Source organism: Myotis nattereri (assembly GCF_964212035.1).
Source record: "Myotis nattereri genome assembly, chromosome: 1".
NCBI lineage: Eukaryota > Metazoa > Chordata > Mammalia > Chiroptera > Vespertilionidae > Myotis > Myotis nattereri.
This window is the reverse complement of record NC_138075.1, coordinates 66827294-66897114: the sequence shown is the minus strand read 5'-3', so window position 1 is coordinate 66897114 and position 69821 is coordinate 66827294. Positions and strand designations below refer to the sequence as shown.

The 69821-nt window shown below is 49.9% G+C and overlaps 2 protein-coding genes and 1 pseudogene across 3 annotated transcripts in view; 1 reads left to right on the top strand and 2 right to left on the bottom strand.

Moving 5' to 3' along the window:
* RPAP1 (RNA polymerase II associated protein 1) overlaps positions 1-17897 on the bottom strand; it is an 18505-nt gene extending 608 nt beyond the window's left edge. Inside the window, exons 1-24 of the mRNA XM_081099724.1 lie at positions 17822-17897; positions 16735-16991; positions 16295-16443; positions 15925-16014; positions 15376-15496; positions 14613-14834; positions 12496-12675; positions 11458-11573; positions 11082-11180; positions 10176-10277; positions 9366-9533; positions 8659-8841; positions 8396-8530; positions 8134-8304; positions 7484-7641; positions 6482-6640; positions 6128-6329; positions 5550-5659; positions 5151-5346; positions 4793-4945; positions 4432-4574; positions 3001-3757; positions 206-382; positions 1-57 (exon numbers count right to left, since the gene is read on the bottom strand). The exon at positions 1-57 is cut by the window's left edge and continues 3 nt beyond it. Of these exons, the coding sequence (XP_080955850.1) occupies positions 1-57; positions 206-382; positions 3001-3757; positions 4432-4574; positions 4793-4945; positions 5151-5346; positions 5550-5659; positions 6128-6329; positions 6482-6640; positions 7484-7641; positions 8134-8304; positions 8396-8530; positions 8659-8841; positions 9366-9533; positions 10176-10277; positions 11082-11180; positions 11458-11573; positions 12496-12675; positions 14613-14834; positions 15376-15496; positions 15925-16014; positions 16295-16443; positions 16735-16915 (4029 nt within the window). The 5' untranslated portion in view covers positions 16916-16991; positions 17822-17897. The remainder of the gene's footprint in view (positions 58-205; positions 383-3000; positions 3758-4431; positions 4575-4792; positions 4946-5150; positions 5347-5549; positions 5660-6127; positions 6330-6481; positions 6641-7483; positions 7642-8133; positions 8305-8395; positions 8531-8658; positions 8842-9365; positions 9534-10175; positions 10278-11081; positions 11181-11457; positions 11574-12495; positions 12676-14612; positions 14835-15375; positions 15497-15924; positions 16015-16294; positions 16444-16734; positions 16992-17821) is intronic.
* A 7311-nt stretch (positions 17898-25208) lies between these two features.
* Positions 25209-42788, top strand: TYRO3 (TYRO3 protein tyrosine kinase; the record flags this gene model as incomplete). Its single annotated transcript, XM_081112870.1, has 19 exons — positions 25209-25305; positions 26980-27163; positions 27370-27470; positions 28190-28360; positions 29814-29900; positions 30800-30915; positions 32862-33039; positions 33665-33810; positions 34312-34456; positions 34798-34927; positions 35008-35108; positions 35389-35484; positions 35825-35905; positions 36360-36452; positions 36816-36937; positions 37538-37647; positions 37815-37974; positions 38170-38306; positions 40857-42788. 19 exons carry the CDS (start codon positions 25209-25211, stop codon positions 41245-41247), a joined length of 2646 nt encoding a protein of 881 aa, XP_080968996.1. The 3' UTR covers positions 41248-42788.
* Positions 42789-47998: 5210 nt separating this feature from the next.
* LOC308516143 (large ribosomal subunit protein eL32-like) lies at positions 47999-48564 on the bottom strand (annotated as a pseudogene). The gene has a single exon. The product of its transcript is annotated as a large ribosomal subunit protein eL32-like (transcript).
* Between the last annotated feature and the right edge of the window lie 21257 nt (positions 48565-69821).

Genomic DNA, 69821 nt, shown 5'->3' with positions numbered 1-69821 from the left:
ATCTGCCAGCAGCCACGTTTTCTGCAGCATGCTCCTGCGGGCAGCCTTTACCTCATCCTAGAGGTAGAACAGGGAGAAGTGGCACTGGGCCAAGGACTGGTCCCCATCGCTGGCCCTGCCTGGCCCTCACTTCCTCTCTAGCTGGCCCAAAAGCAATGCAATTGCAGGCTCCCTTCCTCCCTCTGGAGATGGGGATGTAACTTACTGAGCTCTTTGGATCCTGGGAGAAGATGAAGCTGTTGACATGAGCCACAGTCACGGCATAGAGCACTGGGCACCAGTGTGGACGGAGTGCACCAGTAACCAGGGCCCGGAAATAGAGCTGAAGGAGGTCCAGGTTGTCTTCAGGAGGCCCCGTGTAGCATTCCAGGGACACAGGCAACTGTGACAGGGGAGATGAAATATGCTGAGGGTGAGGGTGGAAATATGTTATCACCGGACAACAGGGTGGATGGTTGATGGTCACATGAGTCAAATCATGACAGCAGAGGTTAGGTCCTAGACAGACATACTTCCCTCTATATCACGAGGATAAAGTTAAAGACTAAAAGGCTGGAAAGCCAGGAAAACTGGGAAACAGAAGCAGTTGTGTATTGCCACTACCTGTCTAATTTACTACTTAAAATCAAAACTTTCAGCCCGGCCAGCGTGGCTTAGTGGTTGAGCATTGACCTATGAACCAGGAGGTCAGGGTTTGATTCCCAGTCAGGGTACATGCCGGGATTGTGGGCTCGGTCCCCAGTGTGGGGCATGCGGGAGGCAGCTAATCGGTGGTTCTCTCTCATCACTGATGTTTCTATCTCCTTCCCTCTCCCTTCCTCTCTGAGATCAACAAAAGTATATTTAAAAAAACCAAACAACTTTCAGCCCGCTGGTGTGGCTCAGTGGTTGAGTGTCAACCTAAGAATCAAGTCCCATTTCGATTCCTAGTCATGGCACATGCCCAGGTTGTGGGCTCAATTGCCAGTAGGGGGTATGCAAGAGACAGCCAATCAATGATTCTCTCATCATTGATGTTTCTATCTCTCCCTTTCTCTCTGAAATAAAAATATATTTTAAAACAAAAAAAAACCCAAAAAATTTTCAAAATGTCATGTTCAGCCACTCAATTTTATTACCAAACCTTTCAGTCCTGGCTGGTGTGACTCAGTTGGAGCAACATCTTGTATACTGGTTTGATTAGTGACATCTTGTATACTGGTTTGATTTGGGAGGCAACCAATCGCTGTTTTTCTCTCTCCCTTTCTCACTCTTAAATCAATAAAAACATATCCATTGGTGAGGATTGAAAAAAAATCTCTTATTAAAACTTTTTAAAATTCATTATTTTTATTGATTTTTAGAGAGGAAGGGAGAGGGAGAGAAACATCAATGTGAGAGCATATCACTGATCAGCTGCCTCTTGCACACCCCCTACTGGGGATCCAGTCTGCCACCTGGGCATGTGTCCTGACCAGGAATCAAAAAGGCAACCATTCTGTGCACAGGACCATGCCCAACCAACTGAGCCACACTGGCCAGGGCTCTTAAGAATTCATGCTCTTTGGACTAGTAATTCTCTTTCTAAAAAATTATTCTTGCCTTGGCCAGTGTGGATGGGTTGGAGCAACGTCCCATACGCTAAAAGGTGGTGGGTTTGATTTCCAGTCAAAACACATATCCAGGTTGCAGATGTGATTCCCAGCTGAGGTGCATGGGGGAGGCAACCAAGAGATGTTTCTCTCTCTCTCCCTTCCTCTCTTAAAAAAATAAAATAAAATGATTCTTAATTCTGTGCAGAAATTATGAGAGAGAAAGCTGTCATAGTGTTTATCATAAAGTTACTTAAAATAGCAAAAATCAGAAACAACTTTAATGGGTTCCGATAAAATTTGTTATTATATAATAACAAATATTGATTTCTTAGAATATTTAGTGATGTGGAAATGCTTATTATGTAATCATAAGAAAACATGCAGTGATCCCAATTTTATAAAAACATATATGCATATAAAGAAGACTAGAAAAAAATAAAAATCAAAAGTTACCACTGAACAGTGGGATTATGAACATTAAGAACATTTAGGTGCCCAACTGGTGTGGCTCAGTGGTTGAGCATTGACCTATGAACCAGATCACGGTTCGATTCCCAGTCAGGGCATCTGCCCAGGTTGTGGGCTCAATCCCCAGTGTGAGGTGTGCAGGAGGCAGCCAATCAATGATTCTCTCATCATTGACATTTCTATTGCTCTCTCTCTCTTCTTTCCTCTCTGAAATCAATAAAAATATATATTAAAGAATTATTTTTTAAAAAAGGTAATGTTCTTTTTAATTAAAAAACTAGTTTTTATGTAAAATATACCTTCATATTTTATATACATATGTAAAGTATATTTATATTCTAAAATATTTCTATTTTAAGTTTATCAGAATGTTATAATGAAAATTTAAAACCCAAATTAAAAAAAAAATGTAGCTCTTTACAGTTTATAAATTTAACTCCTTATGCTGATATATTTGAGGCCCTCTTAAGACTTTATTAGCTTTGTTTCCAACAAGTTTCCAAACTTAAATCTGTTCTAGACTCCTTCCTCCTCCCAGGCCCTGTCATATTACTCTCTGCCTCTGAGCTTTTGCTCATGCTGTTCCACTAGGTATATTCCTGGTCAATGCTAGGTCAATTGCCAATTCTTTCACAAAGCCTTCTCCTTATGGGAAGCCAACTTTCCATTCTCTGAATCATGACTTAGCACCTAAAATCTGAATAATTTAGACCTTGGGATTTAGGACATCTCTTATCTAGATCATAGCACTTCATGAGTAAGAAGCTGTGTCTTGAACAAACATCTACCATACGCCAGATACCATATTAAACCCTTTTCATGGATTCTCTTAATCTCCTCAAAGCCCCCGAGAGGTAAGGAAAGGAACCGGAGGCTCACCAAAGCTCCCCACTGTCACAGTTGCTCCCAAAGCCCAGTGTAGGTGCCCATGATAGGCTTTGCTGGGCCGAGAAAGTACCTGGGTCAGAGGCAGGCCCAGAGCTCGCAAGGCTCCCACGTGCTCCCCAAAGAGGGCAAGGCGAAAGGTGACGCTGAAACGACGTTGCAGGGGAAGGAGTACCAGAGTCCCGAAGAGGTGGTCCCCAAAAGACACAGCCTCAAAATGCTCCAGGAAGTTGGCATAGAGGTCTGGGAACGATGCCAGGCCAGGAAGTGGGCAATCCAGGTTGAGGTTTGGCAGGACCTCAGGCTGGCAGAGCCGGGCCAGAAGGGCTGCCACCAGACGCTGTATTGGGGTCTCCCGGAACAGTTCACTGTCTATCAGGAACACACACATGAGCCGTGCCAGGCGGGCACCAGGAGGCACAGCCCAGAGGGCCTGGGGGCGCCAGCTCTCCAGGACTAGCACCCACTGCAGGGCCCGCATGGCTGTGCCCACAGTGTCAGCAGGAGGGAGCCCTGAGGGGATGTCGGAGGCCCGGTGGTAGAGGTGGATCAAGGGCAGGAAAGGCCAGTCAGTGGGCAGCAGAGGCTCCTTAGGCAAGGGGAGCAGCAGAGATGGGACTCGCTGTAGCTCCCCTCGGTACAAGGCCTGAGAAGCTAGCAGGCTGGCTCGGGTCAGGAAGCAGTGGGTCAGGTAGCAGCTGCGGATGCTGGGGAGGTCCTGGCAGGCCTGAGCCAGCAGAGCCCCTCGCCCACAGCCAGGGTCCCTGCTGCTCCCTAAGGATAGCTGGTCTGAGAAGTCAGCTGCCTCTGGACCCCCTGACGCTCTTTCCCTGTAACAGAATCCAAAAGTTAAAAATAAGGGCTGGAACCACAGCACCCTGAAGGCCATGCCAGCTTTCCAGGGCTTCCCAGAGGTTCCTAGGTCTTCCCAGTTCCCCGGACACCCTTTCGTGTGTGTGGCAATTTGGAGGATGGACACTAGGGCCAGCTGCCTAGGTGCAAGTTTACAGAACTTCTCTGTACCTCCGTTCCCTCATAGTAAAACGGTGATAATAGTAATGCTAATCTACTTATTGGGGGGATCACTTTGTAAGGTGTGTAAATTTCTGATCACTATGTTGCACACATGAATCGAATACAATATTGTATGTCAACTGTAATTGAAAAATAATTTTAAAACAGTAATACCTAGCTCATGGTATGGGTAAAATGCTTAAAATATAGTCAAATACTTAAAGGAATACCAGACACAAAGTAAGCACTCGTAACTGTTGGCTATTACATGTGTATACTAGTTTATACACTGTCACACTGAAGTCTCATAATTCTCTAATGTGGTTATCCCCAACCTCTTTTTACTAATGAGAAAATGGAAGCTAAGACAGGTTAAGGGTAATTCATAGAAGAGAGAGAAGCCCAGGTCTCCTGTTTCCAATTTAAGGCTGCTCTGTCAGTAACCACAGTACTCATCTCAAAGGGCTGATGCCACCAACTCTGGACTTACGGGAGGAACTCCAGCCGGAATACAAAGCTCAGCAGTAGCTCATGGGCAAGGTGCTCGCTTCCGGGCAGCAGCCGGCTCAGCAGAGCCAGGGCCGTGCCATGATGGAGGGCAGCATTGGTGGCCGGCACTGGCTGGAATGTTGCCTGTGGACAGATGGTGGGGGGCTCAAGGGTTGAGAAGGGGGCAAAGCAAATAGAAGTGAGGATGAGGACATAAGCAAAGAGGATATATGCTGAAGGGCGTGTCTGGAGGAAAGTGGAAACTGCATTGCCTGCCAGGAGCAGCACAAGTTCCATAGAAGAATGCAGACAATGTGGGGCAGAGGGAGTAGATAGCAGGGTAGGGGGTTGGGGGTACCTACTGCTCTCTGAGCCAGGGTGAGTGCCAGGTACTGCAGGTGGTACTCGTGTCGCAGGGCCCACACAGAGAAGGGTGTGAGGAGCGGGGCAGCCGCAGGAGCCACACATTGGAGGAAGTAGCTCTGGAGTCCGGGGGCAGCCAACACAGCAGCCAGCTGAGGAAAAGCAAGCTTGTTCAGATCTAGAAGGTGACTTTGATCTCTTCTGGGGGTCCCCAGGTGGCGCTTTCTCCCCAGCCAAACTCAGAAAAATGGGTGCTGGCAGAAGAGGCCTCCTTTTCCCAAGGGGCGCCCTCCTCACTTTCTGACTCCTGGCATCTTGGCCCCCTGCCTGGAATCTAACCAGGTGCCCAGGGCTCACCTGGCCACATAGCCCCTTGTGGATCCGGGCCAGGGTGTTGAAAAGAGTGAGGAGGGAAGTGAGGACCGGGAAGGGTGAGGCTGAGCCAGCCAGACTGAAAGGGGGGCAACCTCCCATGCAGCCCAGTGACACGAGGCTGGGCAGAGCTTCAGGGACTGGAGCACAGGACTGTGGGTTGCAGAGAGGAGAGCAGCGCCTGAGGCAGAATAGAGAAATTGAGAGGGCTGGCCAGTGCAGACCAGTGCCCACCTTCCTGCGTCCCCACTGAGGCCTGATAGGGAGCCAGGTTTCCCTCAAGCTGAGGGCTTCCACCTGAGATGGACCAGGGAGGTAGATCCCGGAATCCCACAAGGAGAACAAATGCCCCCCCCCACACACACACACACACACAGTACATACCCAAGGGAATCCCACAGGCTGCCCAACGTGGGCTGGCTCAGCAGGGGCAGCAGTAGCTCCTCCGATAGGCGCTCCATGTCCTGAAGCCAATCCCCTGGGCACAAGTCTGGCTGGAGGACCAAGGGGCTCACTGAGCTGACAGCCCAGGACACCCATTCTCCTAGACCCTGGGTACCCAGGCCAAGTCCATAATTCCAAGAGCCCAAGAGTCAGTGTTTGGAGGTTTCTGCTTTCTGACTCTTGTGGAGGGAGAGAAGACCCTGGGGTTGCTCTGGCATCTGCTGAGAGGGGTCCTGAGAGAGCTTAAAGGCTCCATGGAGGCTGAGCTGCTGCTAGCGGTTCTCTGGCCCCCACCAACATGGCTTTTGGAAGTCCACTGAGTATGGAGGTGGAAAGAGAATGAAAGTTAGGAAGGAAAAGGTACAGTAGGAAGATGTGGGAATGGGGAGCAGGAGTGGAGAGGTGGAGAGAGAGAAAGAAAGAGAGAGAGAGAGAGAGAGAGAGAGAGAGAGAGAGAGAAGTGATAAGACTGAGGCAGGCATCCAGGGCATGGTGGGAGGTAGGCAGGCAGCACTTACCTGCTGGCTCCAGGTTCGGTAGTAGGCATCTAGGAAGAGCAAGCAGGCAGTGGGCACTGGGCCCAGAGCATGCCACATCTCAGGTCTGGGCAGCAACTTCAAGGTTTGTCTTAGACATGGCTCCACAAGAGGCTTGAGCCCAGACACCTGTGTCCAAGTGATCAACGAAGGGGTGGCCGACAGACTAGCCTCAGCCGAGTCACTACAGGAATGCCAAAAGGGGCCACAGTGAGGATCTGGCTGCCTGAACACCCCTCTAAGCTCTAGCCACCCTTTCCCTGGGGAGGAACTCTCCTGCCTGTCCCAGAGTTCCTGGCAGGAGGTCTCTTCTGGCAGCTGAGGGCTGTAACCTACCTGCTGGGTTGCAGGGCAGTGCTGCTGGCTGCCAAGGTCAGCTGGGTGAGGACAGTGAGCAATGAGGCTATCCGCTGCATGGACAGGGGCTGCGGGAGGTGAGTGCTGAGCTCCTTAGGCATGACCTGCAGGGCCCGAATCAGCACTGGGTATAGCTCCCTGGGGAGAACAATGACTGCCTCTCAGTGTAGAAGAGAGAGAGATGTAAGATACAAGGCAGGCCTGCCCCAGAGCTCTGCAGTATAGTTAAGGAGGACCAGAAGGGAGAGGCCCCAGGCTGGGTAATCCTGGGAGATTTCAAGAGGGAAGGAGCCCGGCTGGTGTGGCTCAGTGGTTGAGTGTCAATCTATGAACCAGGAGGTCACGGTTCGATTCCCAGTCAGGGCACATGCCCGGGTTGCAGGCTCAATCCCCCGTGTGGGGCGTGTAGGAGGCAGACAATCAATGATTCTCTCTCATCATTGATGTTTCTCGCTCTCTCTCCCTCTCCCTTCCTCTCTGAAATCAATAAAAATATATTTAAAAAAAAGAAAAAAAAAGAGTGAGCCCTAACTGGTTTGGTTTAGAGCATTGGCCTGAGGACTAAAGGGTCCCAGGTTCGATTCCAGTCAAGGGCATGTACCTTGGTTGCGGGCACATCCCCAGTTGGCGGTGTGCAGGAGGCAGCTGATCGATGTTTCTAACTCTCTATTCTTATCCCTTCCTCTCTGTAAAAAAAATCAATAAAATATATTAAAAAAAAAAAAAAAAGAGGGAAGGGAAGTTGGGGGCTGAAGGGAAGGAGGCAGCCCTTCAAGGCTTTCCCCCAATAGGGGGAAATCTGATCTACACAACAGCACAGAAGTTGCTCCCCTCTCCCCTGGTTGGTCATTACTCCCAGAATCCCTCTTCCTCATTTCCAGCCTCCCTCCAAGCTTGAAACCTTGGGCAAGGTTGAGTCAGGTTAGGCAAGAGTGCAGAACAGGAGAGGTCTCCCAGGGACCTACCTCTTGTCCTCCTCACCTGTAAAGGTCACAGCCCTGGCCATAGGAGGCTGCTACAGCCCACAGGCGGAAGGACTCCGTGATCAGCACCTCAGCTTCCTCTGGGGGCAAGGCCAGTTCCTGAGGAGCCTCAGCTATAAAGCGGCACAGGCAGCTCCGGAGGTCAAAACTACTCAGCTGAGGGCGGACAGAAAGTCTGGGGATCAGGGTCAGCTGGGAGTCTCAAGTAACCTCAGGTCCTCTCACTGCGGAGATGGATTCAACGTAGCCCTGCTCCCGGCCCCTCTGGTTCCATAGCTCCGGGCCAGGGTGACACTGCCGCATCTGCCCCCTCCCGCCTCCCCCTTCCTCTCCTTCTTTTTAGCAAGCACATGCTGGGCACCTTCTCTAGGGCTGCGTGGCTATGGGTGTTGTGTGCGTATCTGTATGTGGCTCTTCTGGCCCGGGAGCCCTCCCTTCACATGAGAACAGAGTAGGCCTACAGGACACACTGGGCTCCAGCTGATTAGGTTCCTGACTGGTGATTTTTGTTGCCTTTCTAAGCAATTGGATCAAGACAAAGAAATATGGCATGAGCAGGCCTCCCAGAGTCCAGTGGCCATGCTTAGCCTTATCCCGGCACTGTCCTGAGGACCACCACCCCCGTCCTGCACTCTGCGTCCTGCTTACCAGCCGGGCAGCAATGTTTCTACCAGCTGAGGCTAAGACACGAAGTAGTTTCATAGCGGCTGCACAGGGTACATTGTGTAAACTGGGGGTAGGCCCCACCCCAACAGGGGACCAGCTGGTGGGCAGGAACTCTCGAACTATGGTCTCTATCAGCCGAGGACACTCCAGGACCTGTGGGGAACAGGAGGAAAGGGAGGTAGGGAGGCTGAGGGTCAAGACTAGGCCCAGCTGGACTCTTTTCCCATTCTGTCTCGTTTCTCACCCTTGTGGCTGACTCCAGGGAGTGCCGGGCCAGGCGGATGAGTACTGCCAGGATGTCAAGGACCACGGAAGGTCCTGGGCAGGTCACCTCTAGCACATAGCGCAGCCGAGGCAGCAGATTGGTGGCCAGAAGCCCCTGGGGATGAGAGAGAGAGAAATCCACTGCCAAATGCACCTGGGCCCCAGGCCTTGGTGACCCCTCTTGCCTGACATGTGCATGCCCTCGAGGTCACGGGACAGATGCAGCTGTCCCAGCATCTTTACCTTGATGACATCATGTCGGGCCAGGTCAGATGGAGGCTGGTTCCTTTCCTCAGGGCTCTTCCTTTTTGCTTTTTCTCCTGAGGGCTCTTCATCTTCATCCTCATCGTCCTTGTCCTCCTGCGTGGGCATCAGCGGGAACACCATAGCTCCATGGTACCAGGAGAAGGTGCTGTCGAGGAGTTCCTGCCAGAGGAAAGGGAATGGGGTAGGAAAAAGAAGGGGTAAAGCAGGAAATGGGCCCAGGAATAGAGAGTGGAACCATCCACAAATAAGAGAAGGGCATCGTGGCCGGTGTGACTCAGTGGATAGAGCATCGGCCCATGCACTGAAGGGTGGCGGGTTAGATTCCTGATCAAGGGCATTTACCTGGGTTGCAGGTTTGATCCTTGCCTGGTTGGGGCATGAGCAGGAGGCAACCAATTGATGTGTCTGTCTCACATTGATGTTTCTCTCTCTCTTTCTCTCTCTCTCATCACTCCCTTCCACTCTCTCTAGAACTCAATGAGAAAAATATCCTTGGGTGAGACTAACAAAACAAAACAAAGCAAAAAAAAAAGAAGAGCAAGACTCCAGGCTTTGTGGCCTTTAAAAGAAGATGGTGATGCTGCTATCCCACCCTCTGCTCTGCCTGGAGCACAAGGAGGGCACACCCACAGGAACAGTAGGGACCCTGATATCTCAAAGCCCCATTCTTATCCCTGTTGTACCTCATCTCCAGGAGCCACCAGCAGAGCTCGAAGAGCATGGGCAGCAGCTGCGATGACCCCATCCACTCTATCATCCAGGGAGAAGCGTAGCAGGAAAAGGAAGCCAGCATCCAAAAGAAGGCGCAGGACACTGCCCACTAGCTGGACCCCAAACTCACCAGCCTGGGCCTGGGAGAAGGAGGAGAAAAGCTTGTAGGGGGAAGCTATAGAGTCTTTGTCCTAAACTAGGGTGGGAAACCTTTTTCTGCCATGGGCCATTTGGGTATTTATAACATCATTCGCAGGCCACACAAAATTACCAACTGAAAATTACCCTTGCCCTAGCTGGTTTGGCTCTGTGGTTAGAGCATCAGCCCACAGACTGAAGGGTTGCAGGTTCGATTCTGGTCAAGGGCATGTACCTTGTACCTCAGTTGAAGGCTTGACCTCTGCCTGTGTCAGGGCACGTGTGGGAGGCAACCAATCGATGTGTCTCTCTCACATTGATGTTTCTCTCTCTGTGACTCTCCCCCTCTCTTCCACTCTCTGAAAATCAATGGAAAAATATCCTAGGGTGAGGATTAACAACAACAACAAAATTAGCCTGCTATCTTTGGTCAAACATTTAATTAAATCACCCCTAACACCTTGGCAGGGCCAGACATTCCCCATCCCTGTCCTAAACCCTTCACTTACCCATCGTTCCCAGTCTGACCCAGACAGCTGGTGTATGGACTAGTGTGCCAGAGTGAAAAGGACAGGAAGTGGAAAGTCTTAAGGTTGAGAGGTGAGGTGTGGGGGTGGGAAGGACCAAGCCCACAGTCCACTCACCCTGCTGATGATCTGGGCCAGCACATGCAGTGCTAATGCTCTCTGCTGGGACACCTGGCTGCGTGTCAGGTGAAACAGCTCCTGCAGGGAGTACCCCGCTCTCTGGGGCAGGGATAAGAAGTCATAAAGGGTCAAGATACAGGGCAGCACCCCCCAACAAATACACAGCAACCCTTCTATGCCAAGCACTGAGTTAGAAGTCATGGGGAAGACAAAGATACACGATATCTCTCTCAATGGATCCTCAAACTGGTAAAGAAGGTAAGATATGCATACAAATAACCATGACATAAAGCAGATTGGAAGGAAGATAATTAGTATTTACTTTGCAACCAGAGAACAAGAGAGAAAGAAGTGAAAACTGGAAAGTGCTGTGTTCTTGGTGGGTGCGCAGGGCTCCCATGGCCCGGCCGGGAACACAGGGTAAAGGCATTCGTTCCCGGAGCAGGCTCAGGAGCTGAGCCCTGGAGGTGCTTAAGCACAGGGTACGTGTGGGGAGAGGGCAACAGAATGGTGCGGCGGGAGCGAGGGGGCAGGGACAGACTATGGAAGGACTGCCTTATGGGGCAAAGGAGCCAGGAAACTTTCTAAGGCCTGAGCTGGGCCAGAGGAATCAGTGTGGCAGCCTCAAGAGGGATGGAATGGAATGGCAGAGAGAGTTGGAAGACATGGTGACTGAGCAGACAAGAGGGAGCAAGGCTCTTATCTAAGAAGCATCAAGGGGAAGGGAGAGAACTGGCAGGTTCTGGCAACTGACTGGAAAGTGAGGGAACGAGGGGAAAGACTGCGCTGAGGACCTGAATGGATGCAATGGGCCATGACCTGCAATCGCAGGCCCAAGGCATTGACCAGAGGTCCTTTTCCATGGTTGTCAAAAGCTGCCGTCCTCCCTGGCCCCATGATCACCTCTGCCTCCTCTCCGTGATGGTGCAGTCCCAGGTGGGTGGGTAGGTCCACATCCGGAGCCAGTAGTTCTCCTTGCAGACTGAACCGGGCCTGCATCCTCTAATGGGAAGAGAAAAGAGGTCCTTGGGCTGGGGCAGCAGCAACTTCCCCACACCCACTCCTCACCTTTAACCCCAGGCCTCTTAGGTCTTAGGTCCTGGCTCTACTTCTGATTAGAAATGGGCTCCTCTGGCCTATGGTGCCAGGAAGGTGAGCAAGAAGAGGTGTTTCTCAAGCTCAAGGGAACAAAAGGGCCTGAGCTTGGGTTCTGGGTACAAGTGCCGCAGCTCCACTCTCACCCCAATCCACCCCTTGTAGGCCAGCTTGCGCTCCTCACCTCCTGCGTCTTCTGCCGCCGGAGTGGGGGCAGGTCCTGGGTCCAATGGAGCTTGTCCAGCTCTACAGTGTCCATGTGCAGCCATTCCTTGTGGGGGGCCACGGGCAGTGCCAGAGCTGGGGAGATGGAAGCAGTTCCCTAAGGGGCTCAGCTCACTGAGGCACTGGGGTCCCAGTCTTCATCCTGGGAACTGGGCAAATGTCCTGTCCCCAATATGGCAGAACACACCTAGTCCCTGGGCTCTAGCCCCTAACTGACCCCAAGGATTCCTAGGAAGGGGAAAGGGAAGCGGAGGAGGTAAGAAAAGAAGACAGAGGGAGCAGAGAAGGAAGGGAGGACCACATAAATCAGGGAAAACATACTTCTTCACTGCCGAGTACCAACCTGCCACAGGAGCAGAGAAGTGGGGACAAGGAGTAGGGGGAGCTATCCTGCTTCAGGGAGGCAAGATACAAAAACACACACCAACAACCCCTTCCTTCCTCACCCCAACCCGCACCCAACCTGCTCATCTGGCCTGGAGCTCATCCAGGGGCAGGAGGTCCTGGCTCTCATAATTCAATTTCTTTTGTTAATCACTAATGAAATAATCAAGTTCCTGGGAAATGAGTGCTCCCACTGGCCTCTCTGCTTCAGGTCTGGCATATTCATAAGACCTGCATCACTCTTCTCCCATCACCCTGGCCCTGCCATCTTCCCCCCAACGCTGAGAGCGGAGGCAGAAAACTGGGATGGATGGAACCACAGCTGGGGCAGCTATAGCTAAGGCAGGGAGATGGTCTGCTGGGGGAGGGGGCCAGTCAGCCATCACACGCTGCTGCCTTTTACCAGAAGGGGGAAGAGGAGAAGTAATAGGACAGGAAAACAGGAAGCATGTGCAGAAAGAATATACATGTCAATAAATGAAGACAGATTTCAAGGCAATAATGAAGATTCACGTTAGATGTTCAAGGATGGAGACGATTCTCTTTTCTCATCCGCCAGAAGGAATTCTTTCCTCTACTTTTATTTCCCAAAGATGTCCCCCCTTCTCCAAACCTGGGGTTCCTGGCTCCGGCTCATCTTCCTGCCTAGGCTCACTGGCAGAAGTTGGCATAATGGGCTCCTCTCCAGAGACCTCAACAGAGGGTCCTCCTGCCCTCTGCTCCTCGATGGCCTTTTCTTCTGCTTGCTCATGGGTACGGCTGCGAGACCTCAAGAAAGCAACCAAGCTGGGATCTAGAGGAGAGGGGGAGGGAAGAGAGGATGAAGGCAGATCTTCCCTAACCTCCTCTAGACCTGAAACCTGAAAACTGCCTATAGGTGTCAAGACCAAGCCACTTCCCAGCCCTGGACTGAGGCCCCTGGGCTCTGGTGGGGTCTCAATGACCCATAACTATCACTGGAACCTGCCTGCCCACTCTGCCTCCTCCCTTCACAGTCCACTGGCCCATGTTTATGCCCATTCCTGTGCTTGGCTCCAGGTCATAGGCCCAAAGTGGCTGTGGAATAAATGAATGAATGTTGCCTAGGGTGAAAATGAAGGCATTTAGGGGAAAAATTACTCACACTTGTAGCTAATTTATTTATGCACAAATATTCACTAAAAACCTAATATACGCTATGCTCTATATAGGTGCTAGATATAGTTTTATTGATTGATTGATTTCAGAGAAAGAGAGAGATAAAACATCAATGATGAGCCCAGCCAGTGTGGCTCAGTGGTTGAGTGTTGACCTATGAACCAGGAAGTCATGGTTCGATTCCAGTCAGGGCACATGCCCAGGTTGTGGGCTCAATCCCCAGTGGGGGTTTAGGCTGGGGGTGCAGGAAGCAGCCAATCAATGATTCTCATCATTGATGTTTCTCTCTCTCTCTCTCTTCCTTCCTCTCTGAAATCAATAAGAATATATTTTAAAAAAAGAAACATCAATGATGAGAGAGAATCATCAATCAGCTGTCTCCTACACGCCCCACATCAGGGATGGAGTCCACAACCTGGGCATATGCCCTGATTAGGAATTGAACTGTGACCTCCTGGTTCATGGGTTGATGCTCAACCAATGAGCAGCACTGGCCAGGCTAGATATATAGTTTGGAATAAGACTGACTTGGTGCACAAAAACTAGGAGGGAGGAATAGTATAGTAGAGCATCATATAGTAGAGTGTACTGCAGCCATATTAGAGAGCAGCTATAATACAGTGCTGTTACACTAGGATAGTACAATACACACAGCAGAGTGGTTAAGATCAGGGCCTGTGAGACCACATGCACCTGGGTTTACATCTCATCCATGTTCCTTACCAGCTATGTGGTCTGGGGGAGAGTTTCTTAAAAATTGTTTTGGCCCTAGCCAGTTTGACTCAGTGGATAGAGCACTGGCCTACGGACTGAAGGGTCCTGGGTTCAATTCCAGTCAAGTCCACATGCTTGGGTTGAGGGCTTGATCCCCAGTAGGGGGCGTGCAGGAGGCAGCTGATCAATGATTCTCTCTCACCATTGATGTTTCTTTTCTATTTTTAAAATATATTTTTATTGATTTCAGAGAGGGAGAGATAGAAACATCAATGATGAATCATTGATCAGCTGCCTCCAGCACGCCCCCTACTGGGGATCGAGTCCACAACCCAAGCATGTGCCCTTGACAGGAATCGAACCCGGGACCCTTTAGTCCACAGGCCAACGCTCTGTCCACGGAGCCAAACCGGCTAGGGCTCATCTTTGATGTTTCTACCTCTCTCTCCCTCTCCCTTCCTCTCTTAAATCAATAAAAAAATTTTTTTTAATATTTGTTTTTACTGGTTTATAAAATTTTTTATTGATTAATTTGAGAGAGAGAAACATCCATTTGCTGTTCCACTCATTTATGCATTCAACGATTGCTTCTTGTATGTGCTCTGACCAGGGATTAAAACCATGACCTTGTGCATAAGGACGTTACTTTAACCAACTGAACAACCCGACCAGGGCAAGTTCTTAAAATTTTGAGCCTCACGTTTTTTTCTTTTTGTTTTTTCCATAAGTAAATGAGATTGGTACCACCCACCTCACAGGAACAGTTTGAGGACAGAATGATGGAAAGTCCTCAGCATAATGCCTGGCAATCACAGTAAGCTTTCCTAAGTAGCAGTCCCTCCCTAGCCCAGTCTCGGCAAGAAAGCCAGGTACCCATACCAAGCTGAGCCAGCAACCTCTGCTGTTCCTGCAGGATCTCCTCAGGAGTCATAGCTTGCAGTCTTGCTATGTTCTCTTCATGGATGGTCTGGGCTTCCTGCTCAGCCTCCTGGTCCCTGAGCCCCTTTCCTGTGACCAGATGGGGTCCCTGGAAGTTCTGGCTGCCACATGGAAGCTGGTGATCTTGCTCCCTGGGTGTGAGTGACTCACAGGTCACAGCACCTGGAAGAAGTATATGATCAGTTTCATTGCCTCGTACCAATTGGGCTGTCTGGCCCTCTTCTCCAATCCCATTAGGCCTGGAGAGAGATGGAGGCCCCAGAGCTTTCCTAGGCACAGAGCAGAGATCCTTACCTCCACCCCCTACTCATTCTTCCCCTTGGACTTATATAAGAGGATTTCCCTTAGAAACATCGTACTTTCTGACCATGCTCTTAGATGTTCAGGCTGCATGTCAAGGGCATGCCCCCAGCTCTTCCACCAGTAATTTGCATTATGAAAGGAATCTTGGCTTCTACCTTTATTTTATAGTCTTTGCCATTTCTATCCTCTTCCTTGGCCTGCTCTCTCCCTGCACCTAAGTCCCAGGTGTGGACCAAAGCCACCCATATTCAATACCCTAAATGAAAATATAGGACAGCTTCCTCTTTAAATGGCTCAAATGGAATTCATATTTGAAGCAGGGAACATGTATATCCAAAGATCACTCTATTATCCTGCGTCACAAAAAAGCCAAGCTCATGCCTCTTCAACCCCAGCTCACCCTCTGGTCGGTCCTGGGTAGACACAACTCCTCTAACTGGTGGGATGCTGGCTTCAGATCCTCTCCTTGCCGCAATTTCCTGGGCAAAGATGCTTCTCTTACCAGATGTTGCTGGCTTCCTCTATGGGGCAAAAAGAAAACTCAGGTGACTGATATTCCTTACCCCATTCTCTTCTCAACCTCTTTATACTAGTCACTGGAACAAAGAGATAAAAGAAAATTGCTTAATTTCCAACGGTCACAACCCTAGTCCTCAGAAAAAGCAGGGCATTATAAGAGTACAGGTCTTGAAGTCTGACAGACTTGGGTTGGATTTCCGACTCTTCTATCTATCAGATATATGGTGTTGAACAATTCATTTATCTTTTGAAAAAATGGGGATAATGTTACTTACATTACATCATTTTATGAGGATTAAATAAAGTACTTAATATGGTGCCACTTTAACAACAGAATTGCTTATCATTATTAAGTTTCCCAATCTGCAGAAGATGCACTAGGAAGTTCACTTGACTGTACCATAAGTACCATCTAAGGTTACACGTCTACCTGTCTGTCCTGTGAGCGGTGGAATACAGGGGGGAATGCGACACCACTGGGCACAGGCAGATTCACAGCCAATGAACTTGTATCTCGTTCCTGCGCAACAGAGGACAAAGGAGTGATGATATGGAGACTTTGCCAGGCTGGGGCCTATGCTAGTAGCCCCAGTTCTGTATGACTAGAATCTCACTCTGTGAAGTGATAAACCCACCTTGCTTTTTAGGGCACAGTGATCCTAAACCAGACCCCCACGTCACTGCAGGGGAATAAAGCCCCATCTTTTTAAATCACCCTTTACTCATAAGCCTCACCACCCCCACCCAATATCCTTTGTGCCCCAGGATGCCTTGTCCCACTCAGTCAGGGTGAGACGCACAATAATCTTAGTCAAGACAGCAGTGATGTGCTGATCATGCCTGTTCAGCCTCTCTTCAGGGTCCACATGGTCAGCCAGGGGATGGCCAGGGCTGGGCTTGGCTCTTTTCGGAGGAGCAGGAACCAAAGCTGGGGGCAAATCTGGGAGATCTGAGAAAAAAAACAAGCCAGATATGAGGATACTCACACCTTCCCAGGTAGAGTCTGAAGGCTAGGGGAAAGCCAAAGAAAGGAAGTCCGCTACTGGGGAGCCCTGGCTCCAGCTGTGTCACCTTGGGCAAGATGTTGAACCTCTTTGAGCTTCAGTTTCTTCCTCTGTAAAATGGGGTGGCAGCCAGAGGCTATGCAGTGCATGAAATAGAACCCAGCCACATCAGGAAGGGGAAGGAGACCCTGATGTTGTACCCTCTCCTCCTCAGCCTCACACACTCGGCCACTCACTGTCCAGCATCACCACATCCCGCGGGTCCTGCAGCCGAGGCTGGTCCAGGTTGGCACTGGCACCTCTCCTACGTTCATTCTTCACCAACTGCACTGCTGGGGCTGCACCAGCTGCAAGAAACTGACTCTGGAATCGCAGCAGGTCCACCTCCGACTCCCCTGGCTTTGGTCTCGACAGCATCTTGACACTCCAGCGGCCTCCCCAGTGCAACTCTTTACAGCACTGCTTCCGTGTGGGGGCTCCCTCTCATTCACCCCTAAAAGCAATAAAGATGGGCCCTCTTTAATGGAACCCTGGTTCATTCATTGTGCATCCAAGAAGACTTTTTCCTTGGTTTCACGTCAATTCATTCCCCCTCATTTGTGCCTATTGCCATTCCTTTCCCATTTATCCTTCGTTGATATCATCAGCCTAGCAACAATATTTACTGGTAACTTAGGTCTTTTACAAGCCGTGGGTGATAAAAGTCTCAGTTACAAACCGAGGGGAACTAAGGAAAATGCACCAGGAGCCAGGCAGACAAATGTCATACCAGGGAGTGGGGACTCCATCAAACTGGAGCAAACAGGCCTGGACTAAGAGTACTGCATTAGTAAGACACTTTGGGCTGTAAAAGATACATATATATATATATATATATATATATATATATATATACACACATATATATAAAATTTATATTTTTAGATGTTAGCAAATAACGATCAGAAAATGAAATTAAGAAAACAATTCTACTTACAATAGCATCAAAAATAATAAAATAGTTAAGAATAAACATCACCAAAGACACGTGTACACTGCGGGGCCCCACAGCGCCCCGTAGGGCTGTGCGGTCGCGCGTGCTCTGGGACCGCCCGCGTCGGCAAAGAGAGATCACCGAGTGTCGGCCGGGCCGTGCTGCCGGGATGCAGGGCCGCTGCCGGGATGCAGGGCCGCGCCCGGACCGCCACCCCCAGTGGCCGCGGCCGCTGCTGTGCAGCCCAGACACACGCGGGCGGGCGGGCTCTGACAAAGGAAATAAATACTCTGCACCAGAGCCGTCCACCAAGATGCCCTAAAGCCCGTCTCTCCGGCCCAGCCACCTACTCGTTCCTGGGCTGCCTGGGCGCCGCCATCTTGACCCGCAGGCTTCCGCCGCCGCCAGCTTGGAGCTTCCGCCCCCGGCGAGGCCCCGCCCCTCCGGCCTGGCTCCGCCTCCTCGGGGTCCACGGCTCGGAGTTGGGAACCCAAGAGCGCCTGGCGCTCCGCTTGCCTTGTCTCCACGGCGTGAGTTCTGTGCCGACAGAACGCATCCTGCGGGTGTCCGTCCGGCACAGGCCCTTGTCCGCACACAACACCCGCGACAGAGGCAGAGGGTGTCCCACCCGCGCGGATAACCGCGCCCAAAGGCCAGCGCGCAGCTGCGGTGGGAAGACAGCAGAAAGCAGCCCCGCTACCCGCGAGGCGACTTCCGCAGGGAGCGGCCTGCCTCTGTGCATGCCAGTGCCCCTCACTGGAACTCTTTGTTTTCCCTTCCACCCTATCCCAAAGTCTTTCTTCTTCTTTTCTTTAAGTTGTTTTTTAGAGAAAGGAGGGGAGTAAGAGAGGGAGAGAAACATTGATGTGTGAGTGAGTCATCCATCGGCTACCTCCTGCACACCCCCACTGGGGATCAAGCCTGCAACCTTGGCATGTGCCCTTACCCAGAATTGAATGGGCAACTTTTAGGTGCACAGGATGATGCTCAACCAACTGAGCCACAATGGCCAGGACCTTGCTCTTCTTCTTTTTTTAAAATTAAATCTTTATTATTGAAAGTATTACATATTACCTTCCTCCCCCCCCCCCCCCATGACCCCTTCTAGTCTGTACTCACCCCCAGCCCCAGGCCTTCACCACCCTATTGTCTGTTTTCATGGGTTATGCATATATGCATACAAGTTTTCTGGTTGATCTCTTCCCACCCACCCACCCTCCCTGCCTTACCTCTGAGATTCTGCAGTCTGTTCTGTGCTTCTATGTCTCTAGATCTATTTCCTTTCTCTTCTTTTAAGGCCTAGCTGGAGTCAACTCTAAAACCTTGGCCAACTTGGTTAGTCACTGAACTTTTCTTGGAACATTCTATCTGTACCACTTGTGTGACATGTTGGGAAGCATTACTAAATATCAACTATAACTAACATGTGTCTTGTTCCCTTGAATAGACTGTAAGTTCCTTGCGGGCATCAGGCCTTCTTTTCCATAACACTCAACACCCAGCATATTGCCATGCAAGGACCTTAGTAAGTCATTGCTTGATTTAAGGCCATCTTAGGGCAGCCAATAATTAGTCCAGTGGTTTTCAAACTTCAGCAGGCACCAATCACCTGGAGGGCTTGTTAAAACAGGTTGCTGGGCCACATCCTTAAAAGTTTCTGATTTGGTAGGTCTGGAATAGGACCCAAGAATTTGCATTTCCAACAAGTTTCCAGGTATTCTATAGAACTAGGTGTACCGGATAATAATGAGGATTTTTTTCAATAGATAGTTACACATATGTTGATATATATGTGATTTGATATGTATGCTATTTTGTTGTATTGACAACAAGCTTCAAAACTTCATATATCAAATTTTCTGAAGGTGTTAACATCATAGATATTTTTACACTTAAAAATGTCAAATTTCGTGCCAAAAAAAAGAGAGCATTTGTGGGAAGTTTTAATTCATTACTTTATTTTGAAGAAAAGTGCTGCTAAATACTTTGGGAAGCTTATGGTGAACATGCTCCATCTCAAGATACTTGTGAATGCTGGTTTAAATGCTTTAAAAGTGATGATTTCGATGCGAAAGACAAAGAACATCCAGATCAACCGAAAAAGTTTGAAGACCAACAATGACAAGCATTTTTGGATGAAGCTGCGTGTCAAACTCAAAAACAACTTGCAGAAAGATTAAACGTTGCTCAGTAAACAATGGGAACGATTTTAAAGGAAGGAAAATGGGTGCCACATCAACTGAATGAAAGACAAATGGAAAACTGGAAAGTCATCCGTAAAATGTTGCTTCAACGGCATGAAAGAAAGTCTTTTTTGCATTGAATTGTAACTGGCGATGAAAAGTGGATTTATTTTGAGAATCCCAAATGCACAGAATCATGGGTTGATCCAGGTCAACCATCACCATCGACTGCAAGGCCAAATCACTTCGGAAAGAAGACAATGCTCTGTGTTTGGTGGGATCAGGAAGGTGTGGTGTATTATGAGCTTCTAAAACCAGGTGGAAACGTTAATACTGATCAATATGGACAACAAATAATCAATTTCAACCACGCTTTGATCGTGAATGACCAGAGTGTTCCAGAAGACGTGGCAAAGTAATTTTGCTTCATGATGACACACCATCACACACTTCAAAACCAGTTAAGGAAGTATTAACCCACTCGCCATATTCACCAGACCTTGCTCCTTCAGATTACCACTTGTTCTGATCGATGGCACATGCACTTTCTGAGCAGCACTTCAAAACATATGAAGAAGTGGAAAATTGGGTCTCTGAATGGTTTGCCTCAAAACAAGAAAAGTTCTATTGGGACAGTATCCATAAATTACCTAAAAGATGGAGGAAATGTGTAGCTAGTGATGGACATTACTTTGAATAAAGCACTTTTTTAAAAATATATTTTATTGATTTTTTACAGAGAGGAAGGGAGAGAGATTTAGAAACATCGATGAGAGAGAAACATCGATCAGCTGCCTCCTGCACATCTCCCACTGGGGATGTGCCCGCAACCCAGGTACATGCCCTTGACTGGAATCGAACCCGGGACCCTTCAGTCCACAGGCCGACGCTCCATCCCCTGAGCCAAACCGGCTTCGGCTGAATAAAGCACTTTTGATGCTTCTCTTGAAATTATCATGTTTTCTTTGATTACAAAATCCGCATTATTAACCGGTTAATAATGCAGAGTAATTATTAACCAGTTAATGCCGATCAACTATTAACTGGTTAAAAATGCCGATTAACTATTGATCAGTTAATAGTGCGGATTAACTATTAACCGGTTAATAATGTGGATTTTGTAATCAAAGATCCACTCCAGCCCTAACTGGTTTGGCTCAGTGGATAGAGCGTCCGCCTGCAGACTGAAAGTTCCCAGGTTCGATTCCGGTCAAGGGCATGTACCTTGGTTGCGGGCACGTCCCCAGTAGGAGGTGTGCAGGAGGCAGCTGATTGATGTTTCTAACTCTCTATCCCTCTCCCTTCCTCTCTGTAAAAAATCAATAAAATATATTTAAAAAAACATTTTTAATAAAAATAGAGTCAGAAATGCCTCAGTTGCCAGGCTGCAGTTAAAGAGGGTCAAGTCAAAAAGAGAAATACAGACAGCCAGATATAATTTTTTTTAAACTCTCACACAAGGATATTTTTATTGATTTGAGAGAGAGGAAAGGGGGAGAGAGAGAGAGAGAGAGAGAGCGAGAGAGAAAGAGAGAGAAACATTGTGTTGCCTCCTATAGGTGCCCGGACCAGGATCAAACCCAAAACCTGGATATGTGCTCTGACCAGGAATCGAACTTGCCACCTTTTGGTGTACTGGCAACAGGCCAACCAACTGAGCCACACCGGCCAGGGCCAGATGTGGGGCATTTAGACACAGACACACACTCACACTCACACATGAAACATTTCCTCTTTAGGTGAAACTCTGCCATCCCTAAGTGAAATTCTGAAGAGGACAAATTTTTTTCTTTCACACATTTGGACTCGTCTGCTGGTTCAGAAACCCCAAACTTATTGCTCTCTTCCTACTTCCTAAATCTGCTTTTGGGGGGAAATCTCATTATTTGAAAGTCCCCTGTGATTACAAATCAAAGTCTAGTTTAATCTAGGGAGTTACCTTTCTGCTTCATCTTTGGCAAGGAGTGGCATTGTTTTTGGCTTAGGAATTTCAGGCAAGGTGTATTTAGCAGGCACAGCAACCGTCCCCACCACCCCTGGAATCACACCTGCAGGTCCTTTTCCTCCAAGCCCCAAGGCACAGATTCCCTGCGTCTCTAAGACAGCGGTTCTCAACCTGTGGGTCGCGACCCCTTCAGCGGTCGAACAACCCTTCCACAGGGGTCGCCTAAGACCATCCTGCATATCAGATATTTACATTACGATTCATAACAGTAGCAACATTACAGTTATGAAGTAGCAACGAAAATAATTTTATGGTTGGGTCACAACATGAGGAACTGTATTTAAAGGGCCAGAAGGTTGAGAACCACTGCTCTAAGATGATGAAGAACATAATCTGTGGCCTGCCCCATTTCTTAAGGGAAACTTCCCAACTCTCACCTCTTTAACCAGTAGTTGAGAAAGAATAGGTCGTTGGGCATAGGGCTGGGGTAACTACCAGGACTCCATGGCTCACATTGGTATCCTCTTGGTCTACTGTCCCCAGTCCCGTCCCCCCCCCCCCCCCCCCCCCCCCGCCCTCCAACTCTGAAAACGAAGCAACTGCTTCCTGAGAAGGCAGAGAGTGGGCAGATACTTAATTCACCTGAGTAAGGAAATGCTAGCGTTCAACCTAGCTCCATCCATAAGGGACTGTTGGGCCCTTCCTCTCCCTTGCAGGCCCTTCTTACTCCCCAGGGATAGATCATAGCTGGCCCCTGCTCTGTTCTGAGCACAGGAATTGCTGGGACAGCTGCTCCTGCATTAGGTCAAATACATTTCCTGTTGATTTGATTAGTTTCCTTCCAAGCAATGCGTTTATGAAAGGAAGGGAGATTTTTGCAGGCATAGGCAGCCAACCTCCTCCAGTCACACACACACACACACACACACACACACTTTCTCCCCATCCACCCACATAGCGTCAGTCACATTTAGAGTTTGCATAAATGCACACCCTCCCTCATATATCACAATGCACACCCTCTCACCCACCTACACACCTCTCCCACAAAATCACACCTGCTTGCATTCCCTTAAAGTAAGTTCTATACCATGGGGGGGTGGGGTTGGGGGGAGAGAGAGGAGCTAGGTAAGAAGAATGGGTGTGAGTGAGGGCTCAGGAAGGCAAGCACCCTTTGTAGGATCTGGGAACTCTGAAGATCATGACCCTATAGTCCGCACTACCCTGCAAGTAGAAATACTAAGAATTGAGAGGGATTCAGAAGGAGGGGCAGAGGAAGCAGGAACTCCGGGCTCCTGGCCCCACAGGGGAAGTGAGCTGCTGGAGGGGGGCAGTGCCGTGCTTCAGGTCTGCAGCTGAGATAGGAAGTTGGACAAGGCTCTGAGTAAAGAATGCAATGGCATCCATGACATGTCCGAGAAGCCAATTTGACGGGTGGGAAATGATGGCCCTCGGGCTGGGATTCTTTGTCAGAGTTCAGGAAGTAGCAGGGAGGGGATGCCGGGAGGGAAGGAAGTGGAAGGCTGGGCTTGGGCTCTTGGTTTACCATTCTCTAGGAAGGGTCTTTCCAACATCAGTCAGAGTCAATAAAAGGAGGCTTCCTGCCCTGACCGGTTTGGCTCAGTGGATAGAGCATTGGCCTGCGGACTGAAGGGTCCTGGGTTGGATTCCGGTCAAGGGCATGTACCTAGGTTGCAGACACATCCCCAGTAGGGGGCGTGCAGGAGGCAGCTAATCGATGTTTCTCTCTCATCGATGTTTCTAACTCTCTATCTCTCTCCCTTCCTCTCTGTAAAAAATCAATAAAATATATATTTTTTTTTAAAAAGGAGGCTTCCTTCCGCTGCACATGTGTAGTCCCGAGGAGAGGAGAGGTGGGGGCGAGAGCCTCGAGGAGTGACAAGTGCTCAATCAAGTGCAGGACGGGCAGCAGCCACATCGCCCTAGTAGCGGCCCTTGCGAATCTGGTTTCAGTCCCAGACTATTGTCTGCCTGCCCTGATCCGATTCGGCCCAAGCTCAGAATCTGTGGATTCTAGAACAGAACAAAAAAAAAATTTTTTTTTCCCTTTAAGAAAGGGTCCTGGAGCCATCCCACAGTGTCCAAGAAAATTGGTAGAGCGCTCAGCTAAACCGAGGACTCGGCCCCTGCGATCCAACAGACAGCGCTTCCGGAGTCTCTCCCCGTGCTGCCGCCTGGGGGCGCCCCCACCTGGGTCTGAGGCTCCTCCAGCACTGCTGTTGTTATCCTAGTAATTAACAAACAAGCACTGATGGGGCCAAGGGAGGAAGAGGCAAGCTCCGGCTGCTCGGAAGGCCGGCGAACCCCTGGAAAGATCCAATGAGGCTGTGGAAAAACAGGGGCCTAAGTGGCTTGTCCCTCCTCGCTGCCCTGGAGTTCTGGGAAGGGCCCTCCGGAGTGAGCTCCAGGGCCCAAGTCGAGGCCAGGGCAAGGGGAGGGCAACGCCTGGTAGCCTAGATTTGGAACCAGCTCTGCATCTGCGCGACAGGATGTCCGTGGGCATAGCCACCCCAGTGATTACTGGTTGTGGGACAGGCCAAGCGCCGAGGAAATTATTTCACAGGCATCTGCCTATTTATTTACAGAGCGCCTACTGTGTGCAAGGTGTCCTATTAATAACTAATGTTTTATTGGCTATCGTAATAATACAGCCAACTTTCATAACATGCCCTGGGGGGGGGGGGTAGATTGAAGTTGAGGAAGCAACTAGGAAGAAGGACAACCCCCAAAGATGTGGGCTACTGGGCTTTGGCATAGCAGATAAAACCCGAGGGTTACCAAGAAGAGCTTGGAAAACTCAAGACTCAAGGCCCAAGGCCTTGGAGATAAAGGGGTGGGAAGTGGAGCATGAATTGGGGAAACTGGGTGAAAGGCTCATCAAAGAAGCACGAGGGGTTCCAGGAGATCCTGCGGCGGGAGCCACGACATTGTGGGGGGAGAGGGCTGGGGGCTGGAAGTGTCTAAGGCATTGAGATGCTTTTTATCCCGAGAGGCAGGTGCTGGGCTTCGGAGTCCGAGTCTGGACAGAAGTTGAGGTGCGGTAGAGGCTTTCAGGGGAAGGATCTGGAGTTTGGGGCTTGAAAAGACGCTGGAGTGTATTTTGGGGAAGGAGGGGCGTGGCTGGGGGGCCCATCCCGGGGACCCATCCCGATCCTCGGGCTCGGCCCCGGGGTAGCTGGGGCAGGGGGTGCTGGCCAGGGCCGGGGAGGCCGGGGTGGCCACCGGCAGGTTGGCGCTCCCGGCGCGCCGCCCGGGGCCCCGCGGGGGGCGGTCCCAGCTCCGGCTGCGGGCGGGAGGACTGGGAGGAGGCGGCGGCTCCAAGAACATGAATCAGCGGCGGCGGCGACAGCGGCGACGGCCGTGGAAGGAGCGCGGTGGCCCGGGAGCAGCCCCGGCGACCCCGCGCTGCTGACGGAGGCCGCCGCGGCTCTGGGCGGGCGCGGGTCTCGGAGGCTCCGGCTGCAGCCCCGCCTCCCCGGCCGGCCCCCGCCCCCGGGACCCTCCTCGCCCCAGCCTCCTCCTGCGTCCCCCCGCCCTCCTCCCCGGCCGCTCGCGGGCCCGGCCCGGCATGGTGCGGCGCCGCCGCCGATGGCGCTGAGGCGGAGCATGGGGCGGTCGGGGCTCCCGCCGCTGCCGCTGCTGGCGGGTCTGGCCGCTCTGCTGCTCCCCGAGCCGGTGGCCGAAGGTAGGGGCCGGCCCGGGAGGCGGCGGGGAGCCGGGGCTGCGGGGGGCGCGGCCAGGGTCGGAGCCCGGGCCTGGGCGGGCCAGGGATTTGGGTGGGGGGACCCAGCTGGAAGGCCGAGGCTGGGGGTCTGGCGGGCGGGGCGGAGCGGCGTGTTCGCTGTTGGATCTCGGGGCTCCCACCCCCAACTTTCTCTCGTCCGGGGCTCCTCTGGCGGGGTGGAAAGGAAAGGAGTGGGGCTGTGCGGTTAGCGGGGGCGTTTGCAACCGGATTCTCCCACCTCCATGTTCCCAGTTGTTTGCTCTCCCCTCCCGGTTCTGGGGACCCCATTCTGCCCACCCCGCACCCCAGGGTCTCTCTCTGGAACTACGGGGGCTGGGGCTGAGCACCCAGGAGGGACCGCTTGTGTACAGTGGCTGTGAGGGTGCCGGGTGGCAGAACACGTCAGGGCATACTCTAGTGCCTGTGCCCACTGAGCTCCCGGAGCCTGGAGTGTTGGGGGTGACAGCTGGGACCAGGTTGCTAGTCTTTTGGGGGTTAGCCTTGTGTTCCCAAATAGCCACGGAGGCAGTTGACAGCCACCGGAGAGCTCCTTGCAACACTCCGGATCCTCAAGTTTACACTACACACCCCTGGGACTGCTGCGCGTGTGCGGGTGTATGAGGCTGGCCCTTCTTGTCCTGTGACCGGTCGGGACAGATTAAGGTTTAAGGAAGAAACACAGGCCAGAGTGGCAGGCACCCAGCTGGCACCTTCTCTTGAAACCGCACTCCTTGCCATAGCAGCCTCTCAGGGAAGGGAAGAGAAAGAGTGACAAGTGTTTGAAAGGTGTGCGTCTCAGAGAGTTTAGGATTTTTCTAGAGTCACACAGTAAAGGGCAGGAAGAGGCAGGACTGGATTTCAGCTATGTAGCTAGTTCACCTGCCTTTCTCTGCTTAAAAACACCAGGAGGTGTGTGTGTCTGTGTGTGTGCACACGCACGCAGAGGGTAGTGTTCAGAGGGTGGCTTCTGTTGGTTTGAGAGTATTTCAGGGGTCTTGGGCTCCCCATTCAGGCCTCCCCCCCCACTCCCTTCTACCTCCTACCTTCCTAGCACTTGCCCCTGCACACATTCAGGTATTAATAGAGCAGGCGGCTGCCAGGAAGGCTGCCATGTGTTTGATCTGACGTGGTTTTGCAGCCATATGTTCTCCACTTCAGGGGAGCACCCCCTCCTTCCCGTCTTCAGCCTCCTTTCATTTGCCTGGGTGGGGTACAGGGCGGGGATGCCAGCTGCAGTGCATGTCTGGGCTCTGGCATCTTGGGTGGAGAACTGGTTGCCTGTTGTACTGTCTGGGTACAGCAGTCAATCACAAGGCAGTACCTGCTCCAGGTATGTGGGAACACCCCACTGGTTCTGCCTGGCTTGACTTCTTTTTGGTTTTGGGGAGGTATGGGGAAGAGATTATTTCCTTAGCGATGGGGGGAGCTTGGCAGTGGCAGAAATGGAGAGTCTGTCATGTCCCTTCCCACAGCCCAGGTCTAAGTCCCTTCCACGCTGTCCTGCCTCTGCTGCCTTAGCCATTGGCTGAGAATATGCCCTCTGACACAAGCTAGGTTCTAGAAGAGGATGGGGGATATTTCCAGAGACAGGGGACCTCTCAAGTGGGCTGACACCTTCTCCTTCCCACCTCACAGGCCTGAAGCTCATGGGAGCCCCGGTGAAGCTGACAGTGTCTCAGGGGCAGCCGGTGAGTCTCAACTGCAGTGTGGAGGGGATGGAGGATCCTGACATACTGTGGATGAAGGACGGGGCTATGGTCCAGGGCTTGAATCAGATGTACGTCTCAGTCAGCGAGCAGCACTGGATCGGCTTCCTCAGGTGCAGGACTGTGGGGGAAGGTGTGGGATGCCAGGCTGGGGACACTGGGAGCTGGGGGCAATACTGATGCCCAGAGGTCTGTGGTTTCTTTATTTGGCCACCTGTGGAAACTTCCAGAAGTAAGGGCAGGCTGAGCCCATTGAGTCTGCCCAGCAGAGCTGCCCCCCTTGACCTTGGGAGGTGAGCCTGGTGTCCTGTTTCCACAGCCTGAAGTCAGTGGAGCGTTCTGATGCAGGCCGGTACTGGTGCGAGGTGGAAGATGGGGGCAAAACCGAGATCTCCCCCCCAGTGTGGCTCACGGTAGAAGGTGAGGGGCCACGTGGCTGTCTGCTGGTGACCACAACTCTGGAGAAGAAAGCTCAGTGGGAGAAAGATGCCTGATTGTACCAGGCTCCAGGCCCACCCCCTACATACATCGCAAGATCATACCCACTGCAATCTGGGTATTTGAGAACCAAAGGGGCAACTAGGGCTCACAACTTATGGGATGCAAGTCAGTTTCAGTTGCCTGAACAACAGCCTCAAGCACCCATCTGGGGCTGGACCCTATTCTGCCAAGTGGCCAGGCCAGAAGGGGGAGCGCAGGGGGGAGGGGAGGAAGGATCCGCAGCTGTGGGAGCTGAGAGCTTTTCAGCCCAGGAAAACAAAGTGACTAAGAAAGTAACAAAGGGCTCTGAACTGGATCTGGGTCCTGCCAGCAGAACTCTGCTCAAGCTCCCGCCCACTTCTCCCTTTTTGCCCTTCTCCCAGCTCCCCACCCTCTGCCCCCTTTCTTGCTCAGAGAGGGACTGTCAGAGAAGGTCTGGGAAGGGAGAATCTGCCATGCCCAAGGGGACAGCGTAAACAGCACCCTAAGGGGGTCAAAGAAGAGCTCTCCTGTCAAGCTAGTTCCTGCTGTGCACTAGACCCAATCATAAGGGCCTGTGGGACCTTCTGCAGCCAGGGCTTCCAAGAGCAAACTTGTGGTTCGGGCAGTTGGAAGCTGAGAGGTGGCAGGGCTCAGTCCCATGCTCCTTTTCTCCCCAGGTGTGCCATTTTTCACCGTGGAGCCGAAAGATCTGGCAGTGCCACCCAATGCCTCTTTCCAACTGTCTTGTGAGGCCGTGGGTCCCCCTGAACCTGTTACCATTATCTGGTGGAGAGGAGGCACAAAGGTCGGGGGACCTTTTCCCTCTCCTTCTGTTTTAAACGTAACAGGTGAGCAGCCTCAGGAGGCTTCTGAGCGGGGTGGTGGGGCCAGCGGAGTTCAGATCTGCTTCAGTCACTGTTTGCTGTTGTGAGTGTCCAGAGCAAACCCCGGTGCTGGGTATGTGAGCTGACCGTTGCTAAGCCCATTAATCAGGTGTGCTGGGCCAGCGGGGGGGCACATTAGTGGGGACCCTGCTGTGTGTGCTGAAGGAGGATGCTGGAGCCTCTCTCCCTGGCTCACGATAGTGCAGGCTGTGTACAGCTGGCCCTGGGAGACGAATTGGGAGGGAACAGGGGCACCCATTCTTCCTCCACCCCTCACTCCTCACCAGAAAAGGAGCCAGGAACCAGCCCACGCAGTAAGCTAGGAGGAGTGTCTGGCAGACGTGCCTAGAAGACTAGTCTCAGGCTGCAGAGCAGGGAATGGCAGGGGGAAGGAAAATGGGGAGGGGAGGCCCGCACAAAAATACAGGGCCTCCTCTCCTAATGGCCCTTGTATTGTTTTCCTAAACAACGGTATCTGTGCATATCTCCACACAGTTAACCTACGGCAGCCACACCTGCACGTCCACCTGGACCCCAAGATCCTTGGGCACATACCTCACATGCCTGTGAGGCCCACTTATCTGTGAAAATGTTTCTGGTGGAGGCTTGAACTGGCCAAAAGAGATTGTTGTCTGAGCTTGGTGTCATGTACTGGCAGAAATGGCCCTGCCTCACCTACGCTCTCTCCTCTGCTGGGGCAGGCTCTGATCTGCTGAGTCCCTTAGCAATAAGAATCTTGAGACAAGGTGGACTGCAGGACCTGCTGGAAACAAGGGCAGGTCCTGTTTAGGAGATGCTGGGTTGGAGCAGATTGGAAGGGAGGTTGGGTTTCAGTTCTCTCTAGATGTGCGTGGTTGGGACCCTCAGGCAGCCAGCCTGATAATAAGCACTCCCTGAACTCCCACTCCACATACCACACTGCTAGGCACCACAGGGGATGGAGGGAAAACAAGAGAAATAGAAACCACCTCTCCAGCCCCCGAGGAATTAGAGACAAGACACCTGCATAAGGAGCTGAGAACTATTGCAAGGCAAAGAATCTGCAAATGCAGCAATGGCAGGCAGAGCAAGCAGAGGGGCTCTGGAATGTGCAATAAAGGAGTGACCAGAAAAGGGAGGCAGTTCTGTGCTGTCTTCGGGAGCTGGGCTGGAGGTGGGAGGGGTGGTATAGCATTTCTCAAGTGCTTACTGTGTGCTATGCACTTTACGTCATTTGGTTCTCATCGTCCTCCCATTAGGGAGATGAGAAGACAGAGCCCAGCCTTTGGATTTATACCGGGGCTCATTAAACTCCAAAGCCCCTGTTCCTCCTGCCGTACCCCACTCTCTAGCCCTTTCCTTTAGCTGGAGGGACTTGTAGTATGGGAGTTGCTGCTTGGCGGGTGGGAGGGAGCTGACTGAGGCTTTCTGGCCCCAGGGGTGACCCAGAGCACTGTGTTCTCCTGTGAAGCTCACAACCGGAAAGGCCTGGCCTCCTCCCGCCCAGCCACGGTTCGTCTGCAAGGTAGGAGGACGGGGGAGGAGAGGGGGAGGTGAGGCAGGGGGAGGGCAGAATCTCAGTCCTGCTGGGACCTGAGGATGAGGGGTTAATTGGCAGAGCTCCATTCCTAGTGGGAGCACCGGAGACCCTGCTGAGGCTGAGATGAGAATAGAAACCTGACGTCACAGCAGATTTCCCATCTTGAAGCAGAGCGCTTGGGAGGAGGGAGAGAGGGAGCCAGCAGGAGATGGTCAAGGCTCATGCCCAACCTTGTTTCTGCCAGCCCCATGTGGCGGGCACGGGGGAGGGGAAAACAGCCTGGCAGGATGATAGAGGAGACCCAAAGGGCTGGTTCGCACAGAGGGAGGGAATGGGCTGTGGCTGCAGGGACTTGCTCTCCCAAGGCCTCCCTCCCCCACCCCCACCCCCACCCCTACCCCCCACTCCCACTACCTTATCCTTTTCCTTGACCAGACAGAGCCCCTAATTCAGGGAGAGGTGGCCTCTCTCCACAGCCTAGGCCAGCCGTGGGCAAACTACGGCCCGCGGGCCGGATCCGGCCCGTTTGAAATGAATAAAACTATTGAAATAAAAGACCATACCCTTTTATGTAATGATGTTTACTTTGAATTTATATTAGTTCACACAAACACTCCATCCATGCTTTTGTTCTGGCCCTCCGGTCCAGTTTAAGAACCCACTGTGGCCCTCAAGTCAAAAAGTTTGCCCACCCCTGGCCTAGGCACTCTCCCGGTATGAGCATCTGTCTCCTACTGGTTGCTTGGCTTGTCTATTACTGTGGTCCTGGGAGGGGCAGGCCCTAGGGAGGGACTGAGGCTTGATTCCCATACCTTTGTCCCCTTCTCTCATGCCCTTCCCGGGCACCGAGCTCCAGGGCACTGACTCTGAGTTCCCATCCACAGCACTGCCCGCAGCCCCCTTCAACATCACGGTGACAAAGCTCTCCAGCAGCAACGCTAGTGTGGCCTGGACGCCAGGTGCTGATGGCAGAGCTGTGCTTCAATCCTGTACAGTCCAGGTAAACTGAGAGGGTGGGACGGGCTCTCCTGGCCGTGCCACGTTCATTCTGGCTGCCTTGGTGGCACTCTGTGGACAGTGGTATCACATTCGATTCGCTAGACTTGCCCATGGGGCCTGGCCTCCAGCTCTATTCAAGCGTGGTTCCCTCACCTGTTATAGGGTGCTCTGGCCACCAGGTGACTGCAGGTTGGCTGAAATTCATGCATTCTTCAGGCTGGAAAGCAAATCCCTAGAGTAGATTTGGGATGTCTGGAAGGGTTTTTCATGTTGACGAAAACCCAAACCTTTGATTTATCTGATACCTGCTCTCTCATGCCTCACCCCCTAAATCATGCCAAAGAGAACAAGGGGACGGGGAGGGGTGCTAAGCCCCAGAGAGTGAAAAACTTGGGTAAGGTGATATTGAAAACAAGAGGTGATGCAGGTTTATTTTCAGATGTTTACTCAAAAGGTAACAAGCCCTAGCCAGTTTGGTTCCGTGGATAGAGCGTCAGCCTGCGGACCAAAGGGTCCTGGGTTCGATTGCGGTGCTTCTCCCCGGCCCAGATCCTGGTTGGGGCTCGTGCTGGAGGCAACCAATCAATGTGTTTCTCTCATATCGATGCTTCTCTCTGTCTTTCTCTCTCCTACTATCCCTAAAAATCAATGGAAAAATATCCTCAGGTGAGGATTAACAAAATAAATAAAAGTATTATTTTTTTAAAGGCAATGAGCACCTTTGAAACTATTTGAGGCAGTTCCCCCAGGAGAGGCCCTTGCTCTGGGCTCCACCATTTAGAGGACCCCACTCTGGCCCTCCTTGAGCTGCACCCCTTCCTCCTGGGCAAGTGGGACGTGCCTATCCAGATCATGAGGAAAGCACCCCCGCCTCTCCCCATATCATACTGTACTCTAGACACTCAAGATTTCTTGTCTTATGGCAAGTCTGCTCCCGGACCTGTGTGGGCCTCTTCCTTGCTGCATCCTTGGGAGGGTATGGTATGTGCACCTCCATGTCCAACAGGCAGTCATTTGTGGGGGGATGGGTGTGCAGGCAGTATTTCCACACCCGTGCACATATCACCCCTCACCTTGTGCCACCACATTCTGGCTTGGGAGTCCAAAGATTTGGAGGATTATAAATGCAAACCTGACTTTCCAGATTGATTTGAAGCTTTGTTTGTCAATATACTAAGAAATATTTTATTTAATAATTTGTTAGCTGATTTATAACATTTAAATATTTAGCCATATGGATCTCCATTTGTACTGCTGCCGTAGGCTCCCAAAATGGGAGGTGAAGGCCTGGTTCATGGTGTCCCTAGGCTCCCAGCTCTCTGCCCTGGAGAAGCTCTGATTTTGAGCTGGCTGGCATTCAAACAGTGCCAATAGGTGGTAACTACTCTAACCAAGTTGTGCACCGAACGCAAAGGGGCATGAATTTTCTGGAGCAGTTGAGAAAGGCCTTCACAGAGAAAGCAGTATCTGTGTTGTCTTAAAGCAGCGGTTCTCAACCTGTGGGTCGCGACCCCTTTGGCGGTCGAACGACCCTTTCACAGGGGTCGCCTAAGACCATCCTGCATATCAGATACTTACATTACGATTCATAACAGTAGCAACATTACAGTTATGCAGTAGCAACGAAAATAACTTTATGGTTGGGTCACAACATGAGGAACTGTATTTAAAGGGCCAGAGGGTTGAGAACCACTGTCTTAAAGGATGAGTTGGACTTTGCTAGGCAGAGCAGGTCATTCTAAACAAAGGGAAAAGCATTTGCAAAGACATGGCGGGCAGTGTGGAACCTGGTGTGCTATTAGAGGGGGGCTGGTGGGAAGGGGTGGGTTACACACGTGTTTGCTGATAGACTTAGAGGAGGCATTAGCTCAAGTCTCCCCACCACATACTCATACCTATCCCATCTTTTGTCTCCCTCTACATTATTAGTTTTCTGCTTTTCTATAGGTGACACAGGCCCCAGGAGGCTGGGAGGTCCTGGCTGTCGTGGTTCCTGTGCCACCTTTTACCTGCCTTCTCCGTGACCTGGCACCTGCTACCAACTACAGCCTCAGGGTGCGCTGTGCCAATGCCTTGGGGCCTTCCCCATATGCTGACTGGGTGCCCTTTCGGACAAAGGGTCTAGGTAAGGGACTTCCGAGCAGAGTGGCTGGTCAGGGCTGGAGCGGGGGAAGGACCTTGTCAGCTCCAGTTCTGGATGGAGTTGCCTGGGAGAGGAGCTACCTGAGAGCGGGCTTTATGCATCAATTGACAAACTCTGAGTGCCAGCAGCAAACTTAGGAACGAGATAAATCTTACCCCCCACCCCATGCAGCTCTAGTTCTAGTGGGTGGAACAGATGAGCAAAGTAGATCAGATCAGATACAGAGAGTGCCCCAGGATGGTTTAGGAATTGATAAGGAAGGAGCCATGCTGGGGGAAATATCACTGCAGGAAGAGGGCACAATGAATGCAAAGACCCCATGGCGGGAACTTGTTTGGAGCTCTTTAGCAATTCCAAGGTAGTGAAGACTCTGGCTGAGGCCGTCACCAAGGCAGTTAAGAGGAACACTCTGCCTACCAGGGGTGCTGCCTTGCTAAACCCTCCTCCCAGAACATGGGTGAAGCAGTCAGAACGGGGAGACAAGCTCTCCCCGCACCTGTTGATCTCTTAACTGTTTAGTTCGTGGGAGTTGGCTCCATCGGCCTGCATGGGATGGTGATGGTGGGGAAGGGCAGGACTCTTAGCAACCTTCTCTTTTTGGTTACAGCCCCAGCCAGCGCTCCCCAGAACCTCCGTGCCACCCGCACAGACTCAGGTCTCATCCTGGAGTGGGAAGAAGTGATCTCTGAGGGCCCTTTGGAAAGCCCTCTGGGACCCTATACACTGTCCTGGGTTCAAGACAACGAAACTCAGGTAAGAGAAGCCGGAAGCCTCCACTCTCCAGGTGTACAGAGTCGCTGCTAGGCTCTAAGGCCTTTGGCTTCAGAATGGCTGTCCGTGGTAGGCCTGGGAGTCTTCGTGGGCTGGGCCACCCCTACCCCAGGAAGCCTGCTCCTCCCATCTTCCCCTGCAGGCTGCACTTCTTACTGGATTATGTTTCCTGTTAGGGTTGCATCCATTGGCTACTTTGTGTGTAAAGCAGGAAGCACATTTCTTCACAAACTAGGGGGAGGGCACAGATAAGGCCTTTTTATCCACAGCCCAGTTCCCTCCCCTCCCCCACCTCTGCATTCCAGGGACTGAGCCTTGTTTGTGTTCTGGAGAGGCCCCTGCCGCCTGAAGGAGCAGGAATGTGATAGCGCTGCCGTGGCCCTGGGCTTGCATGTTCCCACCTAGATCTCTTTCTGCCCACCGGCCCCAGTTGGAGGCCTTTTCCTCTGACTCAGGTGGGATGGGGGCTTTTCTTGGCTGCAGGGTGAACTGATAGTGGAAAGGACCTGGGCCAACTTGACAGTCTGGGATCCTCAGAAGGACCTGATTGTGCGTGTGTGCGTCTCCAATGCAGTTGGCTGTGGGCCCTGGAGTCAGCCACTGGTGGTCTCTTCTCATGACCATGCAGGTGAGGCCTACAGAGAGAGGGGACAGGATGAGGGCTTTCAAGGGCACCCTAGGAGGCGGGCAGCACCTTACCTTCCAATAGCCCCAAAGACTCAGAGTCAAGCAGTTGAAGCTAGGGTTGATATTTAAACTAGATCTCATTGTCTGGTTGTGCTTTGTGTCCCGATAGCCAGGGACTGTCACTCACAGGGTAGGAACTCTCAGGTCTTCCTTTGGAGCCTTTTTCTACTCAGGTCCTTACTTGACTTAAGGGAATCTCTTGACCAAGCCAGATGGCCATCATCAGAAAGTTTTAAAGGGGCTCCTTGGTGTCAGCCTACCTCATGCCTCTGTCTCCCACAGGCCAGCAAGGCCCTCCACACAGCCGTACATCCTGGGTGCCTGTGGTCCTGGGTGTGCTGACAGCCCTGGTGACGGCTGCTGCCCTGGCTCTCATTCTGCTTCGAAAGAGGCGGAAGGAGACACGTTTTGGGTAAGAGGTAGGGACACAGGGAGAGGAAGGTGATGACTGCGGACCTTGGAGCTGACCCCAAGTCCCGGGTTTCCCTTTAGGCAAGCCTTTGACAGTGTCATGGCCGGAGGGGAGCCAGCTGTTCACTTCCGGGCAGCCCGGTCCTTCAATCGGGAAAGGCCTGAACGCATTGAGGCCACATGTGAGTGGTGGAAATCATTCGAGGGAAGAATGGGCTATCTTGTGCCCCTATCTGTATTCCTCTTACTAATCCATTAATTTGACCAATACGTCTGAACCTTGATGAGTGCCACGGACACAGTATGGAAAAGACATGCAGACCTTACCCTTGTGGAGACTGTCCTAGCTGTGGGAGAGCTCTTGTCTGCTCTGTGGGTGGAGGTGGGTGGCGGAGGCATGCTGGGTTTGGGATCAGGAGCCAGAGAGGCCCCTCTCCTTTCTCACCACCCCCTCCCCAACAGTGGACAGCTTGGGCATCAGTGATGAACTGAAGGACAAACTGGAGGATGTGCTCATCCCGGAGCAGCAGTTCACCCTGGGCCGGATGTTGGGCAAAGGTATTTGGGGCTGTGCAGGGGTTGGCATGAGTGGAGGTTACCGTGTGTGGGTGTGCTTGGTTGCTCCTGTCACTTTGAGGGTGTGAATTGGGGTTGGCTCCTGTAAACAGGATATGCTTATGAACTCCTGAGTGTGGGATTCCTGAGGGAGTGGTAGCGGGGGACGAGGAGTGCTGATGAGATCACTCCGGGCATACTTTGCCGTGGCTGTGGGAGAGGGAGCCTCCGCCAATGGCCCCAGAGTCTCAGGGTTTGTATCCCTGTAGAGGGTCACCTGGGAGGGATGGGGATGGAGGACAGGAGGGTGAGGGGACTCACCGTCACTTGGGTTGGCTTGTAGGAGAGTTTGGTTCAGTGCGGGAGGCCCAGTTGAAGCAGGAGGATGGCTCCTTCGTGAAAGTGGCTGTAAAGATGCTGAAAGGTGAGTGGAGAATAGTACACGGGGAGTGAAGGCGTCACGTGGGAGGCTGAAGGGGTGACTGATCCCCAAGCAGGCTCTGCTGGGCCCTTAGACTTTCCAAGAGGAGTTAGCACTAACTGGGACGCCACGTGAATAATTCACAGACATGAACCCACACACGTTCATGCCTCAGCCTTTGCTCTCTGCTGTCAGCAGTGACTGTACTCTGGGCGCACGCAGAGTGATGAGTGCTGTGGTTGGCTGGGCTGCTGGGCTGTCCAAATGAAAGGCATTAGCAAGTGGAGAAACCGTTAGATAGCACCACTCCTGTAGCAGGGTTTCTCCTGCTCATGGCCAGACAGTTTCATAGGCCCCCTGGGACGCCCAGGACATCTGACGGACAAGGCCTAGGAGTCTTGGGCCAGAACTGGGGGCATATCTTCCTCAATCCCTCCCTCCCATCCTTTTCTTCCAGCTGACATCATTGCCTCGAGCGACATTGAAGAGTTCCTCAGGGAAGCGGCTTGCATGAAGGAGTTTGACCACCCACATGTGGCCAAGCTTGTTGGTGAGCTTCTCAGGGGAGGCAGATACACAATTAGGCGGGAGGGCGGCCTGTGGGAGAGAAGTTCAGACTCACCTGGTTAGTGAGCCGATGGCAAAATAGCCAGGAGGTCCTGGCTGAAATTTGGTCAGACTCCTGGTCCTACACCAAAGGTCTGCACATGAAGGAGGAAGACAGAAGATGCTCCAGAGATCTGGGGCAGCCACAGCTCATCCTGGGTGGTCACCAGGCCAGTATGGAACTTGTGGGGAAAGAGGTAGCAGAGTCAGGGCTAGAGATAGAACCCAGCAGGTAGGGGCTCATGCAGACACCTGAGCCATCCTTTGACGATTATGGGCCCCGCACCCGACTCTCCTTTCTTCCCAGGGGTCAGCCTCCGGAGCAGGGCCAAAGGCCGTCTCCCCATCCCCATGGTCATCCTGCCCTTCATGAAGCACGGGGACCTGCACGCCTTCCTGCTTGCCTCCCGGATTGGGGAGAATCCCTTTGTGAGTGCCTGGGGTGGAAGTGGCCAGGAGTTAGAAAGGGACAAAGACCCTGGGAAAGAGGTGTCTGGGTGGGGAGGGCCAGTTGAACTGGTTGGGAGAAGGTGGGCTGTGAGTTTGACTCTTTTTATGCTTGCTGGGAATTTTAGGCTGGGCAAGGACTTTTCTAGGAGAAGAGACCTGTGAAGCCCCAGATCGGGGGAGTCTTGACTCCTGGGCGCTCTGGAAGGTTTGCCAAAGCTTCCTTGCTTTGGGAAGCCCCTCTATCCCCTTCCTTTAAGTCAGTGGTTCTCAACCTTCTGGCCCTTTAAATACAGTTCCTCATGTTGTGACCCAACCATAAAATTATTTTCGTTGCTACTTCATAACTGTAATGATGCTACTGTTATGAATCGTAATGTAAATATCTGATATGCAGGATGGTCTTAGGCGACCCCTGTGAAAGGGTCGTTCGACTGCCAATGGGGTTGAGACCCACAGGTTGAGAACCTCTGCTTTAAGTGATTCCAAGGATAGTCTAGGCTTTCTGGCCACGGAACCCCATTTATCCTGCCCTGGCTGGCTGGCTGGATCCAACCTGAGCTTGCTCTGTCTGCCCACCAGAACCTGCCCCTGCAGACCCTGATTCGGTTCATGGTGGACATTGCCTGTGGCATGGAGTACCTGAGCTCCCGGAACTTTATTCACCGAGACCTGGCTGCTCGGAATTGCATGTATGTAAATTCCTGGGCTTGGGAGTGGGAGGGTGTGGCTAGTGCTGGCTAATGGTCAGCTCTTGCCTGGGGCAGTATCTGCTATGCAAGGAGACAGCTTGGGAACAAAGATGCCCTGGCTTTAGTAAGGCCGCTAGCAGGACTCCACCTTTCAATCCTCCTCATAGGCTGGCAGAAGACATGACCGTGTGTGTGGCCGACTTTGGACTCTCCCGGAAGATCTATAGCGGGGACTATTATCGTCAGGGCTGTGCCTCCAAATTGCCTGTCAAGTGGCTGGCCCTGGAGAGCCTGGCCGACAACCTGTATACGGTGCACAGTGACGTGGTGGGTATGGTGGCACAGTGGTATGGACTAGTGTGTGGGTGGGCCTTTAGGATCCCAAGGGTCCCGCCAGGTCAGCACTCTGGGCCTTGGTTGGCTTGTATGAGGATCCTGAGCCCCGAGGTGTGCTGGCCTCAGGGCTCTGCCTGGCTCAGGAAGCCTAGTGACACCTTTCCTCCCATCTTCACTCTGTCGCAGTGGGCCTTTGGGGTGACCATGTGGGAGATCATGACTCGTGGACAGACGCCATATGCTGGCATCGAGAACGCTGAGATTTACAACTACCTCATCGGCGGGAACCGCCTGAAACAGCCTCCAGACTGTATGGAGGATGTGTGAGTGCCCCAGGGAGGGGATTCCGGAAGAAACGGGAACTTGGGGTTTCAGCTGATGGCTACCATCACAGCTGCTGGGCCAGTGGCAGCTCAGAACCTCAATTAGGCCTTTTCTTTCTCCTTCTCCTTCTCCTTCTCCTTCTCCTTCTCCTTCTCCTTCTCCTTCTCCTCCTCTCCCTCCCCCCTTCCCTCCCCTCCCCCTCCCCCTCCTCCTCCTCCTTTAAACTGCTTTTTTATCTACCACCCCCTGTTTTCCTTCTCTCCTCCTTTCCCATCTCACTTTTCTGGCTCCAGCCTTTTTCTGTTACTCTGCTTTCTCCGGTTTCCAGGAAGAACCAGGAGCCCTGAAGGCAGAAGTTACGGGACTGAGCAGCAGTCAGTGCAGGTTTCCCTGTCGCCTTTCCCCAAACCCCTCCTGCTCAGCCCCAGCCAGTCCAAGGAGAGCTCCTGGCTGAGCGAGCGCTCCCTCCCCCAAGAGAGGGCTGCACAGGGACAAGGAAAAACTCCTTAATCTACCACATTCCCTGCTGGGAGGAAGGTTGGGTTCCTTTCTTGTCTTGGCCTCTTGAGGGAGTGAAGGGACTCCCTCCCACTGGTACTAGTGAAAGGTCCTCTAGGGACCCAGGAAGACCCTGGCTTACATGGGGTGAGGGAATAACTCTAGAACAGACAAGCCACAGCGTCATGGTTAAGAAGCACACATTCTAAAATGACAGAGGTCTAGGTTCAAACCTCAACTCATCCAGTTAATAGCTGTGTGACATATTACTGAACCTCTCCAATCCCCCTCCCTCATCTACAAAATGGGGTTAAAAATAGTCTTTTCCTCTTAGGAGTAGGGGAGGATTACCTCTATTTCTTGCTGTGGGGTTGGACCTCTAGCGGTCCAAGAATGTGAGCAGGTAGAGGAAGGCTCAGCCTGAATGGTGAGGTCCTCTTTCTCTAGGGCAGTGGGTTCTCAGTGCCCTGAGCCTGGACTGTGTGTAATAGAGAAATCTGAGTCAGGAACCAGGCCCTACCCCCCTATTCATTCAGCAGAGCTCAGGGCATGGCGGGGCAGGAAGGTCGGGTCGCCCTTTGGCTGCAGCCGGCCTAGGCCTCTGGAGCTGCAGAGAGTCTGCTGGGCAGTGGGGACCAGTCCCTGGCTTCGTCTCCGGGACTGGAGCTCATGTTGTCAATAGAGGGTGGGCGGATGCTGGCCTCCCACCAGCAGCCTGGTGGACAGGTGCCAGTTGGCTCCTAGCACGGCTCTGACAATGTGTCCCAGGCTGGCCACGGACCCATGGCCCTGGACCATTCCCACGGCCTACTCGGTGTCTGGCATGATTCCCCCCATCATTGGGGGCCCCATCAGGAAGGCTGGTGTTTGGAACTTTTATTGTGGAAGCAGCCAGAGAGTCAGGCATTTGTTGTCTCTGACTAATCTGGTCTCAGCCCCTTCCCATTAGTTGTTTTTTGTTTTGTTTTTTTCTCCTCAGCCTGAGGCATGCCCTAGGAACAGGGTAAGATCTCGGGGAATCTGTAAGGTCTCTGAAATTGTGTGTCAAAAGCAGCGGTTCTCAACCTGTGGGTCACGACCCCTTTGGGGGTCGAACGACCCTTTCACAGGGGTCGCCTAAGACCATCGGAAAACACATATATAATTACATATCGTTTTTGTGATGAATCACGATGCTTTAATTATGTTCAACTTGTAACAATGAAATTGGGGGTCACCACAACATGAGGAACTGTATTAAAGGGCCGCAGCATTAGGAAGGTTGAGAACCACTGGTCAAAAGTGTTTCTGCCAGGGAAAGAGGGCTGGAAGCTTTTCTCAGATTCTCAAAGGTATCCATGAACAAAGAGATTTAAGACTGCCTGGATGGGTGAGGATTTAGGACAAAAGGCGGCTGCCCAGTCTACATTCCTGGCTGTGTTCTACAAGACAAAAACACTCCTAGTACTTCCTCCCAAGACTGAATAGGAGGGACTGGGGCCAACCCACCTGGCTTCCAACTGCAGCTTCATCACTTTCTACCTGTGTGACCTTAGTCAAGGTTCTTAACCTCTCTGTGCCCCAGTTTCCACGTTGATAAAGTAGGATCACTTAGTTCATAGGGTTGCCGTGAGAAATAATAAATATAAACTTAGATGAGTTACTGACACACGGTGAGCCCTGTACCTGAAGGTGTTTTTGTTTGTTTGTTTGTTTTTAATCCTCACCCGAGGATTTTTCCCACTGATTTTTAGTGGGAGTGGGAAAGACAGAAATATCATTGTGAGAGAAACACACGGATTGGCTGTCTCTTGCATGAGCCCCGACCAGGGCCCAGGTCGGGGAGGAGCCTGCAACCAAGTTACATGCCCCTGACCGGAATCGAACCTGGGACCCTTCAGTCTGTAGGCCAACACTGAGCCAAACCAGCTAGGGCTGTATGAAGATATTAAATAAAATGTTTTAAGATCCTGGTTTCGTATGATTAAGGGGCCTCTGCTTTTGCGGGAAGGACCAACCTTCCCCTTTCTTCTGCTCCTCACCGTCTCCCCTCACCCTTCTGTCTGCCCCAGGTATGAGCTCATGTATCAGTGCTGGAGTGCCGACCCCAAGCAGCGCCCAAGCTTCACCTGCCTGCGAATGGAGCTGGAAAACACTCTGGGCCAGCTGTCTGTGCTATCCACCAGCCGCGACCCCTTGTACGTCAACCTTGAGGGAGCCGAGCAGCCTGCTGAGGAAGGGAGCCTGGAGCTGCCTGGTGGGGACCAGGCCGGTAGCGGGGCTGAGAATGGCAGTGGCATGGGGGCAGTGGGGGGCACCCCCAGTGACTATCGGTACATCCTCAGCCCTGGAGGGCTAGCTGAGCAGCCCAGGCAGGAGGAACAGCAGCCAGAAAGCCCCCTCAACGAGTCCCAGAGGCTACTGCTGCTGCAGCAAGGGCTACTGCCCCACAGTAGCTGTTAGCCCCCAGGCAGAGGGCATCCGGGGCCACGCGGCTGACTCTGCTGGCTAACCTAGCCCCATCTGACCCCAGCCCAGGCAGCAAGGCGTGGAGGCTCCTGTGGTAGTCTTCCCAAGCTGTGCTGGAAGTCTGGACTGACCAAATCGCCCAATCCCAGTTCTTCCTGCAGCCACTTTGTGGCCAGTCTGGTCTCCTCAGTTCAGGCCTTGGCTGGGTGGAGGTGGGCCAGGCCTGGTTGTCTAAACCCAGGCAGCTGGCAGGAGGGGGTGGTTATGTTTCCATGGTTACCATGGGTATGGAACAGAGTTGGAGGAGAGTATATCTGCCCTGTGGGCCCCTACTCTCCTGACTAAGCTGCCCCTCCTGCTTAAGTGCATGCATTGAGGTGTTTCTGGCCTGGAGGCCCAGGTTTGCCCCTCCTCACAAGGAGATACCATTGTATTGTTCCCCTCTAGGTGAGAGTGCGGGGTTGGTACAGTCAGGACCTAAGCCCTATGGTAGGAGGCAGTGGGACACTCTCAGGTCTGAATCACTGTCACCTTCCTGCTTACCAACCCTGCTTAGGCCAGAAGTAAAGTGCAGCTGACCAGGTTGTAGCAAGGCATGCTGGATAACCATAGGCTACAATTTGCCTAATTTCTAAAAGCAATGCCCGGAGCCTAGCAAGAAGGGGTGCTGTAGGGCTTGCCCAGGAATGAGTGAGGCCAGAGAGGAGGCCAGGAGCCCCTCTCCACGCCCTCTTATGGTGTGTCTGAGCATGCTACCAAATCCCCAGATATCCTAAGGCTAACAAAGGCAGCTGTGTCTGAGCCCAATCCTCACAGCACCCCTAAGTAAATGTTTCCTCTCATTGGAGACCCTCTTCTGTCCCAGGTCTCCAGAGATAGAGAGAAAACACCTAATAGCTGATGTGGGTGAGGGGGAGTTACTGGAGCCTGGACCCCAGTCCCGGCTGGGGGAGTGCATGGGTGGCCCCTGCTGTTAGGAACATTTCCACACTGTTAGATGCTCTTTAAAAACAGAAATAAAATTGAAGACTAAAGACCCAAGGCTTTGTCTCTTAAATGTTTACTTTTTCCCCCAGATCACAAAAATGAAGCATCTCTACATAGGAAAAAGTCTGGAAAGACATATGCCAAAATGTTAACAGCTGTTATCTTCACATGATGTGATTAAGGAGGCTTCCCAAGTTTTTTGCATTGAGCACAAACTGCTTTTGAAATTAGAGAAGACCCCAAAAAATTGTATATGAAAGATAATAGTCATTGTAGACAATTGGGAAAATGCAGAAAATCATTTAAAAAATGCTAAATACCTATATCCCACTACCTGGAAATAACCACCTTTTGAACATGCAAACATTTTGCCTGGCTGGGTAGCTCAGTTGGTTAGAGCGTCATCCTGCTACGCCAAGGTTATAGGTTCGATCCCTGGTCAGGGCACACACAAGAATCAACCAATGAAGGCATAAATAAGTGGAACAACAAATCAATGTTTCTCTCTCAAAAAAAAAAAGTGCTACAGTGCTGCTGGTCCTGGGGCCAGGCCTAGAAAAAAGAAAATGCAAATGCCTTGAAGAAGTTCTTCACCTTGGAACAAGGATAAAAAGACTGCACTGGCTGTCTCCTACCCCTCTATCAGACTTCGCCTTCTATCCTTGGGGTGGAGACTTTGTTCTCACCTTCACATCACCTTTTTTTTTTTTTTTTTTTTTTTACAGAGAGGAAGGGAGAGGGATAGAGAGTTAGAAACATCGATGGGAGAGACACATCGATCAGCTGCCTCCTGCACACCTCCTACTGGGGATGTGCCTGCAAACAAGCAACATGCCCTTGACCAGAATCGAACTTGGGACCCTTCACTCTGCAGGCTGACGCTCTATCCACTGAGCCAAACAGGTTAGGGCACCTTTACATCACCTTTACACTGTTGCCTGGAGCCAAGGGAATCTGGGAAGAAGTGGACAAAGAGAATGTTGAGCCTCTTGAGGATTAGAAATAAGAGCATGGAGTTTGCTTGCAAGTATTTCCACCTGAAAATTTTAGTTTAGAAGCTTTAGAGCCATCTCCTGGGAAAGTGCAGCAGGAGGCGTGAGAAACAGGCGCAGCTCCGTACTGAGAGCTGTGGGGAAGTGGGCGGACACAGGCATTACTGCTGGCTAAAGGCAATGGAATGAGAGTTGCTTCTGAAAAACCTGTTGCCGATACTCCAGATTCTGGTTCTCACGTCGATCACGACACCTGAATTGAGTTTCCTGAAGTGGCTTTCAGAAAGTTTTCTGTGATTTTCCTGAACTGCAGGTAATGATTACCTGTGAAGTAGTGTTTGGGAGTTTATTGATTGAGAAGACCTGTACTCAAATAAGTGTCCACTAATGGTCTATTACATGCCGGGCACTGTGCCTGGCACTTCACATATATGATCCCACTTAATACATAGAGCATTCCTATAAAGTGGGACTATAATTGTCATCCTCCCATAGGACAGAAATGCCAAGTAACTTGCCTACGATAATATAGGAGCTGGCAAAAGTAGGATTACAGTTGTAATACAATAAACAATACACGGATAAACTTGTATGTACTCACGACGGTAAGCCTACTTTTGCCCACCCCTGTATAGCTGCTGAGTGGTAGATCCAGGCTCCAAACCCACTAAGCCAGAGAGCAGAGCCTGTGCTCTCCTCCCACTGCTTCAGGGAGCACCTGAAGCTCTGTTGTACTCATGTCATCTTTTGGGTGAAAGCAGTCAGTAGTAGGCACCTCTTAAAATGTACAGGAGTTCTGAAATGAGTGTGTGGGAGTTATCTACCAGTAATTAAATCAGCGCAGATAATTTTACCAGCTTAGTATCTTTTCATCAAGCACCTTGTCCCTGAACCCAGCCCCAGCCCCAAATCAGGTATGGTCAAGGGTTTTGAGGTAGGTGATAATAGTAGAGTTAAAAAAACTTTTTTGTTGAAATATAAGACACAAAAAGCACACCAATCAGAGGTGTATGGTCCTTAAGAATATTATAAACATAAATAACCAATAACATTACTAGTCCTCCAAAAGCAACCCTTGGACCCTGCTGCAATGTCTATCTCCTCCCTCTTCCCCAAAGGTAACTTCTATCCTGACTTCTAACACCATGATTAGTGTAGCTCTTTTGGAAGATCATATAAATGGAGTCGTACAGGTTGTATTATTTTGCTTGCCTTCTTTTACTCAGTAATTTGTTTTCCAGAATCATCTAACTGAAAGATTAAAGTCGGTGGTGCATGGAGAGGCTAAATAGCCATCTCAGAGGGTGAATAAAGAAAAATTGAGCCCTAACCGGTTTGGCTCAGTGGATAGAGCGTCGGCCTGCGGACTCAAGGGTCCCAGGTTTGATTCTGGTCAAGGGCATGTACCTTGGTTGTGGGCACATACCCAGTAGGGAGTGTGCAGGAGGCAGCTGATCGATGTTTCTAACTCTCTATCCCTCTCCCTTCCTCTCTGTAAAAAAATCAATAAAATATATTTTTTTTAAAAAAAGAAAAATTGAATTTATTTAAGGAAAAGGGATTGGGGAATAGGGATACCCAAAGAGAAGGACTACATAGCACTGAGCCAAAGGGTATTGGTTCCAAAGGGTATTGGCAGCAAAAATACACCTAGGACAGTAAAACAAGGAAGGGCGTAGAAGAAGCAACAGGAGAGCCTACACTGGGCTGCTCTGGCTCACTGGGAAGCCAGAGGACAGAGGGCCTTGGAGACAGGTTCAGGGGGTTAGTCCAAGATGAGCTGCCACTGCCCATTGCTCCCCTGGTTGCAAGTGTCATGGGGTCCCTTAGAGCAGCGGTTCTCGACCTGTGGGTCACAACCCCTTTGGGAGTCGAACGACCCTTTTACAGGGGTCGCCTAAGTCCATTGGAAAACACATATATAATTACATATTGTTTCTGTGATTAATCACTATGCTTTAATTATGTTCAATTTGTAACAATGAAAATACATCCTGCCTATCGGATATTTACATTACGATTCATAACAGTAGCAAAATTACAGTTATGAAGTAGCAACGAAAATAATTTTATGGTTGAGGGTCACCACAGCATGAGGAACTGTATTAAAGGGTCGCGGCATTAGGAAGGTTGAGAACCACTGCCTTAGAGGTTAGGGGATATGTGCCTGTGTGGAAAGGAGAGGGGGAAGGGAATGGTACAGATATGCTCCTTAGAGGGAGAGCATGCACTGGGTTATTTGTCCTGAGTGTATTTATCTCTCTTTTAAAAAAAAAAATTTTTTTATTGATTTCAGAGAGGAAGGGAGAGGGAGAGAGAGAGAGAAACATCAATGATGAGAAAGAATCGTTGATCGGCTGCCTCCTGCATGCCTCCTACAGGTACGTGCCCTTGACCAGAATCGAATCCAGGACCCTTCATTCCACAGGCCAACACTCTATCCACTGAGCCAAACTGGCTAGGGCTATTTATCTCTCTCTGGCAGGTGGAAATCTTAGGGGAGATCTCAGGAGAGGGTCTTCATAGAATATTCATCAGCTTTCCAGGTATGCTCTTTCAGGGTCATGGTCTTGGTTAGGATGAACTATCCTAAATCTCTCCTGCTTGGACATGTTTTCTGAAATATCTATTGATATAAGCCTTTTCCCAAAGCTTGGAGTAGATGGCTTGTACTTGCAGAAGCAAGATAAGATGACTCCCCCTTTACTTGACAGCCCTCTGCACTCTCCTCCCTTGAGTCCCTTGACCAACTCATGCCCTCCCCTCTGCTTGTGCACCCACACCCTCACCCTATATTGCATACTTCTACCCTATATTAGAGAACCTAACCACCCCCTCAGGGCTGACACTGACATACCAGCCTCAGCCCGCTGTGAAAAAATGTAATAAAATGTCAAACTCTCACAAGATCTCCTAGCCTGGCTCCTTTCAGTGAGGACCTCACAGTCTCCATTGATTGGCCAGTGCCAGGACAGGGGGTCATTAGTCAATGCAGCTGGTCCTGAGGTAGCCAGGGACTCACTTGTCCTCTGGTTTTACTGCTTTTCTGGGCCTGGAGCTGAAATACAACTGAGGCCTGGATGTTATCTTCAGGGAGGAAAAGGTCAGAGGGTCTAAATTGCCTGATGAGCTCTAACCAGTTTGGCTCAGTGGATAGAGTGTCTGCCTGCGGACTCAAGGTTCCCAGGTTCGATTCTGGTCAAGGGCATGTACCTTGGTTGCGGGCACATCCCCAATAGGGGGTATGCAGGAGGCAGCTGATCGATGTTTCTCTCTCATCAATGTTTCTAACTCTCTATCCCTCACCCTTCCTCTCTGTAAAAAATCAATAAAATACATTAAAAAAAATAAAATAAAGTAAAAAATAAATTGCCTGATGAGCAATATGAAAGGTCAGGGGTCCAAACCACACGGCCAGCGACATACTAGGGGAGGATAGGTTACCCTGGGGACCAGGATCTTGTTTTCCCAGCTTTGCCCCTTGCATCTGGGGCTTTCTACCCTGGTGACTCAGGACCTGGCTCATCGTCCTTGCTCTGCTCATGTCGGTCTAACACTAAACAGCAATTTTGAGAGGCAGGAGGTCAAAGATTAGAGATGAGTAAAACATTTGGTCTTTTAATTATTATTATATCTTTTAGCTCAGTATTTCTCATACCCCAAACAAGATCCTTCAGACAAACCACCTGAGATTCTTATGAAAATGTAGACTCTGGTTCCGTAGCTCTGGGGTGGGGCCTGAGAGCCTGCATTTCTAACAAGTTCCTAGGTAGCACTGAGGCTGCTGGTCTGAGGACCACACTTTGAGGTACAAGCACTGTGCTCCATCAATAATTTGAAACTGTGCAGCAAGTGTTTAAAAAATCATCCAGTGACTACAATATGTAATCATTTTAACAAAATAACACTAATGGAAAAGATTGTAATATGACTTCTACATCTCATAAAATTTAATTACTTTTTCTTAATGTGTTTCTGATGGATATTTTTCTTTTTTTTCTTTTTTTTTTTTTTTTAATATATTTTATTGATTTTTTACAGAGAGGAAGGGAGAGAGATAGAAAGCTAGAAACATCGATGAGAGAGAAACATCGATCAGCTGCCTTCTGCACATCTCCTACTGGGGATATGCCCTTGACCGGAATCGAACCTGGGACCCTTCAGTCCGCAGGCCGACGCTCTATCCACTGAGCCAAACCGGTTTCGGCGATATTTTTCTATTTAAAGAATTAATAAAAATTAGTTTATCTTTTCACATAGATGTCAAACACGCATGGTAAAAAATTAAAAAGGTATAGAAAGGTATACAGTGAAAATAAGTTGCCTTGCTCTGGCCCCTCTGTTACTCTCTCCAGAAGCAACCACTGTTATTAATTTACTAGAGGCCCAGTGCAGGAAATTCGTACACTGGCGGGAGCTGGGGGTGGGTGTGTGTGGGGGGGTCCCTCAGCCTGGCCTGTGCCCTCTCACAGTCTGGGAGCCCTCGGGGGATGTCGGACATCCTTAGCGCTGCCGCTGCCGCAGAGCCCAGCTTCTGGCTGAGCAGCGCGCCCCCTGTGGGAGTGCACTGACCACCAGGGGGCATCTCCTGCATTGAGTGCCTGCCCCCTGGTGGTCAGTGCACATCATAGCAACCGGTCGTTCTGCCATTTGGTCTATTTGCATATTAGTTTTTTATTATGTAGGATGGTGAGGTTTTTAAGGGATTTTTTGGGGGCAGAATTTTATGATTTTATTAACACAAATACAATGTGTACACAATCTGTCTATTCGTTTTCTTCGCTGCGCAGCCTGGCCTTGGGATTGGTGACTCCGATGGCCAGCTGGGCTGCTCTTTCCACAATGGCTTGTGGTTCTTCGAGGAGACATTGTGAGCAATCTCAGCACAGTGAGATTTATTGCACAGCAGCAGCACTTCAAGCTCCTTGACGTTATGGACCAGGAGCTTCCGAAAGCCACTGGGCAGCATGTGCTTTGTTGTCTTGTTGCTCCCATAGCCAATGTTGGGCATCAAGATCTGGCCCTTGAATCTTCTACGCACCCTATTGTCAATGCCTCTGGGTTTCCGCCAGTTCCGCTTAATTTTGACATATCGGTCTGACTGGTGCCTGGTGAACTTCTTGGTCCTCTTTTTGACAATCTTGGGTTTCACGAGGGGTCTGAGGGCAGCCATGGTGCCGGGTAGGAGATGGCTGCCACCTCTGTAGGCAGCGCCGAGGAAGAGAGGGGTTTAAGGGATATCTTACCCATATACTTATTTTTCTTTTATAAAAATTATTGTAGCCCAGCCCCATGGCTCAGTGGTTGAGCGTCAACCTATGAACCAGGAGGTCAGGGTTCGATTCCTGGTCGGGGCACATGCCCAGATTGCGGGCTCCATCCCCAGTAGGGGGTGTGCAGGAGCAGCTGATCCATGATTCTCTCTCATAGTTGATGTTTCTATCTCTCTCTCCCTTCCTCTCTGAAATCAATAAAAATATTAAAAAATTTATTATTGTACATGCTCTTTTGCCCCTTGTTCTTTTTTATTAACAATACGTATAAGTAAATGGCTAATGGTCTATATTCTGGATATTGTTCTAAGTACTTTCACTCATTTAATCGTCACAACAACCCTGTGCATTAGGAACCATTACTGTTTTCATTTTATATATGCAATTCAAATCTAGTATACCCTACAGAGCCTCTACAATATGAAGATTTCCCCTAGCTGTACCTATGCAGCTTTAAATATTAGGCAGCTTCTTTAACAAGTTCCCTATGAGCAGACCTTAAATGAATGGTGTGAGTGAAGCGAAAGGAAGAGTCTAGTGAAGTTTGTAACTGGAGGATTTGGTGAACAAAGAAGTTATTAACCAGAGCCTAGGGCACAGAGGGGAAACTTCTAACCTCAGTTTTCTAAGAATGGAAAGACAGAATGGGAAAATAATATTTATTTCACTGTCCTGGCGTGTACGCAAGTTAGGTAAAGGTTAGGCCCGCCTCTTCTTCCCGGAAGATGACAGGATTATGTGCACTCTTACCCTTGAGGTGGTTTGCTTGAGGGCGCCTGATAAAGCGGCTTCTCAAAACTGTGTGAGCCTAAATAAAAACAAAAACAGAAACGCCCTGGGGGGAGCGAAGGGAGCAGCTGCGGGGGCCCTCCCGAAAACGCCGAGCGGTGGGGGAAGCCCCTGGATCATGAACTGGGTGAAAGGAATGCCACCTTCCCACCCAGACGGCGGTGCCTGAACTTGGCTCAGATCCGCTAAAAAATCCTGGGAGGGACACGCGGTTGCCGCTGGGGACGTTCTACCCGCGGGATCGCCCCGGGGAGACTCCCACAGGGGTGACCCCCCACGGGATCGCCCCGGGGAGACTCCCACAGGGGTGACGGCTGGGGTCTCGGGAGGCTGGGGAGACTGCAGCCACCAGCCAACCGGCCCCAGGCGGAGGCCGCTCGCAGGGTCACAGGCGGGCGCGCTCCGCCCCAGCCCGGGTAGAGGCCTCTCGGCGGCCGGCAGGACACAAGCCCCTTTGTCCCCGCGGTGTGGAGGGCCCAGCTGCGAGGTCCGAGAGGGGAGCGGCTGGCGGCCGGCCGAGGGCACCCGCTGCGGCGGCGGCGGCGGCGGCGGCGGGAGGGGACGCTTCCCCGCCAGCCAGGGCGGGGTGAGTGACCTCCAGGGGTCTGCGGGCTCCCAGCGGGCCCTCCCGTGGCCCAGGAAACATTCCACTGTCACCTAACACGGCGCTGCTTTTGTCAGAGCCAAGTTTGTGTCTGTTGGAAGTAAAATGTAATTCACCAAGGAAGGACTGATCGGGCCAAAAGCAAGAGAAGAGGAACGGTGAGCTCCAGTTTTTACGCCCCGGGAGCTCACGCTTATGGAAACAAAGCACCCCCAGTTTGTCCAGAAGAGGAAGGAGCAGTCTAGGCAGTAGTTGCCAGGGAGGACAGGGAGGGAGAGAGCGAGGTGGGCGGCAGCCATCTATGCAGATTGGAGGCCTCAAGATGTCCCACCCAGATGGCTGGAGCTGTGGGAGTGCCACGTGGAAGAGAAGTCTGCAAAGGCTTACCGGGCAAAGACGTGAATGGAGAGGAGGAGGAAATTGCTCAAGCCAAAGACCACATCCAGTTCAACGAACAATTTTTCAATGTATTTTTACAGGCTGTGTTAGCAGTAGTCTGTCATTAAAATGAATCATTGTATTATGTATAATGTCATATGCAAAATGGATGGACATCATAAATGAGGCCCTCCAAACATTCAAGTCATCATTGTTAGGATATACTTTTGTCTACGCAAAAGGGTCCAAACTTACAGAGAATTTTTATGAGTTTGAGCCAAACTGATGACAATGCCAAGAAGCAAGATCTCAAATGCTCGTTTCTTTTACACACTTTTATTGTTTTTAATCTTCACCCGAGGATATGTTTTCCATTGATTTTTAGAGAGAGTGGAAGTTAGGGAGAGAGAGAGAGAGAGAAACCATCAATGTGAGAGACACATCGAGTGGTTGCCTCCTGCACTTACCCCACCTGATGGGGGATCAACCTGCAACCCAGGTATATGCCCTTCACCAGGAATTGAACCTGAGATGCTTCCATGTGAGGGCTGGTGCTCCAACCACTGAACATTTTAATTTTAATTAATTTTTTATTTATTTAAAAATATTTTTATTGATTTCAGAGAGGAAGGGAGAGGGAGAGAGAGGTAGAAACATTAATGATGAGATATAATCATTGATCAGCTGCCTCCTGCATGCCTCCCACCCGGGATTGAGTCCACAACCTGGGCATGTGCTCTGACAGGGAATCAAACCCACAACCTTTTGGTGCACAGGATGACGCCCAACCAACTGACCCTCCTTGGCCAGGGCTCTTTTATACATTTGGAATTAAGATTATTATATGAAGGTGGGAGAAAGCAAGGCAGGGATTGAATCATTAACAAGATTATGTGCCCTCCTGAGAATGGTTTGATTGAGGGGGTCTGATAAAGAGGCATTTCAAAAGCCTAAACAAAACAAAAAACAATGGACATGAATTGCTTAATGCAAAGATAACCTTTCATTTAGGCAAGTTACAGGCCTGAGGTATGACTATCCACCATGACTGCCCTGTTAGAAATTTATGATGAAATCACCCTTTGTGGTTACTTTTACAGCCCACACTTTGTGACCTGAGGTATATTTAGTTCAATTACTGAAATTTATAGCTAAAAAAAAAAAAAAAGAGAGCCAGAATCTTTTGTTACTTGCTCAGATGTCCATTGTAAATGCAGCAGGTATTTCTAGCACATCTTAAATTATCCTGAGTTGCAAACTTGGAGTGAAGAAAGGGTTTAATCTAATGGAAATTGAGCCCTGCAACGCACAGTAGTGTCTTCTAGAAATACGCTGAATATTATTGGATCTGTGCAGCTTTCTTCCAATTCTATTATTTTGTTTAATCAGATTGTGGGTCCTTTTTTGATAACTGGAACCAATTTGACATTACAATCATTGTTCCTAACACTCTGTTCAAGCATATACTAGCAGGATTCTTCTTATACCTTTGTAAACTTTATTATTTTTAATCCAGAAACTTTAAAATATTTAACTTACTTAACGAACAATCTTTTGCTGTGTGTTTTTAAAAGAGCTTTATACCCTGGCTGGTGTAGCTCAGTTGGTTGGGTGTCGTCCTGTGCACCAAAAGGTTGCTGGTTTGATTCCTGGACAGGTCACATGCCCTAGTTGCAGGTTTGATCCCAGTAGGGGACATGCAGGAGGCAGCCAATCAATGTTTCACTCTCACATGGATCTTTCTCCCTCCCTCTCCCTTCCTCTCTCTAAAAGTAAATAAAAATATTGGGGAAAAGAGCTTTAAATAGTAACATATTTAATGTACTTGGCAATGGTACAGGGTAGAGACTATTATCCCATTTTTTCCGAGGAGGCACAGAAAAGTTAGATAACTTTCCCTATGTTACTCACTCATAAGTGACAAAGCCTTCTGGTCTTAATTGATGCTGTAATTAGAAAATATTTCTAATGCTCAGAAAAGTTTTGAGACAAATAGAAAGCTGGGTGTGTCCGCCACCAAGTTTACCAGTAAAAATCTCACTTTATTTCCATACTTGATTTTTTGACTTTGATATTTTTCTTTGGTTGATTTCTCAGAAAGAACAGTAGTCTGAGTTTTTACAATATTCCTAGTTTCTCTATAGCATTTATTTATTTACTTGTTTATTATAATTTTTTCTTTTCTTAAGACTCAGGAGCAATCAGGGTATTGTAAATCCTGATTACGCAGACACTAATCATGAATAATGCAAACTCCAATCATCATGTTCTAATCTGTCCTCTAAAAGGAAGAACAGGTGCCTGGCTGGTGTAGCTCAGTTGGTTGAGCGTTGTCCCGTGCACCATGCAATGAAAGATTGCTGATTGGATTCCCCGTCAGGGCACATACTCGATTCCCAGTAGGAGGCAGTCGATTGTTGTTCCACTCTCACATTGGTGTTCCTATCTCTCTAAAATCAATAAAAAGCCCTGGCTGGTTTGGCTCAGTGGATACAGTGTTAGCCTGCAGACTGAAAGTTCCTGGGTTCGATGCCACTCAAGGGCACATGCCAGGGTTGTGGGCTCCATCCCTAGTAGGGGGAGTAGAGGAGGCAGACTATCCATGATTCTCTCATCATTGATGTTTCTATCTCTCTCTCTCCCTCGTTCTCTGAAATCAATAAAAATACATTTAAAAATAATAATAAAATATCGCCCGAACCCCCAAGAATATCTGACCAGCACTGCTTGTCAGAGGAACTTGACTGGAGATGTGTGTGCTGTGATGAGGGTTCATGCCTTCCTAGAGCAGGGGGGCCTTGTTAATTACCAAGCGGACCTGGAAAGCCAGCCCGTGGCGATGGGGCTATGCCTCACTTCAATGTGCCGGCTGATACCCGCTCTGGGCTGGTGCCTCTACCCTAGGGGTCCTCAAACTACGGGCCCGCGGGCCACATGCAAATACAAATACTGTATTTGTTCCCGTTTTGTTTTTTTACTTCAAAATAAGATATGTGCAGTGTGCACAGGAATTTGTTCATAGTTTTTTTTTAAACTATAGTCCGGCCCTCCAACGGTCTGAGGGACAGTGAACTGGCCCCCTGTTTAAAAAGTTTGAGGACCCCTGTGCTACACCTTCGATCACCTCAGGTCCCTGCTGCTCAGCAGATGTTAAATTTTCCTGAGGAGAACAAGGAAAAACCAATTGATTTGCAGAACTTTGGTCTCCATACTGATATTTACTCCAAAAAAAACCTTGTAAAGAGTAAAGGTGCCAGCGCTGGAAGGGAGCGGACGCAGCAGGAGGCCCTGCTGCTGCTGGAGGCCTGGAGATGTACATGGATTGGGACAAAGTGTCGGAGCACGTGGGCAGCTGGACTCAGGGTGAGTGCACCCTCCCCTTCCTGCGGCTCCCCATCGAGGAGAGCCGCACCTGGAGAACTCCCAGCCGGCCCCTTCAGCCAGTCAGGAAACCCGTCATGAGCAGGTATCCTTTCCGGCCTCTGAGGTGGAGCCCCAGTGGCATCTGCTGCAGCTAACGCGGCTTTGGAGGAGTTTTCTGGGTCCGGGAGGAGGTGCCCCTGGAACTGGTTGAAGCTCATGTCAAGAAAGTACGAGCAGCAGCTCGAGCCTCTGGGAAAGTGGATCCCACCTGCGGCCTGGAGAGCCTGCATCGCAGGCCCGGCCCGAGGAGCGGGAAAGCGTGAAGGAGCTGAAGAGGAAAAAATGGAAACAGATGCTGATGGTCAGCAAGCAGCCTGAAAAGGCAGAAAACAAAGGGGAAAACGAAGCGGATGAAGGTGATACAGCCCAAGATGGAGACAGCGAGAAGAACAGCGAGAAGGAACAGGATCGTGAAGTTAGTGAGGACGTCAAGTCAGAGGAAAAGGAGTCTGAAGAGAACAAGGAACTCACTGATACTTGTCAAGGAAGAGAAAGCGAAATTGGGAAGAAGAAAGTAGAACATGAGGTGTCCGAAGGACACGTAGCCACGGCCGCAGCAGCTGCCCTCCCCTCAGCAGCAGCCAAAGCCGAGCACCTGGCTGCCGTGGAAGAAAGATCAAGGCCCTGGTCGCGCTGCTGGTTGAGACACAGGTGAAGAAACTAAAGATCAAACTCCGGCATTTCGAGGAGCTGGAGACGATCCTGGACAGAGAGAAAGAGGCTTTAGAGCAGCAGAGGCAGCAGCTGCTCACTGGACGCCAGAACTTCCGCAGGGAGCAGCTGAAATGCGGGAATTGCGAGCCCGCCAGCAAATGGAGCAGCAGCAGGGGCAGAACCCTGCACAGGGCCACCAGCACACGGGGGGCCGGGCCTGGCGCCGCTGGGAGCAGCAGGGCACCCCGCATGCTGCCTCACCAGCAGCCCCCGCCCTACCCTCTGATGCAGCCGCAGATGCCGCCGCCCCACCCGCCCCAGCCAGGTCAGATTCCAGGCCCAGGTTCCAGGATCCGGGGCAGCCCCCGCCAGGCCGCGCGATTCCCACGGTCGCAGCCAGCATCGCCCCCCCCCGCCCCCCCCCCCCGCGCCCGCCCGGAGGGCCCCGCCCCTGCCGGGATGCCGCCATATGCCAGGAAGCATCCTAGGACCCCGGGTCACCCTCACGGCCCCCAACGGCATGTATCCCGGCCGCCTGCAGACCGAGTTCCTCTGCCTCCGGCTCCAGGCGCCCCCCCCCCCCGCCGCGCCCTGGCCTGGGGGCTGCTGGGAGCGCACGACCCCCGCCCGCCGCCCGCCGCAGGGGATCATCAGACACATTCCTCAGCTTCCTGGTCTCTTTCAGGGTTTTCCTTCTCACGGGCCAAGCACGCGTCCCATCTCCCGCTCCCCATTGCGCTGGCCTCCCCGCTCCAGCCCCGGCCCCCTGGTGTGAGGTCTCCCCGGGGACGGTGTGCCCTGGGCATGCTAGTTGTGTCTGTGCTGGTGTGGGCATTCCGGGCTCTATCATTTCGATTGTCCCGCGGTCTTGCTTTGTCTTACGTCTCTGTGGATAACGTTTTCGAATCATTTCGTTTTACTTCCTTCATTGCTTTAAGGGAGAGCATTCAAAGTTAATAGGAACCAAACTGGTGGTGGGCAGAGGGACAGCCAGCAGGGACAGCCCTAAGGCATTGCTAGTGGCCTATTCCTGCTTATCTGAGCTGAGAACGCGCTGATGGTGACGCCTCCGAGGCTTTGGCCGCCCAAAGAGGCGCCCGAATCAAAGGACGGGGAAGGGACCCCCTGGGCTTTCTCTCTACTGAGGACTCAGCGCGCCCTGCCCGCCCGCCCGCCCGCAGATCGCCCTTAGCGCCGGGAGGGAGCACGGGCCGCGCCCGCCCCTCCGGGGCCACTGGGGTGACTGGCTGGGTTGCGGTGGGTGTTTCTGTTTGCCGAGGCAGCCTGAGCTTGGAGGGCTGGCCTGGGGGAGCCGGAGGGGCATCCCTTCGTCCCTGGAACCGGCCAGGAAGGTTCTGGGCAACGCCACCCTGTGAACTAGCCCACTTGTTCCCTGCCTGTGTGCATTCCTTTTCTCTTAGAAAAAAAGAAAACCTAAGAAAAAGGAAGTAGATGGTGCTGACATTTAGCTCATGAGGAGGCTGGCCGGGGGCAGGTCCCCACGCGGCCTCTTGCAGCACCAGGGCGAGCGGACTTGAGTGAAGCGGTGCTTTCGGGTTGGGATGGGCCCAGCAGGTGGGGCCTGCCGGGCCTCGTGCCTTCCCCTCCCGCTCTGAGATCCCACATTCCGGCGAGGAGACGCCGGGTCAGGTCACGGAGCTCATGGCAGCAGAGCATGTGCTGGAGGGTCAGGTGCTCGGCCAGCCGGGGGTGGGACGCCATCCCAGAGGAAGAGCCGCGGCAATGCCTTGACTGGAGCCCACTCCTACTGCTGAGGAGATGACTTGAGACTCGGTTTCTCCACTGGCCTCCCTGCCCTCCCCGCCCTGCGTGGGTGTGGGATCGCTGTCCCCATTCCATGCCCAGAACCCCTGCCCCTCCCCTCACAGTCCCTAATGGCAGTTTCAGCCAGAATGCCAGTGGAACACCTTTTGGGGATCTTTTCTACAGGTTGTATAAGCTTTACATATGAGAGGGGATAGGTAGGTGTTTGTAAACACCTTAGAACTTTCCCCTTAACATCAGAGAGCAAATAACATGAGAAAACCACAGTGAAGATTTGCCTTTCAAGCCCTCAGTGTTGCCTCTGACCAGGCGGCCCTGGTCCCCTGGGCACTGGAGCCAGGACCTTGCTCCTCGAGTTTGTTGGGGGCTTGGATGGGAGTGAGCTTGTTACTTCTGGCGTTGAGTTCCCATGCGTTTGCCTCCAGAACAACCCCAGTGCCTTCTGACAATGGCCAGTTTTTCCCAAAGGAAACTCATTCCAAATACTTACCTTTTCCACTGGGGTCTTAGAAGGAAAATGAAATTCTGGTTCATACTGTGGACCCTTGTAACCTCAGGTTTTTAATGTGATCACTTTCAAGTTTAAAAGATCCGGGTGGTGGTGGTGGGTGGGGGAGATGAAGGCACATTTGTAATACCTTAACCAATAAAAAAATTAAAGATTTGCCGAAACCGGTTTGGCTCAGTGGATAGAGCGTCGGCCTGCGGACTGAAGGGTCCCAGGTTCGATTCTGGTCAGGGGCATGTGCCTGGGTTGCGGGCATATCCCCAGTGGGAGATGTGCAGGAGGCGGCTGATCGGTGTTTCTCTCTCATCGATGTTTCTAGCTCTCTATCTCTCTCCCTTCCTCTCTGTAAAAAATCAATAAAATATATTTAAAAAAAAATAAATTAAAGATTAAAAAAAAAAAAAGATCCGGGTGGGAATATTTTTACTGCACTGGTGACAATTCTACACAGAACCCAAATTCTTAGCACTGTTACCTTTCAGTATAAGTAGTGACTTTTTCTTTTCATGTCTTTGATCTGGTTTTGTTCCTGTAATACAGCCACTCGATTTTGTGAGGGGGGAAATAATACATGGTTTTGTACAAAACAAAACAAAAAAATAATAAAATAAAGACATTTTTTAAAAAGGAGATACAGGTAAGGATTATTCTACCTGACCATCTCTCTCTAGACTTTATACTTGAAGATCAGTTTGGCTGGATGTTAAACCTGTAGTTCACATTTTCATTGCTTTTTGGATTAAGTGTTAACTTACAAAAATACAGTAGGGGGCTTGCAGGAGGCAGCAGATGGATGATTCTCTCTCATCATTGAAGTTTCTAACTCTCTTTCCCTTCCTCTCTCTGAAATCAATAAAAACATTAAAAAAAATAGATGGCCTCAAAAAAACCCAAAAAAAACCCACAACAAAAAAGATGACCTCATATGTTCTGAGATTTGCCTCTTCTGCTTCCCTCCCTTACTTTTTTCTAAAATTGATTTTTAGAAAGAGAGGAAGGGAGGGAGACACTGATTAGTTGTTCCACTTATTTGTGCATTCATTGGCTGATTCTTGTATGTGCTCCGGCTGGGGAGTGAACCCACAGCCTTGGTGTATTTGGATGATTCTCTAACCAACTAAGCTGCCCAGCCAGGTCCCTCCCTTTCTTTTATTTGTACCTTCTTCCTATTTGACCCTGTCTCTAGGATTTCATTCCCAACAGTGTCTCCTAATTGCAGGGCTTTGTCTTGGAAGGAGCTTTGTTTGTAGTTCTGAGAGTTTATAGGGACCAGTCTACCCCATCACATGAGACTTTATTGCATCTTTGGGTGCTGTTGCATTTGCTGGTGAGCTGGATCCTGGCTTTGTTACCGGGAAACCCCTGGGTGGGCTCAGGCTGCTTGTCTTTATGTCCAATAATGAAGGCAGGGTTGAATCATATAAGACGTTTATTGAGAAGGTCAGCCAACCAAGAAGACAGGGTGCTTACAAGCATTCAAATCCTGTCTTACAGCAAGGTGTAGGGGACAGGAGTATAAAGGGGAATGGGCTAGGGCAGTGGTCGGCAAACTCATTAGTCAACAGAGCCAAATATCAACAGTACAACGATTGAAATTTCTTTTGAGAGCCAAATTTTTTAAACTTAAACTAGATAGGTAGGTACATTGTAATTAACTTAATTAGGGTACTCCTAAGCTGGCCTTTGCTAAAAATGTCCTCAATCTGAGGGGTTGACCTCAGCGAACGTACCCCGACTTCTTCTAACGCCACTTCTTCAAAATACACTCGCCCAGGCCAAAAACTGACTTCTGTGCATGGACCACGAAGTTTTAATCGCACTGTACGTGCGCACCTGCACGTGGTATTTTGTGGAAGAGCCACACTCAAAGGACCAAAGAGCTGCATGTGGTTAGCGAGCCGAGGTTTGCCGACCACTGGGCTAGGGAGAGGCTGGGAATGGAATGCAGCTACGTGCAGCCCTGGAAGTCTGCAGATGTCAGCTATTGTCCTTAGTCATCAGGCGATGAGATGATGTTGATGAGATGATATTTTGACTCCTGGTGGGTTGGTCTGACCATGCTTATGAGTTCTGCTTGCTGGATTTACAGCTGAGTCACCTCCTCAAACGATTCACACAGGCCTTGAAAAGGAAACTTAAGGCGCTTAAGCCCCTACTCACATAAGTATATATGTTCTAAGATTTAAAATAAGCCCTAACTGGTTTGGCTCAGTGGACAGAGCATTGGCCTGCGGACTGAGGGGTCCCAGGCTCGATTCCAGTCAAGGGCACATGACAGGTTGTGGGCTCGAGGAGTATGGGAGGCAGCCTATCCATGATTCTCTCTCATCATTGATGTTTCTAGCTATCTCTCCCTCTCCCTTCCTCTCTAAAATCAATAAAAATATATTTTAAAAAATATTGGCTTGACCAGTGTGGCTTAGTGGTTGAGTGTTGACCTATGAACCAGGAGGTCACGATTCAGTTCCCCGTCAGGGCACCTGCCTGGGTTGTGGGCTTGATCCCAAGTAAGGGGTGTGCAGGAAGCAGCCGATAAATTATTCTCTCTCATCATTGATGTTTCTATCTCTTATAATGTACCCCGCGAATCACACAAGGACGCCTCAAGAAGTCAAATTAAAGAGTCACATTTATTGCAAATCCGGGACTAGGAGGGAGTATTTCGCTTTCCCAAATCTCATAGTGCCCTCCCCAGCCCCAACACCAGATTTATATAGGCAAAGATCACAAAGGTATTGATTACATCCCAGGGTTTGGAATGAGGAACCTGGTTTGCACAAAGCAGTTTACAGAAGCAGACGTAAGCATGTTATCTAAATTATAGTTTTGGGTCTCCGGATCACTGAGTTGACAGAAACACACTATCTAGAGCCCTCGGGTCTTGGGACCACTGAGTCAACAGGGACACGTTATCTGGAGCCCTCTGACCTTGGGATAATTGTGCTGTCCTTCCCAGGTACAGAAGAATGTGCTTTCTAAGACCAGCATGACCACAACCAATGGGATATTCACATTACAATCAATAGGGTATTTAATCGAATTGGGATGATTTATATAATTCAGAAAATCAAAATAACTTTTCTATTATTTTAGCAAGCAAATAAGTACAGAAACCAAACAGCAGGGTTAAAGGTAAACTATAGTTTCTACCTGAGATGATTGCTACCATACTTCACTCTCTCCCTCTCCCTTCCTTTCTGAAATCAATTAAAAATACATATTTAAGATAAAATAATATGATTATTTTTCAGATTAATTCAGGCGCTCTATCTTATCTATCAGATCATAAATTACCCTATCAGCTTCCAATGAGTTGGTGATTAGGGTTCTCTTGCTTGCAGTGTTGTCAAAAGCCAAGTTCTTCCCTTCGCCTCCCTCTGCACAAAATCTGATCCCATACAAGTTTTGTAGCTGACAGGGCCTATCATCTCCTGCTTGAATTGGGGGCAGAGGAATGCCTTGCCACCCAGGTACGTGGAGATGTCATCAGTGGGTCTTTGGTTTGCTATCCCAGTTGCACTTTGTTGCCATTGTAGTCTTTACCCTCTCCACTAATTTTGCCATATATTACTTTCATTATCATCCAACCCTAAATCTTTGTTTTTTTAAATATATATTTTATTGATTTTTTTACAGAAAGGAAGGGAGAGGGTTAGAGAGTTAGAAACATCCATGAGAGAGAAGCATCGATCAGCTGCCTCCTGCACACCTCCTACAGGGGATGTGCCCGCAACCAAGGTACATGCCCTTGACCGGAATTGAACCTGGGACCCTTGAGGGTCCCAGGCCGATGCCCTATCCACTGAGCCAAATCGGTTAGGGCAAAATATGTTTTTATTGGTTTTAGAAAGAGAGGAAGGAAAAAAAAAAAAGAGAGGAAGGGAGAGAGAAACATGGATTGGTTGCCTACTACAGACCCCCTACTGGGGATCAAGCCTGCAACCTGGGCATGTGTCCTGACCAAAAATCTAACTGGTGACCTCTTGGTGCATGGGACAATGGATGTTCAACCAACTGAGCCACACTGGCCAGAACTACAAAACTTTTCTTTATAATCCAAGTAAGCGACATCTCTGGCAGCTGGCGGCAGCTACATTTGTTGGTCTCTTTTCCTTAGTGGAGAAACTGCCCCAAGCTTTTGTCCCCTAAGTGCTTGGCTGCCTCCCCTGCATCTCTACTAGATCCTTGAAGCCTTGAGACTTCAGTCCTGCTCATGACTTTGTGTTTCTATTTAGTTCAGGGTCGCAGAGATGATAATATTGTTTTTCTGAGCTCAACACTATCATTTTGGTGTTTTCTTTTTAGGTTTTATCTATTCCTGCTATGTATTTAGAGCAGAGGGAGTGCCTAAAGAGTAAACTCACAGAGCCATCTTGCCTCAAAGTATCTCAAAAACCAGTTTTGAATGCATAATGCACAATGAACTGACAAGGAGAATAAAAAATGAATAAGAAAGGGCTCCCACTCTCAGAGAGATTAAAGTCTAATGAAAGCAGATAACCTTTAACACACCACCATAAGACAGATGCAAAACTACTCTATTGGAAGTGATTGGTAGAATTCTGTGAGCCCACAAGAAGAAGCAAGGATTTCTGAGGGAGGGAACCAGGAAGGCTTCTCAGTAGTAGTGGCTTTGAAATGGATCCTTTGGAGATGTTACAGTGGGAGTGTGCATGGTGGGTTGGGAACATGGTCTTTGGAACTGGAGCATAGGCTGCTTTGGTGGAGTGTGAACGATGTACTGAGGGAAGAGGCTGGAGGTTAGCGCATAGGCTGTGGAGTTCACAGCGATTTAGCTCCAATCCCGCTTCTGCCACTGACTAGCGGTGTGAGCCTGGACAATTCACTTCATCTCTCTGAAACTTAGTTTCATCTAGGCATGCCCACGCAGGCCCTTCCCTCTCAGGCATGCATCTTAACTTTACTCTCCTGAACTCTAAGGGTCCCCATGAAACCTGCAGCCAGGGCGGCAGTGGGCTTACCCTTGAACCTGTCTCTTAGGCTTCCTATTCTCTGACTTTTCAGTAAGCTAACAGCAGTGCTGTGGTGGCTCACTTGTTTCATTCTGACTTAAAAAATATATCTTTATTGATTTCAGAGAGGAAGGGAGAGGGAGCGAGAGATAGAAACATCAATGATGAGAGGGAATCATTGATTGGCTGCCTCCTGCACCCTTCCTACTCGGGATCGAGCCTGAAACCCAGGCATGTGCCCTTGACTGGAATCGAACCTGGGACCCTTCAGTCCACAGGTCGACACTCTATCCACTGAGCCAAACCAGCTAGGGCAGTGACTTTTTTTTTTTTTATCCTCACCTGAAGATGTATTTTCCATTGATCTTTAAAGAGAGGGTGGGGGGAAAAAAAGAGAGAGAGTGGAAGGGAGGGAAAAGCGGGGGGTAGGGAGAGAGAGAGAGAGAGAGAGAGAGAGAGAGAGAGAAACATCAATGTGAGAGAGACACATTGACTAGTTGCCTCCCATAGGGGCCCCGACAGGGGCCAGGATCAAACCTGCAACTTGACCGGAAATTGAACCCGTGACCCTTCAGCCCACAGTCTAACCGGCCAGGGATCACTGTGACTTCTACCTCCCAGTGAGTCCACAGCCCAGTGTGTGCCACTTCTTGTCTACAGTGTTTCTAGGGAGCCAAAGCAGAGCACCACTAGGCTCTCTCCTCTTGCTTCTTGTACCCTAAACCTTTCCTTTGTTTCACTGTCCCCAGCTTTAATAAATGTACTTTCAAAATCACCTGAACTCATATTGTGAAATTTTTCCTACATGAAATCAGGAACCCACACAATAAAATATATATATTTTTAAATAAAATATCCTCGGGTGAGGATTAACAACAACAACAACAAACAACAACCACACACACACACACACACACACACACACACACACACACACTAAAACAAATGTGAAGCCAGAATAGAATCAGCTCCCAACACCAGAAGGGGCATCTTTCTTCACAAGGAGATGTGTGCATGTGCTCACCTCTGTGATGCTGAACTGCGGACAGCACTTTGGCACCATGCAGAAGTAGAAATGTGTGGACGATGTGCTCAACCCAGCCCTGTTCCCTCCTCAAGTCCTGGGGAGTAGAAGAGCTCCCCCTGAACCATATTCCTTTGGGGTGGACGTTTCTAAGCTGCCCTCTTCCCAGCTCCAAGGAGTGGCCTGTGTCTTTCCCAGTCTTCAGTCTCAGCACTGCTGTCCCTCCCACCAGCACTATCCCAGGGAGTACCTGACTATGTTCAAGGTTTAATGGCCCTTGGATGAGGCCACATGGTACTCCCTATAGGTTGAGGTCACATTCCAGCCATCAGGGTTCCTGATTCCACCCGATTCCAAAGTCCATGAACAGTAATTTAATATTTCTAGGGTCTTAAAATCAACTCTGCCTTTATATCCTCGGGCCAGGGATTTTTTCAAGGACCATCTGGACTCCCTAGAGTTGCTGCCAATAGAACAGAAGGGAAACTCCAGCCTGGCCCAGGTTGACCAGCCCTAGGATATCAGTGTGGCTTCCTGTGCTGTCTTCCACACACCAGGTCAGTCAACAACAGCCGGTTCCTGTGTTTCGCAGACTCCTTACAGTGGAGCCGTTCCGTTCCTCCAGGAGCTTAGAGGAAAACAGTGAGGAGGAGGAGGACTGGGGAGAGAAAGACTCATGCAAAAATAGAGAGGAAGTGAGTGATGCTGAGGGAGGAGAAATTGGTGAACAGCAGCAGGAGCAGAAAACATTAGGAATGTGGCCCTGGCCGTTTTTTTTCAGTGGTTAGAGCATTGGTGTACACTGAAGGGTCTCGAGTTCCATTCCTAGTCAAGGGCACATATCTGGGTTCCAGGTTTGATCCCCAGCCCCAGTTCAGGGCATGTGGGAGGCAATCAATGTGTCTCTCTCACATTGATGTTTCTTTCTCTCCCTCCTCCTCCTGCCTCCCTTCCACTCTCTCTAAAAAATTAATGGAAAAAATATCCCAGAGTGAGGGTTAAAAAACAAAATCAGGAGTGTGAGGGAAAGGCAGAAAGGCAGGGTTCTACTTATGACAGTATTAACTCCAGTTCCGTTTTTTATAGTCACCTGGCAAGTATGCTTAAGAAAGGAAGGAAGCTGGAAGTTTGAACTGATGATAAAAAGCCCAGTGTCTGCACAGTCCCCTTTGGGTAGAGCTGTGGGCCAACCCCCCAGGTTTCCTCTGCAACTGGGTCTCAGAGTTCAGAGTTGGGGAGACTAGCAGAGCTGAGTGGCTTTGTTGCACTCCCCTGTCCCTGAATTGAAAGAGGGTCCCCTACATTATAGTATTAAGATGCCAACAGTTCTCTGAAGATAATGCACTTTATCTTTTTCTTTCTTGGATTTTCTCTCCTTTCATTCTGCTTTGTGTCCACTTTCGGCCTGCTTGATTCTGGATAAGTCACTAAACCTTTCTGAATGTTCTGCATCTATAAAATGGAAATAAGAACACTTTTGGGGAGCTTTTTTACTAGAATGTTGAAAAGATCAAATCAGCTTTCATTTATAAAAGTGCTCTGCATATTGTAAATTACAACACAAGTATTAATTGTGATGGCTGTAACTTACAATGAAATACGTTGCTTTCCCCAACACCCAAGCTTCCCGTTTCTCAGTGTGATTGTCAGAGTATGTTTTCAGAGCTTCCCTGTCTCCTAGGCAGCAGGAAACATTTATGAGAACTTAGAAAACAACTGTTGGATCACTGGGATTAACACGGAGTCTGTATTCTCAGTGTTTTCTGTTCTATGGTGAGTGATCCACCTTGCATATTCACAACTCACAGCTTTGCTCTCCCTTCATTCAGTTTAGCAGGCATTTTAGGGTCAAACTACCCAAGAGCTATGGATTCAGGCTCTGCATACCTATTTAGAAGGAGTCTACTTGGGCCCAGGGCATCTGGACCCATGTAAATACTGAGTGTGTATGTGTGTGTGTAGGGGATGACCTTGAAAATGCTATAGAAATAAATAATGGAGTAGCAAGGACAGCCTTCTGTATCATTGTGGTGAGATAACTCTAAACCAATAGGAGAGAAGAACAGGAGAAGTAACAGGAGAAAGGAAGAGCTGATCTCTGGTAGAAATACAAGGACCAAAATCTACATAGCTAAGCAGTGACAAAAAGGGAATGAAATATTATGTAAAGATTCAAGAAGAGGGTTTGAGCCTGTTCAAGAAGCAAAAGTATATAATGAATAACATAAACTGATGAACAAAAACAGATTCAGAGACAGAGAAGCATTGATCAGACCATCAAACCTCAGAGGGAAGGTAGGGGAGGGTGGGGGTAAGGGGGAGAGATCAACCTAAGGACTTATATGTAAGCATATAGGCCTAACCAATGGACACAGACAACAGGGGGGTGAGGGCATGAGTCGGGGGGTGGGTGGGGGGGATGGGGGTAATGTGGGGATAAGGACACGTATGTAATAGCTTAATCAATAAATTTTTTTTTAAAAAAGAAGCAGAAGTAATGGGGGAAACAGATTTTTAGAATCTGTAGGTGTCTTTTTGTTCTGTTCAGAGAGACAGAGGCTTGGTGGGACTTTGGGACTATACAGAACTTTCTTGAAAAGACATGCAGATAGCATAAGGTCAGATGGCATGAGATGACCCTCAATCTGTGATTGACTTACACATGTAGATGCATAACATTTAGCTCTGATTAGAGAAGGTAATTAGAGCCTTGGCCAGTGGCTCAGTTGGATGGATTGTCCTCCCATACACCAAAAGACTGAGGATTTGATTCCTGGTCATGGCACATGTCTAGGTTACGGAGGTGCATGTGGGAAGCAGTGATTGATGTTTCTCTCTCACACCAATGTTTCTCTCTCCCTCTCGCTCTCTCAAATAAACAATAATAATAAAAAAAGAAATAGTAATTAGAAGATGGCCTGCCTCTTGTTTTAAGAGACTACTTGCTCATATGTGGAGCCCCCAGGACCATGGCTAACTATCCTATCTAATAAAAGGCTAATATGCAAATTGTCCTCTCTACTGGGAGCTCAACCAGAGGGTTGGGGGGGGGCTGCCAACTGCCTGTGGCCCCTCCCCCAGGCCAGCCCCCCGCCCGATCGACCCCCCCACCCCAAATGGGGCAGGCCAGCCAGACCCCACCCATGCACAAATTTGTGCAACAGGCCTCTAGTCAATGATAAGCTGTTAATGTAATGGCTTTGACAGTTTAAACTCATTCTGCTTTAGTGTCAGGCACAGCTGCTCTTTCCCTGAGCCTTCACACAGAGCAGTTAGAAAAACTGTAGGCTTCTCTTCCCAGTAAAAGACTAGATGTTTCCATTTATCACTCCTCCTAAGTCCACAAAGAATGAAGAAATAGGTCAAAGCTTACCCATCACTACTGTGCTTCTGAGCTGACCTTCATTAGAGGTCTTTCCATGGCCCACAATTTAGCTTTCCACTTCACTATAAGGAATTAGTCTTCCCTCCACAACCACTAGGAGGAGTCGGAGAGCAGGCCAGCCTGAGGGATGCCAGGGGCAGCTTCGCTCCACAGGGGTTTTATAAAACTCCCCCATCTCCCCACCCCACTTCCTCCCCTGACCGCAAATGCAGCCGTTACTGAGGTCAACGGCAAGCTTGTTTCTCCGAGTGGGGAGGAGGGATATGAGGGAAGGGAGACAGCATATCAAAATGCAATTCCAACACGAAAATGATTTCTGTGGCACATGGTGCTACCGAGGGAGAGGTGGCGACAGCCTCCTCCCATTTCAGGAACAGCTCCCAGAGCTGTCTGTAGGCGGATTCACATGACACATTCTTAAACCCAGTTCCATTCTGTGCTGTATTTGCTCCTTGTTCACATCTCAGTAACAACGGATCTCTACATCGTTGTATCTGAGTTTGACTCCCAGTTGGTTGTCTAGCTGAATATCCAGGCTGCCCTGCATCTAATGCATTTGTGGAGGTATTTATCCTTTGAGTCATAAAATTGAATCAACCCAGTTCTACATGCACATGTGAACTGTAATATTGAATGTTCATGCCTTCAGAAAATTATTATTAAAATGTTGGGTGACCGAACCTGGCTAGAGAACCTGCTAGAACCTGGCTAGGCTGCTGATCAACTGAACGCTGTCTCTGTGTCATTCGTTCTTCGCAGACTCCGTCCACATCTTTGGGAACCCCTGGACCTGCTGGGGCTGGATCCCAACAGGCCTGGTGACTGAAGGGTCCCAGGTTTGATTCCTGTCAAGGGCACATGCTTGGGTTTCAGGCTCAATCCCCAGTGTGGGGTGTGCAGGAGGCAGCCCATCAGTGATTCTCTCTCATCATTGTTGTTTCTATCTCTCTCCCTCTCCCTTCCTCTCTGAAGTCAATAAAAATATATTTATTTTTTAAAAAAAGATTTACACTCAGTTTTAAAGTTGAAAAAAAAATGTTGGGTGTTTTTCACAATGTTTTGATGTGAAAATAATACTAATATATATTGCTGGCGGAAGTGATATCAATGATGCAAATTTGCCTGAAATATATCCTAAATCCAGTTTGCCTTTCTGTGAAATAAAATTTGAGTTGTGACATTCTTTGATTGATGTTTCTATATAAGGCGGTTTTTGCCTTTTTGGTGTTGTTACTTTCCTGTTCTTACTCCTCTAAGAATCTTTGCCAACATACTGCTGACATTTGAAGAAGAGAATAGAGACAATTTGGCTTCTGGCAAAATGTTCTGTTTCCGTGGTGATGTAAATAATTATGAAACATATAAAAAGTTTTTAGCAAATTCAAATTTGGTTTTGAAAAAGCAGGTTTGTTACCTGTGTTAAGGGCTATAGGAATAATCTCAGCAAGACATTGTCTGTTCCTCTTTAAGTCACTTTAAATTAGAGAATTTCCCCTGAAACACAAGGGCTACTGAGACCCCAATTCTAATGCCAATATCAGAGACAGAGATAGAGAGAGAGAGAGAGAGAGAGAGAGAGAGAGAGAGAGAGAGAGAAACATCGATATGAGAGAGACACATGGACTGGTTGCCTCCTGAACTTGCCCAGAACAAGGGCAGGGAGCCAACTGAAACCCAGGTATATGCCTTTGACTGGGGATAGAACCCTTGACCTGGAATCGAACCCTCCGCCCTTGGTGCAGGGGCCAATTATTTAACCACTCACAAACCAGCCAGGGCTCAAACACTCACTTTATAAGGTTTAGTAAAGCTGCCCAGGTGTGTGGACGACTTCAGGCCTCATTTCTGAGAGCAAAAATAATTCTCTGTCATCTTTACTAGGAGAATCCTGTCCCATGGGGAGCCCAGGAGCCCAGGAGCCCAGGAACTCAAAAGGAAGGGTTGAATCATCTAACACTGAGTGAGGGCCTGGCTGGCATGGCCCAGTGGTTGAGCATCAACCTATAAACCAGGAGGTCATGGTTCGATTCCCGGTCCGGCCATATGCCCGGGTTGTGGGTTCAATCCTTGCTGTGGGGCGTGCAGGAGGCTGCCAATCAATGATTCTCTACTATCATTGATATTTCTATCTCTCTCTCCCTCTCTGAAATCAATAAAAGTATATATATATATTTTAATTTTTTTTCTCTTTCATTTTATTATTATTTATTATTTTTTAAACCTTTTTTTGGATCAGAGAAGAAGGGAGAGGGATAGAGTTAGAAACATCGATGAGAGAGATCGACCAGCTGCCTCCTGCACACCCCCTACTGGGGATGTGCCCGCAACCAAGGTACATGCCCTTGACCGGAATCGAACCCGGGACCCTTCAGTCCGCAGGCCGACGCTCTATCCACTGAGCCAAACCGGTTCGGCAATAAAAATATATTTTAAAAAGAGAAAGAAAAATCAATAAAAGCATGTCCTCGGGTGAGGATTAAAACAAACAGTTAATATATAAAAAGTGTTTAGGCCAGTACCATGGTGAATGCTCAGTAAATGTATTATCTCTTAATTTTATTGAGAAGACAGAGGCCGATGACATAAACTCCATTATCCAAACTCCTTTCCACCTAAAAATAATCTATATCGCTACCCTTTCCTGTCTCTCTCTACCTTAGAGTAAAAGGCCGTCTCATTTCTGTCTGTGCTTTCCACCTGTGTCTTGATCCCATCTTCTCCTATCGCCTCAAGGGAATTTATTTAATGAATTGTTTTCTCCTTCACATTTTAAATCGATTCATTTTTCCTGGCTTCCTTTTCTCCTTCTCAGACACTCAGGTCTCACTTATTTTGAGAAAGGCCTCTTTAGGACCCCACCTTCTTTAAGCTACTGTCCCATTTTTCCTCCTCCTTTCACTGCCAAATACTGTGTGCCTCCATGTCTTCATGACTCATTCTCTCATTATTCCTCTGCCATCTGGCTTTCTCCCCCAGGCCCCACTCTCACATGGCTGTGTCTATAGTCATCTCTGTCCCAATTCAAAGACTAAAAAAAATGTGTTTTTATTGATTTCAGAGAGAGGAAGGGAGAGGGAGTGATAGAAACATCAGTGATAAGAGCGAATCATCAATCAGCTGCCTCTTGCATGTCCCCTACTGGGGATAGAGCCCAAAATCTAGGCATGTGCACTGACCAGGAATTGAACCCAGGACCCTTCAGTCCGCATGTTGTCTGGGTTGTGGGCTCAGTCCCCAGTAGGGGGCATACAAGAGGCAGCTGATTAATGATTCTCTCTCATCAATGATGTTTCTCTCTCTCCCTCCCTCTCCCATACTCTCTGAAATCAAGAAAAATATATTTGGGAAAAAAAAAAAGACTAGACCACAAACTAGTACAGCATCACTTCTGCTGTATTCTGTAGGTCAGAGCAGACACAACTCCAGCCTAAATTAAAAAGGGGTGGTGAGCCCTAACCGGTTTGGCTCAGTGGATAGAGCATTGGCCTGCAAACTGAAGGGTCCCAGGTTCGATTCTGGCCAAGGGCATGTACCTTGGTTTCGGGCATATCCCCAGTGGGGGGTGTGCGGGGGGCAGCTGATCAATGTTTCTCTCTTATTGATGTTTCTAACTCTCTGTCCCTCTCCCTTCCTCTCTGTGAAAGGTCAATAAAATATATTTTAGAAAGAAAAAAAATAAAAAGGGGTGGTGAAATAAACTCCACCTTTAGTGAAGAGAGTGACAAAAATTTGGGCCTTCTTTATTCCACCACATCACAGATTAATTTCGTTGGTTCTAGAATGTCATATAAAT